Source organism: Aulonocara stuartgranti (genome assembly GCF_965226115.1).
Source record: "Aulonocara stuartgranti genome assembly, chromosome: 23".
NCBI classification, from domain to species: Eukaryota; Metazoa; Chordata; class Actinopteri; order Cichliformes; family Cichlidae; genus Aulonocara; species Aulonocara stuartgranti.
In genome coordinates this window covers 36,648,222-36,720,310 of record NC_138958.1, presented here as the reverse complement: position 1 = coordinate 36,720,310, position 72,089 = coordinate 36,648,222, and the positions used below count along the sequence as shown (strand labels likewise).

The 72,089-nt window shown below is 39.2% G+C and overlaps 1 protein-coding gene and 3 long non-coding RNA genes across 4 annotated transcripts; all 4 read left to right on the top strand.

Moving 5' to 3' along the window:
- Positions 1-1,583: 1,583 nt before the first annotated feature.
- On the top strand, positions 1,584-5,200 carry LOC309699745 (uncharacterized protein). Its single transcript, XM_082522901.1, has 5 exons — positions 1,584-1,627; positions 2,367-2,442; positions 2,544-2,699; positions 3,147-3,236; positions 3,677-5,200. The coding sequence occupies exons 3-5, from the start codon at positions 2,595-2,597 to the stop codon at positions 3,890-3,892; spliced, it is 411 nt and encodes a 136-aa protein (XP_082379027.1). The 5' UTR covers positions 1,584-1,627; positions 2,367-2,442; positions 2,544-2,594; the 3' UTR covers positions 3,893-5,200.
- A 14,388-nt stretch (positions 5,201-19,588) lies between these two features.
- On the top strand, positions 19,589-23,229 carry LOC309701107. Its single transcript, XR_014274867.1, has 3 exons — positions 19,589-19,796; positions 20,000-20,091; positions 22,363-23,229. It is a non-coding gene; the product is annotated as an uncharacterized lncRNA (long non-coding RNA).
- Positions 23,230-43,589: 20,360 nt separating this feature from the next.
- On the top strand, positions 43,590-46,274 carry LOC309701116. The gene is made up of 3 exons (XR_014274877.1): positions 43,590-44,175; positions 44,633-44,715; positions 46,224-46,274. It is a non-coding gene; the product is annotated as an uncharacterized lncRNA (long non-coding RNA).
- Positions 46,275-50,425: 4,151 nt separating this feature from the next.
- LOC309701636 lies at positions 50,426-51,817 on the top strand. The gene is made up of 3 exons (XR_014275191.1): positions 50,426-50,495; positions 51,554-51,643; positions 51,728-51,817. It is a non-coding gene; the product is annotated as an uncharacterized lncRNA (long non-coding RNA).
- The last annotated feature ends 20,272 nt before the right edge of the window (positions 51,818-72,089 follow it).

Genomic DNA, 72,089 nt, shown 5'->3' with positions numbered 1-72,089 from the left:
TACTTATTTGTTTAGGCCTTAGCCCATAGCGCTCCTGTATTGCTAACAGAAATGGTAAAAGTCAGGTTGCCCATTTAATTGCCTTATATTGCTGTTTTCCCCTCTATTCTCCGTTTTTATTATTACTCTCTTGACCTCTTGTCAGTAAGTCATGTAGTGGGAAAACTGTTATTTTATTGTATTTCCTTTTTCTCCTTTTTTTAGATACAGGGTTGGGTTGGCTTATTTTGTCCTGTGATTCTGTATTGTTTGATTTGTTGTGTTTGTTACAGCCTTACCTGATTTTTTTCTTAATCCTTTAGAACTACTGATAAATACAATTGAACTGCTGAACAACTGAGTTCTGATATCCTTCCATTGGTTTCCTTTCTCCTCTAGACTCTCTCAAGATTGTAAAGTGTCAGAAGAGCGATTAGTTTTTACCATTTCTTTAAATACTCAGATGTCACATTGGAAATCAGTGCTCCAGGGTAACCAAATGTTCTGGGGGTTTTTAAGATAGTAATACATATTCATAAACAACCGCCTACAATCAGACTTTGCATGTGTTATGCAAACGATTTTAAAATCACTGGCCTCTACTTAGTAGATTTCTCTTTTATTGTCTTTCCCCATGTCTTTCTGTTTCCTATGCTTAACCACTGTTCGGTCAGCACCAAAGAAGAGTAATATTCCCATCTGACTCTGTTCTGGGACCTCCTCATGCTTCTATGATCATATATTGAAAGCCCGAGAGCAGCTGAAAGACTATATGATATTACGTTGGAGACATTACAAAATAACAAGCTAGGATGGAGATGGGTTGCAAAGCAGGTTGCAGATGTACAGCGGCAGCTGTGGCTCTGGAAGTAGAGGACACCTGTGGTTAAATCCTTATGTCCTCTGGTCTACATGTCCACATGCCCTACATGACCCCAAAATGGCCCTGAAGCATCTATGAGTTACATACTGATAGAAAGTATTTAAAATGCATAGACGTGCATTGTGAATGGGTGATGTGGCTTGAACTAAGAAGCACTTTGAGTCCTCAGTTGGATTAGAAAAGTGGTATATAAGTACCAGTTCATTTACCATTTAGTAACTGTGGGCAGGCTAAAGCAGCCTTAGATAGCATGCCCTATATGAGATAGGTTATCCAATCAGATGTGTGGAAGGGTATCAAGTGAGCCATGAGCTTATGGGGCCATGCACTGAGAGCTTGAATTCATGTCAAAATGTGTATAAACAATATGTGTAGCTACACTCTAAAAAATGATTCATGGGGTTAGTAAGTAAAGCTTAAAATTAATAGCTTTTTCTGCATAAAAAATTAAGTTTGTTGCATGTACACATTGTAATCAGTTGATAACTTAATTTAATGAGTTGGTCGAAATGAAAATAAAGAAAACAGTCTTAGCTCAGTAATATATCGATTTTGAACAGACATTTCTGTGTTAACTTAACATGAAAGTGTATTCAGTTAATACAACTTAAAAATCTCGTAAGCGTCCTTTAAAAGCTGAGTACAAGGCTGACTTGCCCGGACATGTTGTGCTCTCAGACCACTGATCGAAAGAAACGGAGGCAAAGAGAGAAAACAGAGAAGCGGCATTTTGTACGGAACATTGTCAAACGTTAAAGCTTTGTGGTGAGTACAATTTTTTGCCTTGTTTTATTCACAGCAGCTAATAACTCTAACTTTAACTCTATCAACACGCACTGCAAGAAATCCTTTTTACACAACACTAAACTCTTCCTCGGCGAGTGGTGGTGATAAGCTAGTAACGTTACACTTCTGGCTAACTTGTGAAGTAATTCAACCGTAACATTAGTCTTTGTTAAGTTTTGTTTTACGGTGGCAGCCAAATGGTGTTAATTGACACTGAGCTTCTGTAGCAGTAGTTTTAACTCTGCAAAGACAGGGTAATACATGTTTTTCTTCTTTCTACTTTGAAATCGTTGCAGCGTTGATGAAGGTTTGACCAGCAAAAGGCTGGGCCATTTTACATTCATGACTAAACAAATGTAGGTTACATTACAATGCATCGGTTTAACATCGATGCATTTTGATGTTTAAGTCCTAGAGTTATTTTTATGTGAGATTGAAGTTTGTTAATTGAGCCCTAGCTGAAGAACAGCCTGTGTCAAAGTTCAGTCAAAAAACGCGGGCGAGGAAGCGAACGCCATGTTGTAGAAACGCCACAGGAAAGATCTTAAGTAACATTCATAAACTAGTTGTTTTAATGACATTACATTGAGTGTGCATTAGCACATAAAATATAATTTTGCTCTTTTGGGTGTTAACTGCAGATACATAAGCGCAGTTGTATCACTTAAGAAAAAATATCTTTGATTTGGAAACATAACATAACATTCTCCATTCGCAGGCAGGAAGTTGTCAATCAAGCACCAAAAATCAATGACCTGAAAGAAAGATGGCCTGCTCTTTTTGATGCAGTTCAGGTAAATATTTTTCCATAAGATAATTTGCAGTATGTATTCTTTTAAAGTAAATTGTATACATTAACATGTTGTGCCTATTTGTGCCTTTTTTTTTTATACAGATAAACCAAGAATTCAGAAGGATCACCACTGTTAACCTGGAGACAACATTCATGGCAAAGCTGGACCAGTACTCTCAGAAAATAATGTCCTTGCTGTCCTCAAGAGGAGGGGCTGCAAAAATGCGCATTCGGCACATCCAGAACATGCTGCTAGAGGTATGAATGAATGAAATGTAGTTTATTTCAAATAGGATAATCCACTTTTTTTTTTCCAATAGGTGATATTGAGTCTTAAAAGGTAGCTGTTTACAACTCAACTATGTCAAATTATTGTTTAGAGCTTGAGGCACAAATATCAATTAAAACTATAAATACTTAATAATAAAACAAATTATAGGTGATGTGGATCATGATTGGCAGAGTAATTTGCAAGATTTTGCAGTTTTTCTATTTGTTACCTGGATTTTTCAAGTTCATGAATTGATCATTTCAGAGAAATGGCTCTTTGAAATGATCAATTCATTATTTTGATTATCACTGGAAATCTATAATTGGTACAGTTCAGGCCATATAAAGTCAATCCTTTTTTTTTTTTTTTGGATGTAATTATCAAAAACCCATCCTCCTCGAAGAGCAGTTCGACATTCTTTTTCTTATTCACAGGACGATTCTGTGGAGAGAAGGCGAGAGGTCGCTATCCGTGGCTTAGTGGTGTATCTCAGGGAAAAGGAGGAGGATCTCTTCAAAGAGCAGGTAAATCAGACATGACTATACTTTGTATTAGAGCTACGATCTAATCTATTATTAATTGATTTCTAAATTAATCGGCAACTATTTTGATAATTGATTGATCGGTTTAAGTAATTATTTTAGAAAAAGAAGTCCAAATTCTCTGGTTTCAGCTTCATAAATGTGAATGGTTTGGGGTTTCTTTACTCCTCTATGACAGCAAACTGAATATGTTTGACATTTGAGGTCATCATATTGGGCTCTGAGAAACATTGACATTTTTCACCATTTTCTGACATTTTCTGGACCAAACAACTAATCAGATAATCGTCAAAGGAGCTTGCAAAGAGAACCTTCACAGACATAATCAGATAACTAAAATTGTTAGTTGCAGCCCTATTTTGTGTTACTCTCATGTATAAATATGATTACTTAAAACATTTATATTGATTCTGATCTACCAGGATGGTGGCGGCGATATTACCAATGAAGTGATGAAGATTGTAACCAGAGGTGCCACAACGTCTGATCCAGCCAGCGCAAGGATCATACTTGAAGGAACAGAAGTCCTAGCAGACCTGGATGTACCCAGAGCCTGTGCCTTGCTAATGGGGCTGATATATGCACTCAACCTCAGCTACCCAAAAGAACTGAAAAACACTTTTGAAAAACACTTTTGAAGTGTTTCAAAAGATATTCCTCGAGCTGGATGATCTGAAAGCCAGTCCTAAGGTAATGTCACTAAAAAGTAAACTGTTGTACTAAAAAATGTGAAGAGTGAGGCTATCCTCAAATTAAACGGGAAATGTTCCACTGTTGTTTGCAATGTGTTGTGTTACATACTGTACAGTAGGCAGTAGGTGTAAAGTTGAGCGTTGAGCATTAAGTACACCTAGTTAAAAATAATGCACTTTAAAAGGATAGCTCGGGTCTTTTGAAGTGAGGCTGTATGAGGTACATATGTATTGTGAGTGTATTACACACAGTAGATGGCAGTCAGTAAGCTCCACCTACGGAGAAGCAGACGGGGCCACCGGCACGCAAGATGAGCCTCCATCCTAATAAAACTGATGTCAGTTTAAATGTACATTATATCAAGAATATGTTTACTGCTTTATTTTGCTATCAGACAGCCTTTTCTGTGAGGAAAGAGAAGTTCTACTGCTTGTTGTTTCAATCGCTCTGGCCCACCAGCGTCCATGGACAAAAACAGCAATTTTACCTGACAGCACACAGGAGTTGCTGGTCTCCTGCTGCCTTGATCAGTAAGTGTAATTGTGTTATTTGGTGACTTTGGTGTTAGTTCGGGTTAGTTCAGATTTACCAAAGTCACACAAACAAACTGAGCCTATCGTGCGTGTTGGTGGCAGGAATGTGCTGACTGCTGTCTACTGTGTGTAATACACTCACAATGTACTTCATACTTAAAAAAACCTAAACTATCACTTTAACACAAACAAACTTGAATCAGAGCATGACTGTCAAAATGTTCAGTCTTTTTGAGACAGATTTACAGGGGTGTTTTATGTCATTTATTTTATGGAGGCAACAATTTTGTCTGCTATTGAAATGTCAATGAGTCTGGAATGGTGGACTGGTGTTCTAATAAACAGTTTGATCATAAAACTGGAATTTCAATGTGTAATTTATTGTATAATTGTAAGTTATAAGTTATTGTAAGTTATTAGTACTCAAAAAAATTAAGGTAACAATTTGCATGGATATTTCTGAGTAGAATAAAAGTAAAAAAATAAGTTTTAATAACTAAATGGAGTAATTTTTTAAACAATTAAAATTAAGTTGGTTCAACTTAATTAAGCTTGTAGAGGACAAAGCAAATCATGTTGTTTGTACGTAAGGAATAGAGTTTGCCTAACTAGAGAACTCTTGTGGCATTTACGCTATAGTGGCTAAGCTGAAGTAACTTAAAAAGATCCATGCAAATTGTTACCTTAATTTTTTTACGTTAAGCCAGCAGATCTTTTTTTAGAGTGTAGGCAACTGGGTATGCGGGAAAGCAGGATTTTACATAGATTCTATGGGAGTCAAAATGACACCGTTGAACTCTCTACACATAAGCAGTGTTGGGTAAGTTACTTTAAAATAGTAACTTAGTTACATTACTAGTTACTTCTCTCAAAAGTAACTCAGTTACTTCAAGTTACTCGTTACTTTCAAAGTAACTAGTTACTAGGGAAAGTAACTTTGGTTTTACTCAGAATTCTCTTGTTAATGTGTTGCTTCCATAACTTTGCCAGTCTTCTAGCTTGCTTACTTGCCACAAGTGCACTGTGCCACCTAACAATAGAAAGGAAAAGATAATGTGCATATTTCCACGAGAGAAATCCCACGCCTGGACCGTTGTTGACTGCTGCCATGATTCTAGCCTACGTCACAGCGTCATGTGCGCCTTTTACATCCAACACAAAAACTGCAGTCGTGGTGCTTTCGATTGTACTCAGAACTCAGAAATTCTGCCTTCTGAATAGGAAGATGTAGGTAACACCAGACTGCAGATGAGCTGCATACAGGGCTGGACTGGGACAGAAAATTGGCCCGGACATTTTGACTAGAGACCGGCCCGCCATTATAGGAAAAATCATAAAGCCTTTGAATGATAATAAACACTGTTGTGACAGTGATGTACACTGTTCTGATGGTATATATGCATCAATCTATCAATCGTTTGTTGTAAGATTCAGATAATTATTTAATAAAAGCTAGACATTTTAAATGAGAATAAGAAAGAAAAGTATTTCTTTGTGCCCCCCTTTCCCTGTTAATGCCCTACCTGGCCCCCTGGCAACACTTTGCTAGACCCGCCCCTGCACAGTTACCAGCTGTCAGCTACCTAAAAAAGGATCCTGGTGTTATTTGTCTCTCAGAAACAGTTCATAACTTCCCTTCAACTCATTCATGTCACCTAAAAGGTAAACCTGTTTCTCCATCACCTGTTCAGCTCTGATGATCCAGTAAGGACATCTCCTGGTTTCATCTTCATGTTTCCCTCTCACCACATATCCAAACCGACATCCTCACCAGCAGCTTTACAGCTGTGGCTCCAGCAAACATCAGCTGATACTAGAAATTAATATTAAATAAATTCTAACAACAGCTGATCAAGCTTAAACGTGCTGCTGTTGTTTAGCGCGACATCCGCTGGTTTCCTCTTTCTGGCGCAAAGTGAGCGATAAACAAACAAGAGAGCCGATCAGCTGATCATTGATCAGTTTCATGATTGAAGTAGAAACAGGAGAGAGAGAGGGTGAGAGGATGAGAGAAGAAGAGGCAGCTGTGCAGCAAAGACACAGAATAACTCCAGCTTTGTGCCTTTTCCATTGTAGCTGAATTACGGGACAAACTGTTCCTTTTCACTTCAATAAGAAACGCGTAATATTTTCTCTGAATACCAGACGGGACGGTTGGCAACTCTAATAACTTATGAACAAAATAAAGTTCAACATCATTAACATCATAGCACCCACCCAGCTGTATAGAAACTCCGTCATGCTAGCTAGCACGCAGTACGGAAAAAGTCAGAATAACGAAAATAAACTCCACCTAAACTTGGTTTATATCTGACCCAGAGAGACTGCAGGTCATAACTTCTTACCTGAAGTTCAGTTCACACTTGGACCGGCGGCCGCCTCGGGTCTCTTTTTCCTTCTGCGTCCCCTTTCCTTCATCCACCTGCTGGCCTCCACCACTTGCTAATGTTACTGAATCTGTGGAAGCTCCGCGATAGCCACCACACGAAGTAACGAGTAACGACCCTATCTAAATCCCAGTAACGACTAACGCGTTCCTGATTTTGGCATAATAACTAGTTACCGTGCTCGTTACCACAATAATAACGTAGTTACTGTAACGCGTTACTTAATAACGCGTTAGTCCCAACACTGCACATAAGTGATCATAATTTTTTCTTTTTATCCCACACACCCCAAAATTCACTATATGATGATTTAGCACCAGGCATTTTAAAACTGTTGAGAAATCAGTTTTACCCCGGTTCTTTTATTCCTCGAGCATCCAGAGATGGCACCGGACTCAGTAGTCATTTTCACAAAATCTTTATTCATCTTTACTCATCTTCATTTAAGCATGCACTTCTAGAAGGGAAGACGAAGCCGGTGTCCCTCTGCAAAAATCTTCTCCCCTTTGTCTGTGAAACACAGTTTTATAGACGTGACCCCATCATAAAACCCCCTACGGTGTGCTGCAAACTCTGTCTGTGTCTATGTGAGTGCTCGTGAGTGACTGTGTACGCATACCTGTGTGTATGTGTGAGTGCACATGAGTGAGTGTGCGTGTGGATGTGTGTGCGTGACAGTTAAAACACTGTGGGTGTAGGTAACTCCCTAGAGGTCATAAAACCCCTCTCCCTTCCAAACCACTGTTATCCAGTTAGAAATGTTGAGACCCCCACCCTAAGACATCCTCTGGGGAATTTCCACTCAGTGGGGGAGAGGTCTCCTACAATCTACTCCTAAGTTCACGACACAGTGAGGCCTTTATTACTTTAAAGGCAGTATCAATGTCTCTACAATAGTTCTACATTCTATGATAACACATTTCTAAACTCTAAAATAAGCTAAACATTCTACAAAACTCATATAACCAATGTGTTAAAGTTTTATTAAAGGTTAAAAGAAAGGTTTGTGTAAAACCCGAACATTTGCTTTTAAAGAAACTCTGTTAGGGTCCCTGGGTCGTTGACCCAGTGTTTTTGTGTTTTTGGTTCTTTGATTTTGTTATTTCATTATATTCTAGCTTTGCTTTATGGGTTTTAGGATTATTCTTAGTTTAGGTTCTCTGGGTGGGGTTTGGTTAGAGTTTTAGTGTTCTGGTTTTCTGTCTGGGTTCCATGTTGCTGTCTCCCCTTTCTGCTGTATCCCCACATCCAGTCAGTGTCTCTGTTCCCTTTGTTATAGTGCCTGCCCGTGAGTCTGTTATGTTTCCTGTTTTACTTTGAAAGTCCATGTGTGATGTTAATATGTCTGGTTTTGCTTCCTCTTGTCTCGTTAGGCCTGATTTGCCCCAGCTGTGTTTCCCTCCTGTTACCCATTCCCTGATTGCTCCCTCTGTGTATTTACGCCCTGTGTTTCTTAGTGTCTGTGTCGCGATCTACCGTTTATTTTGCTGTGTGTTTTGTCTGTCCACCGGTGTAAGTTTATTTTGAGTTTTTCAAGTTATGTCATGTTGCGTTCAGAATTAAAGCCTTTTTTGAGTTCACGTCTGTCTCCGGAGTCTGCACCTTGGGTCCTATTCCTGCCTGCACACAGCCCCGCCTAACAAACTCTCCCTTAAGCCTCTTTCAAATTTGAGCAATTATTTGATGTGTTATTTTGTACTGTCTTTCTAACTAACAGCAAAATAGGAAAATGTCTAGGATTGATATTCCTCTCACCTGTGGAAACAAATAACCACAAAAATCTATTTTTTATTCTTTAGGGGCAGAGTATAGGGGCATTCTGTTATCACTGTTTTCTTCTTTCTACCTTGTTTTTATTTCTTCTTCTTTTATCTACTGTCAGAAGCTGGAGAGTCATTACTCCAATATATCCCCATTGCCAAAGATCCAACCACAGGTCCCAGTACCTAATTCAGTCCACTCTATGCTCCTTCCTCTAGACAGTATAACAGCAGCTCAGAGCCTGTGCTTTACCTCCACATCCACACATACCTCTAATTGCCAGTGCCTGTCCTTTTCACTGAGTCATTAGTACCATAATGCACTGTGACATCTATCTTTGGGGCAAGAATGCTGTGCTCAGCTCACTGTGGTCAGTCGTGCCAACAGGAGCATAAGCACGACTTTCTTATATTAAGGAGAAAATGTACAATATATCCACACATTGCTTCTCTTCTCAAGTGATATTTTTAGAAATGTTAACATAACATTTCAGCATAATGTGGAGATGGAATGAGTTTCTAGTCGGCCAAGTTACTCAGCTGAACTCTTGTCTCCATTAAAAATGTGACTTGTGTTTCAAAGAAATGAAACAAAGTAGTTAGGTTTGACAGAAGGTTGTCATTACCAGGTTGTCAAACATGAAGATGAAGTTTTTTTTTAGTAGATGTCAAAGTGAAACACTTAATGATGTCTTTACAGCGTGAGCAGCATGTAGAGTGACCACATCAGCTTTGATTCTCGGTCTCTTTTTGGTGCGTTTAAGCCGAGTATTGAGTGTAGGTCACCCAGAATGTCTTTTTGCATCACACAGATGCAAAAAGACATTCCACGTTGTATCGCTTAAATGAAAGGACATCGTGAATCAGATGAGAAGATATCAATAATCGATATCATACATCAGTACACTGTACATACTGGTAGCTCTGAATATAAAGCTAGTTTTATTTATTGAAACACTTGAAACAGAATGAAAATAGCCTCTGTCAAAACATTTTAAATCCACTATTCAACAATCTACTTTAAAAGTTTACTTTATTAAATATCATACTTACCATGATTTCCCTATTCTTTAAGGTAAGTTATGACAAGCTAAATTAAGCTAATCTAAGCTAACACAAATTTTTGGCTTTCTTTTTGGTGTACATACAAGACTGTACACCTTTATTCATTATAATTTAAAAAAAATTATTTTACAGTTTCTTTTCTTGTTGCATAATGCTTTAATAACCACATCAATTTAATCGGCATATATGCTAAAATAAACACAACTAACGGAATTCTAGATTTTTAGGGAGAACGTTTACAATGTCCCAAACCAAGTTTTATAATACTGAAAAATAAACATACAGATAAACATATCTTTGCCCATAAAAAGAAAAATGTATAGCATATAGGTGAGCCATATGGTTGTCGAAAAAGTATTTTAAAAAATTATGTTTAAGCAGAATTTGAGTTATTATTCAACTTGGTCAATGTTTTTCTAAATTTATCATCTGCAAAAAAAATCTTTAGAGGGAGCCAACTTGTCACACTTATGGCTCGACTCGTCATTATTTACTTTGTTATGTTTTAAATGTCACCTTTAGACTGTAGCAATAAAAGGAGCTAATTGTGATAGGAGGCTAATTCATTCAGCATCTGCATAACAAGTCTGCCAGCTTGAGCATAGATTGGCTGCACACTTACTGCCTTAGTTGGGTTGCAGTTACAACCTATTAATGCTTGTGTTTTAAAAGAGGAAGTTACTGGAAGATATTCTTGAAGTACCTGGGAATAGTTATCAGAGACATTAGAAGAAGCAGACATGTTCACCAGTTTGCTACAAACAGTCAAATCAGGGAATACACTGAAAAACAAGCTCCAAGACCTCTAAATGCGAAAGAGCTCTAACTGATGAGATACTTACTTTACATAGGAAATAAAAACATGACCATTCTTAAATCTAAAACCCCTCTGGTGAATATAAAAACCTATCTACCACATCTTACTACGTGGTAGGGGTGAAACACGGTCACAACAGATGGCAGAGAGAGGGGAATCTATCTCTGACATCCAAAGAACCACGATGGACATAAAAGGCCTCAAGTAGGCCCTGTGAACAGCAGGTACCTGCTGATCATTTCTTTGAGGTATAATATTGCCTTGCTTCTTCAGTATTTTCTTAATTTCTACATTAACGATTATAAGCTCTTATTGTTGACATCAATGCGATGGTTAAAGTGTCTGACCTGTAGCAAACTGTTGAAAGTCATGCCCTTTCCTCTTTTATTGACTGTGTAAATAACACTGCTGAAAATCATATTTGGTAGAATCTAATTCTGCTTATGATTTATGGTTAAATCAACTTTTACAAATAACAGAAAAAATATGTAAAGGAATCAACGTAAATAGCTGACAATGATATGAGCTGGACCAAATACAGGATGAGGCCAGTGCCATTCCATCTAATCTTGTAAGTTAAATGGTCCTATTGCATGTCTAATGGTTCCATTAAAATATGTTTTCTTTTAAATTCTCATCTGTAACTACACTAAGTTGGATGCATATATATAATCTATAATTATTTATTGAGCATAGTTTGAGTTGAAATGTTACTTTCTCTGTATTTCTTTATTCTTATTTTTTTATTTTGTTGTTCTCGTATAAATTGTATGTTGATTCTTTGACATTATTATTTCAGATAAAATCACCTTTTAATTTAATTTTGACACTTATATTCTACTAACTGAAATCTATGGAAGAATAGCAAAAATAGCAAAGATACGTGTAGAAGTCAAGGAGAAAAAAATGCAAACTTTCTTTTGGGGTTCAAGTCATAGCAACAGTCACCGTTGGCAATAAAGTTAAAACAGATAAAGCTTCAAAAGAACAACCCAAAGATAAGACTTTTGAGGACATCTACAGTCTATAATGTTAGCCCTGAAATATTGTTTCCCAGAGGCTAAGTCACCAGTAAGGGGTTCCAGATTAGATTGGAACATGATTTAATTACCAATAAAACCATCATGAAACCAGTCTGTGCAGGCCATACAGTTGGGCATGCTATATACTGCATGCTTTATGATACATGTGGACATTGTTTTGGTGCATAAAACAGGAAGCAGATTTATTTTTGAGGAGATATAATATACCATAATTTAATGTGTTAAAGATATAAAAAAAGGAAACAATGCATCAACAAAGCCAACATATGTTGTTGTCTTACACAGTTGCTTTAATTGCACCAACAAACCGCACATCATAAGTAATCATTTAACTTAATGATCCAGTTCTTTTTTTTTATCTGAAGGCTACCACAGACCAAACAGAAATACTGTGTAAAAGACTGTAGCTTTTTACGGCCATAAAACGTATTCACAACCAGGGTCAGGTACAGTAAGGTAGCATAGCAGATGGGCTATGAAATGAGTTTTCACAAAGCCCATTGTTTGCTCTTTTATAGGTATGTACACATCCTAGGACACAAATCCCAGGGTAATAATTTCAGGCATCAGGTCACAGAGTTTCTGCAGACCTGGCACAAACAGCCAGAGTCTTGTGACACTTTCTCTCAGTAGCCCTTGACATCACCCAAGGCCTCCAATTTTCAACATATTAGAGTCAGAGTTGGGCTCAAGTTAAATAACAGTGGAAAATGAAGAAAAAAAAAGCACAGGGCTGAAAAATATATAACGAGGTCTAAAGGTTGTCAGTGAAAATCTTGACTTTTATTTAGAGGTATGCGGGCTGCTTTGTACAGATTCACAAGAGGCTGAAACTATATAATCATCCACCTCCTGAGGAGAATGAAACACTGCTGGTTACATTGTGTAGCTTATGGACCAAAATAGAGCTCTTTGGATTTAAATGTCTACAAATATAGAAAAGTAAAGAACAAGAAGGACTTTTGAGACAGTAATGTGCAAGTTCTTGTCACTTTGTTGCACTTGAAGGTGACACTTGTTTGTTCCTGTAGGATTAGGTGCCTCTATAGCTGGGTCAGTGTTTTCTATTCTTTCCCAGAGCTGCAAAAGTCCTCAACTCTTTCTACCCTTCAAAGTGTGATATCTCCTAAGGCCTTTATCTGCTGTTACATGTTCTAGTTTGAGTTGATACTATGCCATATAACCCCGGGCAATGTAAGACTAAGCTGAGGTCTTGATGGGAAAACAGCACATTGCGTCATCTAGTTTGGACTTCAACATGTTTGTATAGCAACCTAAAATAGATTACATTAAATAAAAATTGAACAAAGCAACTGTCTTGTCAAAAGAAATATGCATAAATAATGTTTTTTTCCTTTCATTTTTCCTCAAATATAATCAAATCAGAAGGAATGAAGGATAGGATAAAATTTGGCATCTAGAGCCAGTTTGCTCAAACTTACATTCTCTTTTATTGTTAGGAGTTATGCTTTACAGGGCAGTGGAAAGTAAGTGTTGTTTTAATGAGTGTAAGGTAATGTTTTTTTGCTGTTAGCACATCAAGAAAGTGTTAGACTTCATATGAAATGATGAATAAAATGCAGGCGAAAAAGTGCAGCAGCTTCCTTTATTGTGGGCCTAATTAGGCTCCGTTTTAAAATCTGTTATAACAAGGACTGAAACAAAAAATATCAGCATCCTAATACTAGTGAAAGGATAATGTCCAGGGATTTATGGAGTAGTGCATTCTAATGAAACAGAAGATGTTCATTTCCAGTGGAAATATCACATCCATTATCATAATTACAGCTACTATATCAGCAGGGATGTCCTTTACTGTTATGTTTTTATGACAAAGATGCATACACTAACTAAGCAGTGTTTACCAAGCCCTCATATTTAGCACTATGTGATCCTGGGTGAGAAAGCTTTCATAAAGCGGCTTCTTTTTTAAATCATGACAGATCATTCTTCCCCTTTAGAGCTTGCAAGCACATTTCAAGGATCCAGGGTGCCAATACTTATTTAAGTTCAGACTAAAAAGTCAGTCCAGACTAAAATCCTTTACAGCTACTGGATAATGTGAACCCTGAAGGATCTACTGTATTTTCTGCACTATAAGGCGCGCTTAAAATCCTTTAATTTGCTCAAAAATTGACAGGACGCCTTATAATCGTCTTATAATCAAAACTTACATTTTAACTACTGATTTTATCTACTGTTCTGATTTTATCTGTTTTGATTTTATATACTGTTGTTTGTTTGTTTGTTTGTTAATTAGTTAGTTAGTTTATTTGCTTGTTTTAATCAATTGTAAATCATGCTTTTTATTTGTTCTTGTTTCTAATGTCTCTGTAAAGCACTTTGAATCACCTTGTTGTTGAATTGTGCTATACAAATAAACTTGCCTTGCCTTGCCTTGCCTTATAATCGTAAGCACAACCTGAATTCTGGTTGTGCTTACTGACACCGAACTGATTTTATGTGGTACATGGCGCTCAAAAATATGTAAAAAAATGTTTTAGTACATTTCAAATTCAAATTTTATTTGTCACGTACACAGTCATACACAGTACGATATGTAGTGAAATGCTTGGACAACTGCTCGTGACCTAAAGAAAACAAAAAAGGAAAAGGCTATGAATAAGATAGGAAATAAATATGAAAAATTAAAAAGGGTAAATTTAACTAGGAAGGAATAGAATATAAATTAAGGTTAAAAATGAAATAACTGTACAACACAAATTAGAATGAAGGGTAAATTTAACTAGGAAGGAATAGAATATAAATTAAAGTTGAAAATAAAATAACTGTACAACAAAATACACAATACACAATATAGAACTATATAAGAATGTATGAAGAAATCTAAATATAAATAAATATATACACAATAACAGCAGCTGTACAAGTATTAACCGGAAATGAAGAATATAGTGACCAGTGTTGTGCAAAACCAAAGTCCAGAAAGTCCAGTGTGTGTGTAAGAACTGTATGTGTGGGTCAGTACTGTGTGGTGGTGTGATTGAGAGACCGTATCGCCTGCGGGAAGAAGCTCCTCCTCAGTCTCTCTGTGTTGGTCTTCAGGGAGCGGAATCGCTTTCCTGACCTCAACAGAGAGAACAGTCTGTTGTTGGGATGGCTGAGGTCTTTCACGATCTTCCTGGCCTTGGTCCAGCACCGCCTGCTGTAGATTGAGTGCAGGTCAGGGAGCTCGGAGTGGATGGTGCGCTCAGCTGACCGCACAACCCTCTGTAGAGCTCGTCTGTCCTGCATGGTGCTGTTCCCGAACCAGGTTAAGATGTTTCCCGCCAGGATGCTCTCTATGGTGCACGAGTAAAAGTTCCTGAGCACCTTGGAGGGCAGTTGGAAGACTCTCAAGCGTCTGAGGTGGTAGAGACGCTGTCGGGCCTTTTTCACCACGGTGTTGATGTGACAGGACCATGACAGGTCCTGCGTGATGTGAACTCCGAGGTATTTGAAGCTGTCCACTCTCTCCACTGGGCACTCGTTGATGACGGGGGTCTGGTAGTTCCTCTCCTGCTTAGTGCTGAAGTCCACTATCAGCTCCTTTGTCTTACTGACGTTTAGAAGGAGGTTGTTCCTCTGGCACCAGTTCTCCAGATTCCTAATCTCCTTCAGGTAGGCCGTCTCGTTGTTATCAGAGATCAGGCCCACCACGACGGTGTCGTCAGCAAACTTGATGATGGTGGTGGAGCTGGTAGTGGCCACACAGTCATATATGTACAAAGAGTACAGCAGGGGGCTCAGAACACACCCCTGGGGGGCTCCAGTGCTGAGAGTGGTGGAGGCTGAGACATGTCCGCCCATCCTTACTGCCTGTGGTCTGCCAGTTAGGAAGTTGGAGATCCACTGACACGTACATGAGCTGAGTCCCAGATGCTCCAGCTTGGTGGTGAGTGTGGAGGGAATTATGGTGTTAAATGCAGAGCTGTAGTCTATGAAGAGCATTTTAACATAATTCCCCCTTCTAGTGTCCAAGTGAGTGAGTGATGTGTGGAGGAGATGAGAGATGGCATCGTCTGTGGAACGATTTGGACGGTAAGCGAACTGTAGTGGGTCCAGTGTGTCTGGTAGTGAAGAAATGATGAAGTCTCTGACCAGGCGTTCAAAGCACTTCATCACTACTGAGGTGAGGGCTACAGGGCGATAGTCATTGAGAGAAGCAGGGTGGGGTTTCTTCGGGACAGGAACAATGATGGACTCTTTGAAGCATGTGGGGATCACCGACTGAGATAAAGAGATGTTGAATATCTCAGTGAACACAGGAGCTAGCTGGTATGCGCAGTCTCTTAGGATACGACCTGGGATGCCGTCTGGTCCTGCTGCTTTCCTGGTGTTCACTCTTTTGAAGGCTCTCCTTACTTCATGCTCGGAGATGACGAGCACGTTTCCGGTGCTGGCAGTATCTTCCTGTCTGCAGCCGTTAGCGCCGCTAACACTAGCATTGTTGGAGACCTTAGCTGCAGCCTCGAAGCGAGCATAGAAAGTGTTCAGCTCGTCTGCCAGAGTCACGGCCGCGTTCGTCATACCGGTTGTTGGTGCTTTATAGTCCGTTATTGTCCTTAGTCCCCGCCACAGGCTCCTAGAGTCACTCTGTTGGAGATGTGACTCTAGTTTCCTCCCGTAGCGCTGCTTCGCCTCTTTCACCGCCCTCCGCACGTTATATGACGCGGCTTTGTACGGGTCCATGTCCCCCGTCATGAGTCCCGTGTTGTAGGCAGCGGTGCGGGATCTCAGAGCGTCGCGGATGGTTTTATCCACCCACGGCTTCTGGTTGGGAAACGTTGTGATAGTCTTTGTCTCCACAGTATCATCCGCTAGTTTCCCGATGAATCCCACAACCGCTTCCGTAAACACGTTGACGTCATCGTCGGAGCTGTTTCTGAACATGCCCCAGTCTGCGTCATCGAGTGCGTCCTGTAACGCGGCCACCGATTGATCCGTCCAGCGCGCGACCTTCCTCTGAACCGGAACTTCCTGTTTCAGCCTTTGTTTGTATTTTGGCATGAGGAAGATGGCGGCGTGATCAGATTTGCCAAACGGGGGGCGGGATTGTGCCTTGTAGCCATCCTTGACCGTAGTGTAGCAGTGGTCCAGTGTCCTTTCACCCCTGGTGGGGCAGGTGATGTGTTGATAAAAGTTCGGCGCTGCGCGTTTGAGGTTGGCGCTATTAAAGTCCCCCGTCACAATAAGCGCAGCGTCCCGGTGTTGTGTCTGGTGCTGTGTGAGTGCCTCATGCAGCTCGCATAAGGCGGTGACCGTGTCCGCTTGTGGTGGAATATAAACGGCACTTACAATGACCGATGTAAATTCCCGAGGTAGATAAAAAGGACGACACATGATGGACAGTAGTTCCAGATTTGGTGTGCAGGAGCGTGTGAGAGGAACAACGTTCGCACTGTTGCACCAGTTGTTGTTCACCATTAAACACACGCCGCCTCCCCTTGACTTTCCCGAGTCCCGTGTCCTGTCCATGCGGTGAACCGAGAAGAACTCGGCCGGCTGGATGGCGTGGTCCGGCACCGCTGGGTTCAGCCATGTCTCGGTGAAGCAGAGGAGATTGCAGTCCCGAATGTCTCTCTGGAACTTTATCCTGGCCCTGAGGTTTGTCAAGCTTGTTCTCCAGTGACTGGACGTTGGCGAGCAGGATGCTAGGCAGAGGTGTGCGGTGTGCACGAGCTCTCAGCCTGTTCCTGACGCCGGCTCGCTTCCCTCTAGGCCGCCGCCGCTTCCCTTTGTTCTCCCTCGAGATCTCACTCGGCCAGCTCGGATCCGGAGTTAAAAACTTCGAATTGTGAGTACATTGTATACCAATAGAAACAAGAGTGTCACTGTCATACCTAATGTACCCAATGGTGATGATTTTGCCGATTTAGAAACGCTGAAAACTAACTTAAAAAACAAAGACAAAGAAAAAGTGGTCGGAGCAGTCGTGACGGCAGCTGACCTCACCGGCGCCATTTAGCTCTGCTATCACTTCCAACATAAATGAAGACAGAAAACTAAACAGCAGTGACTTTTGTAGGGTTACTGAAGTTGGACTAGCTAGTATATAATGATGTGCTATGTGATTGCCAGTGACATAGTTATGTTAGCATAACATAAACACAGTGAAGCTGGAGGATGAACGCTAACTTGTTTCCACTCGATAAAAGTTAACGTGGGACAAATGCAATCGCATGGCAGGATGCTGTAAACAGACCATTCAGAATGTTTCTTTTTCATTTATATCGCTTGAGAATTATTGGATAGATAGTTATTTGGTTTGGTAAAAATATTAATTCAAGGTAAGACTGTTTAATGATTGTTTAATGATCCTTTGGCTCATCCAGCAATTCCAACAGATTCTTATCCCAATCTATAACATCTGATATTTTGTCAGATGTTATAGATTGTTAGGTATCAGCCACCTTGACCCCCAGTTATGGCAATAATGGTCACCAAGAGGTAACAGTGCTACATAGAGCTCTATATAGTCCATGTTAGGAGGTTAAAGGTGTGGTACTTGACTATGCCACAGGTTTTTCAACCTGGAGACCATGGTTCGAGTCCCATTGTGAGTTTTAAAAGTACTCCACAAGCACTGGGAGTGCAAACCTCTCTCAGCAATGTGATAACCCTGTCATAACATCACCCTCAACAAATTAACATTAGCCAGGCTGGCAAATCAAAGGTAAAATGAAATGCTCAATTCTTCACAGATTCTATGATAAAATTTGTGGTTTTGTGATGTCAACGTCTTGGGACTCTGATGCACTGACTTTTCCTGTAGTGTCAGCAAAGGCTTTATATTTGTGGTCTAGCAGTTGCTGGCAGCCACAGTGCCAGTCAGTGTCAAAGAAAATGACATAAGAACCTGCTAATAACAAGCTAACGGTGTTGGGGAACACCCAGTCCCCACAGTGTATTTATAGACAGGCACAGTCCACTCTTTAACAGTTTCTCAGATTGTTTAGTCCAACTTTGTTCAAAAGTTCTAAGATAGACTGAGGCTTCGTGCTTTGCTAAAACAGAACCAGTCTGATCTGCCTGTTGTTAAAAAGCCTGCAGTATAAAGACAGAAATAATCTTATTTGTTTGTATCATAAAGACTTTGTTGTACTCTATTATCCCAATGGAGCCTACACTCAAAAAAGTCAACTAAGGCAGTTGTTTGATTAATTCAACAGACATTTGTCTATTTAACATGAGCATATTGAGTTTAGGTTTTTAAATCATTATCAGTTATTGGTTTAACATAAAATAATAAAAGGTTTAATGAACTAGATTTGCATTCTTCAGTTCAATTAAATGTAATTATTTTAAATCAACAACTCTAAAACCGATGCCTAGTGCACATGCTCAAACTTCCCAGAAGTGAAGAGGCGGGAATGTGGAGAAAGTTAAATGTGTTCAGTGAACTGCCGTTTCCCTCTGCGGAATCTTCCACAATACAGGTAAGAAATAAATAACTGAAAATATCTTAGTCAAACGAAGTTGTTCCGTCCGTTAATTGTTTAACAATGTTTTTAATTCCAAATGTGTAAGTTGTCATTAGACAGCGGGAGTGGAGCAAATACAGTGAAAATCGGGTATTAGACCGTGCCAATCCGTACCGTCTAATACCTGATTTATAATCCGCTCCGGCTATATTTATATTATTATTAGCATTTCCACTTCATTGTTTTTCATTTTTTTTGTTACCCGTTTTTGCAGTTAGTCTTATAGTGTTTTTAGCGGTTATTGATATGTTTAATTCAATATTTAACACGTTTGTAATTCACTTTCAAAGTAAATGAAGTTAGCTAAAGCTAGTATGGTTGTCTCATTGAACTTTTACCTAGCTATGTTAGCATTCACTTTGGTTTTAAATGATGGTTATTGCAAGACATGGTCTTTCTTCACTTTTTTTTATTATCATTTGCATTTCTTCTTTCTTTCTTTCTCTCTCCTTTTTTTAAGCATTCGGCCTCTCGCAGTAAGGCAAGTTAAACTAGCGTGCACGAGTTGCTAAATATTAGCTGTGTCCAAATTCAGGGGCTGCATCCTTCGAATTGACTTGAATGCTAGTGCATGGGGAAAAAGAGCATAAACACGAGGTCAGAGGAAAAGAAGGAGTTTTTGCGAATCACCACAAAGCCTCTGCTATCTACTTTCTTTGATGAGCTTGACCAGTACACGCCACGCTTAATGGAAATCTTTCTGAGCAAAGGAGGGACACCTGGAAAGAAAATAAGAGGTCTCATGCTTGCCATCTCCAAGGTTTGTATTAGGATTGAGTAGACGATGTCATAGGCAGCAAAAATAACTTTTATTTGGAGATGAAGTTGTCAATTTTGTTTCGGCTTAACAAATGGTACATGCCAGGTTCTAACCTAAAGAATAATTATGCAACTTAACTGATTACCCTAGCTTTAAGAAAAACAGCCTGGTTTTGGCTCATATTATCTCCTCCTCCTCTCCAGCATGACAACATCCATACCAGACGAGCATGCATCTTGAAGTCTTTGTGCATCTACCTAAACGAAGACTATGAGAAGTTAATAAAGGAGACTTGGTGAGTCACTGTGACAGCATGTTGACTGTAACATTCTCATACAAATTGTGACGTTGCCTCAAATGCAAATTGTTAAAATTAAAATTTTGAGATTAGCAACAAGACACCTGGTATTGGGGAAAGGATGTCTTGAATACCAAACAGCATTAAGCGTTGCAATAAAGAATTTCTGGAATTTGGTATTGGAAGGAAAGAAATTTATGCATCCCGTAGTTGAACTAGATACACAAACATACAATGCATTTAACATGCATCAAGACAATATTGCTTTTGAATCTGTACTTGGATTAAAACAAGTCCTGTTGTTTTTTCATTGCTATGGTCATCAGTATTTGTAAATAGAAATGTCTATGAACTTTGAGCTGTTTAGTACTAACACTTCTATACCTGTTTTATTTTAGCAGCTGAGTTAGCCTTTTCCCGAGTCCTGTTCCCCTAAGTTACTCTTGCTATGTCCAACAAACAAATGGTTTCCTCTGCGCACCAACGGGTACCCAAATGTGCGAGCAGACATGCTTCATAATGTTCGGTACATTTACCTGGGAGTGGGGCCATCCACACTGTTTAATCCATTCACGTTGTTTTTGACTTTGTGAATGGAAAGAACACAACTCCTCCAGACACAATCTCTCGCCGTATCGGTGGGCACACTGCTTCACCATCTTGCTTGAGGTTAATGTTTGTCAGACACAGTAACGGTTGCTATAATGTGTATTTGGACAATGGCCCTTTCGGGGGAGGGGCCGGTGAGAGGTCAATTATAAGATAAGATAAGATAAGATAGAACTTTATTAATCCCTCGGGTGGGTTCCTCTGGGAAATTCGACTTCCAAAAAAAGCACAGCAACGACCGAAGTTACAGTTACAGAACTGTTATATATATATATATATATATATACACACACACACACACACACACACACACACACACACACACACACACACACACACACATATAAATACAGAGACAAATATAAATAAAATATACAAAGGGGATAAATAGAATAAATAGGAATAAAAAATAAAAATACAAGTGAATTGCACATTTCAAGTATTGAGTCTATTGCACTGTTGACTATTTACAAAAAGTATTGCACAAGGTATTGTACAGTGAGGTGCAGAGGCACTACAGCTTAGTTGTTCCCCCCTCCTTTGTCCTCCTGTTTCCCCTCCCTCTCCCCTCCAGAGAGGAGTTAAACAGTCTGATGGCGTGTGGGACAAAGGAGTTTTTAAGTCTGTTAGTTCTTGTCTTGGGGAGAAGCAACCTGTCACTGAACAGACTCTTCTGATTGTTTATGGCCGTGTGCAGAGGATGCCCAGCATTGTCCATAATGTCCATCAGTTTCTTTAATGTCCTTTTCTCTGCCACTGTCACCAGAGTGTCCAGCTTCATGCCGACCACAGAGCTAGCCCTCCTGATCAGTTTCTCCAGCCTGGATGAGTCCCTCTTTGCTGTGCTGCTCCCCCAGCACACCACAGCATAGAAAAGTACTCCAGCAACCACTGACTGGTAAAACATCCTCAGGAGCTTCCTGCAGATGTTAAAAGACCTCAGCCTCCTGAGGAAGTACAGTCGGCTTTGGGCTTTTTTATACAGGTGCTCTGTGTTGCATGACCAGTCCAGTTTATTGTCCACCCACAGCCCGAGGTACTTGTACTTGTTGACCACCTCCACCTCCTCCCCCTCTATCTGAACTGGCAGTGGACCTTCTCTGGACCTCCCGAAGTCCACAACCAGTTCCTTAGTCTTTGAGGTGTTGAGTTGCAGGTGGTTTGTGTGACTCCATGCGACAAAGTTCCTCACCAGACTTCTGTACTCCTCTTCCTGATCATCCCAGATACACCCCATGATGGCCGTGTCATCTGCAAACTTCTGAATATGGCATAATTCAGAGTTGTAGCAGAAGTCAGAGGTGTACAGGGTGAAGAGAAGAGGGGACAGCACAGTTCCCTGTGGTGCTCCTGTGCTGCTGACCACTGTGTCAGACGTGATGTCCTTCAGCCTGACGTACTGTGGTCTGTCGGTGAGGTAGTCGGAGATCCAAGCCACCAGGCAGGGGTCCACCTCCATCCTGTTCAGTTTTATGCCACCTCTTTTGACATGAGAGGTGTATTTTATAATTTATGTATTGGAGTAATTACTAACAACTACTTTAGTGGTGTAATTTTCTGTTTATTACTTTGACTACTTGGATTTTATGAACAGCATAGAAACAGTTGTTTAAACACTCTCTTAAATTTTACTTTGTTGTCTTATATTTTTTCATGTAGGATACGGACAGTGAGGCAAAAAGCTGCATGGAGCAAACTGTGATGGGGGTGTACGTCATCCAGAAGGAGGGTGCTGAACCTGAAGAGGACGTTGGTGTCCTGATTGAGGGTGTGGACGCTAACACTGATTTGGGTAACATTGCACAAGCATGTGCTCTGTTGTTTGGACTCACATACTGTTTGAACCTGAGCTACCCACCAGAACTTAAATGCACCTTTGAAGTCCTCCAGAAGATACTTTTATATCTTGATGGACAAAAGCTCTCTTCAAAGGCACAGTTTCTGGAAAAACAAGCTTATGGGGTGAGAGCACTTGAAAATGACTGATAGGTCATGAATGGTTCATTGGTGCAATGGTGATTTCCAATATATAATGTTAATATTTGAGTTGTTTATATGTTTTTCTTTCATTTAAAAAATATATTTTTTAAGTTTTTGGATTCTCTCTGTTGGGCAATTCACCTTTTATACAGCACTGCAGATGATTTTTGTTTGTCCTTGGATCAAAATGGATCAGAAGTACTGACAGAAGTACTGTTCTGTTAATTATTTTTCATTTAATTTTGAGTTTGTAGTATAGGTACTAATTCACACATACCATAATGCTGTCATGTGTTGAATGGAGATATCACTGGAGTGCTTTAGTGCCCCCCCCTTTTCTCTTTTTTTTTTCTCCTTTGTAGAACAAAGTTAACATTTTACAGAAACTGCATTGAAACGGCAAAGAAATGTTCATTGTTGTTTTTAGCTGCACTGTTACTATGTTGTGTTCATGTGTCAAGGGCCTGTAAAGTTTAAGACCACTGCCACCTGTTAAGTTCAATGTATTATTGTGTCCATTTTGCTTGCTAGCATGTTTTAAGCAAGACTTGCAGTAATTGCCTTGATTAACAATATAGTTGTTCAAACAACAAGATTTAATTGTTTTCCTAAACTTTTTAACTTGTGTAGAATGAATTAAAACAAATTTCACTCTACATACTTAAATAAATCACTTCAAATCAATGTAAGTATACTATGTTGATCCAACGTAATCTGATTACATTAAACCACCAAATGCTAAATGCCCCTCAGTTAATTAAATTGTGTGCAAAAAGGGTGCCATGATTAAATTGTGTTCATCCAACAACAGATTTTTTTGAGTGTAGAACCAGCTCCTAGTGTAGGTTTAGGAGCCACTCTATGTATTTCTAAGAATGTACTTAAAACTTTCTTTTCATATCTTGACCTTTAACCATCCCCAGTCATGTTGCCAAGGGCACTGGGCACCTCGCCGCTACTCTCCTCTTTCACTCTCTGTGCACTTATATATCACCATTACGTGACATAAGCCTGTATCTCCTCTCTCCCTGTTCCTTTCTGCAGGTAACTCTGGTTGCGGAGCTGCTTTTTCCTGATATGTTATTACCAGTCGCCGGCTATCTGTCTACGTCTCTCCTATGTTGTTTGTAGTTTCTGCTTTTCTCTCTACGCTTTTCCCTCATGTCCCAACTGGTTGCCACAGACCAGTTGGTGCCCCTCCCTGAGCCTGATCCAGCTTTTCCCGTTAAAAGGATGTTATACTCCTCACCTTGCCAAGATCATGTTCACAGATAGAGAACCGCAAAGATGTAAATCAGAGCTAAATAAAAAAGCCTAGCAAATCCTTTTAATATCTCAACCTGAATCTCTACTTGCCGTCATGGCAATGGATGACAAGCCCTCTGCAGCTTCTTTTTTCCATCTGACTCAATAAAGAGAAGTTTGACTGTTTGTCCTTTTGAACTCTAATAACAACCACTCTGTCACTGCCAAGGCTGCCGGTGTTGCCACTGGTATTTTGAAAGTGTAAGTTCTCAGGAACTGATTTATTTTTTGGTAATCAAGTTGTTCTCAGCTTCAAATTGTATTATTAGCAATAAAAAAATACAGAGATAAAAACAAAATCCCCCTTACACAGGGGTTGATAGGCAGGCAGCGGACACTACATTGACTTTTGACAGTTTAACGTTTTCCTGTGTGTACTAATTGTCGTATGCATCATATACCTTTTTGAAACCACTTCCGCTATGAGAAAGCACTTGGTGACAGTGGGAAGGAAAAAACTCCCTTTTAACTCATTCACTGCCATTGACGTCTATAGCCGTCAATTGCAGTGAATGGGTCAATGGGTTTAACTCATTCACTGCCAATGGCTGGCAGTGAATGAGTTAAGAGAAAGAAACCTCCAGCAGAACCAAGCTTAGCTGCCACGACTGGTTGGGGAGAGAGGAGGGAGATAGGACAAAGGACACACTGTGGAAGAGAGCCAAATATTAATAATGTGCTGTTGTGGATACCAGTGTTAAATAAAGACATTAGAAAGCTTTCTTTTTTTTTTATTTCAGTGACCTTAATCGTCCTTTTAGCTGTGGTTGCAAATAGACTTCCAGTCCTATAGAAGTCTATGAGAAAATGTCTTTCTGTTTTGACCTCTGTAAACACTTTCCTGCTGAGTTCAGGGCTCAATCACTCACGTTTAAACATACTGAATAAAAGAAACAAGTTATTTTTGTAATTCTTGGTTATACCATGTTTCAAAATGATATTAAAAGTAGTGCTGTCAACATTAATCTCGTTAAAATGACTTAACGAGCGAATCTCTGTTAATGAGTTACCGCGGATTGCCTCGTGCGTCGGGCTGCACGTCGTCCACCTAGCTCATTAACGCGTTGACGCCGTCCAATTAAAGGCATACTCACTGGCTAAAACGTTGTAAGTCATAAGTTATTAGCCAGTGAGCATGCAGTTTCCCAATCAGACCTGCCCTTCCTCATCACATCTGAGTTTTTGGATCCAAGATCTAAAGTGCTCATCTCCAGGTTTCAAAATGGGACTTTACAAACTAGCTAGCAATGTCCATTTTTATATTGTCTATGAATTAAATGTGTTTTTGTGGCGCAGAATAGAGAGGGAAGGGAGCTAAAACAGCTTGTTTCAGACAGTTTCACACAGTTGATGAACTGAGGGGCTGGACCAAGGCCCAGTGCAGATAAAACAGGGATTATTTTGAACTGTGAATCATGCATATTTACTTTAGTAGAGTCCAAGAATTTAAAATATAACATTTTCCCTTTTGCAGAAGGGCTGAAGTGTATCCCTGTTGACATTAGGCTAGAGGCACTGTACACCCAACATCATCAGATCAACAGAGGCAACAAACACGTAATTACCCTCACATTTACACCGATGGCCAATTTATAATTATTATTTAACCTGTGAGAGCAAGCAGAGTGCCAAGAGACAACCTATACAGCCTTACCAAAGTTTCAAATTGCTTTTCCAGTATTTAATAATGTTCCTCCAGTAAAGCACTCAATTTCCACCATCCAGCTGCGAACTATTTATCAAAAAAGTGCAAAACTCAATTTCTAGTATAACATACATGTGTTTTGCTTTGTTTTTTTAATTTGTTTCTTTTGAACCTTTTTTGGGTACACAGATTTAAGAAGAAGAAAAAAATCCTTTGGGCTGCCATTACTACTTATACTATTCTTTCCTAAATGGTAATGGAAAACCTAATCATAAGCGTTGTCCTGATCTAAAACCCTTCCAGATTGAGATACTAGGTTGTAAAATTGAGAAAAAGAATCCCATTTTCTCTTCAGCTAATGCATCTTTTAGCAGTGCTTTGAAAATCCCCTGTGAGGGTTATTTGAATATCAATAAGCCAAGAGACTGTGTGTGTGTGTGTGTGTGTGTGTGTGTGTGTGTGTATGTGATCAAAAAAAGAAAAAAAGCCTCCTGAGTCAAAAGTTTGCAGGCGAGCGTGGATGACCCAGACAGATGGCAGCTCTCAATCCCTGGACAGTGAAAACGAGACTCAAGGCAAAACTTGAGAGGGATGAAATTTGAATGAGCTTAAGAGGGTTGAGTTTCTCCATGAGCGAGGGGGGAAAAAATGGTGGTGCTTTTTGTTTGCCATTGCAATGGGATTCAGACAGATTAAAGCCTGGTATTTATGGCAGAGGTTCTTACTTTTTTAGATGTTTATTTTACAGCTCCCATCTATGCTTCGCAAGACCCCACAAGGTCAAGCTATCACAGTAAAAAAAAAGGGGACACCGTTAGAATCCTAACTTACTTTTCCATGAGCCTGCGCAGTGCATAGAGTAATATTTAATTCTAAGAGCTCGAGGGCAGAGGACCAGAATTGGAGTATGTGATGGCACATTGATGTACAGCCTGAACTAAAACACTATTTGGCTCGCTGTCCTGTGATGTGTCCTGAAAGAGCAACACAAAAATGAACTCAGCTATCCACATCGGCCGCAAACCAGAATCCTTGGCCCCGGGAAGGTGAATGTTGATACAAACATTAAAAAAAAAAAGAAGAAGCTGCACAGAAAATAAAATGTTAAACTGCACAAGTGAAATCCATGAATAAATGAATTCCCTTTAAGCGGTTAAAAAAAATGAACAAGAAAACATTTTGTCTGAGTTTTTGCTATAAAGTTCCCCCCTGTGTTATCCCTCTTGTCTCAAAGAGAAGCATGGTGCATTATTTACCAGCACAATAGAAAGCTGATGTAATTAATCTCAAGGCTATGAAACTAGCATGAACACCCACACGCTTAAAAGTAAAAAAGAAAGTATGGCGCAAGAAAGTCTCTCAATCCAGTCTCCGCGAATCGTGACCACACAGATTCATTATGGGCGGATTCAGACAGTGAACATCAGAGACGCCCGCTTAACTAACTGATGGCACCATCACGAGCTGACAAGAGTGGCACCGGTAAAATGTTAGGAAGTTGACAGCATGTTTAAATTTGCATAATTAGCTTCAACAGCGGCAATTAGGCCGTCAGGAATCTTTCATTAAAGCCAACAATGTCTTTGTGGATAAAATAGAAGAAGGATAAGTAAGGGTATCAAACCAGCGCTGAATAAAAATGTTAGCACAACAGAGCGGGATAAAGAGCCTAATTAACCTTTAAGGTTGATAAGGCAAACCTGTTGGCAAGCATTTGCTTATTTATACTTCCCAAGGTCACTTCTAGTTTGCTGTTAATTAAAACTAAAGTGGTTGTAGAAAAACATTCTTGCATTTCTTTTTTTAAAGGGAAGATTTGACAAAACTAACTAACACGAAGGGGAAAAAAACTACAGGAAAGCCCTTTTGTGAAACCCATTTTAACACACTTTACATAATTTTGAGTTAAATTATTTTTATTCCCGTGGATTCATTTTTGTTATCGTCACAATGCTTTCTTTAAAGATATATCTTTGGGGTCGCCTTAAAAGGCAGATATGACATAAAATTTGAATATAAATTATAATGGTATAGTTACAATCCCCATGTACCAGCATCATTCGTAAATGTTGCCAATACAACAAAAGGTAGTAGGAGTTTAAGCGTACTGTCACAGATCACAAAAATGTGCCCTTATTTGACCTTGAAGGAGAGGTCAGAGGTCACATGTCACATGATATTTTAAATCGTTATATAGCACTTTCTTTGTGTTGACAAATACGCACCACACTTGAAAGAATCATAGTTTCCAAGTTATCAGGCTTTTCACTCAATTTTCGACCAATAAATCATTAAGTTGACCTTGAAGAACTTGATGAATGCAAGCCAAATTTTTTTTCTTTTTTTAATCAATCACCTGGATCACCTGTTGAGAAAGAAAAAAGAGAAAACAAGCAGAAGAAAGAAAAAAAAGGCAACATAATAAACAACATCTCGATGATCTATGGGAATGTAACAGTAAATACTAAATATTAAACATTATTGTGCAGCATGTAAGATCGACAGCGCACAGTGTGCTTTGAGGTAGGAGCCAAAAAGGGTGTAGTTTGTGTGTGTGAGCACCCGTGTGTACACCTGTGAGCGTGCTTGTTTTTAAAAGGTTCCTTCATGTAATGATCTTCTAGAGCAGTGGTTCCCAAAATGTTTTTGCTAGGCCCCCCTCCTGTTTTGCAAGAAAAATGTTCGCGTCCCCCCTTTCTCGCACGCACACGCGCGCACGCAAACATAAACACATCATCCAACCACACACAGTCATATTTTGCTCCATTGCAGTTTATTTCACACCTCAAACATTTAGTAAACAATTAAGCAAATACAAGTAATCTGCAATAAATGACAGGTAGTAATAAAATAAACTACTAACTCTTTTAGGCTACGTCCGCACCTACACAGGTATTTTTGAACACGCAGCTGTTTCGTCCACACGTAAATGACTTTTCGAATCACCGAAAACGGACATTTTTTGAAACTCCTTTTTTTGCTTTTACGTGTGGACGAGGAATACAGAGTTCATCACAACATCAAAGGTATGTGCCTTTTTTCACGTTATGCTGTGCGCCACGCTATTGTTTACATGGGATGAATTGCAGAATGGCAGATAGAGACAAAATACAGGGAGTGCAGAATTATTAGGCAAGTTGTATTTTTGAGGAATATTTTATTATTGAACAACAACCATGTTCTCAATGAACCCAAAAAACTCATTAATATCAAAGCTGAATGTTTTTGGAAGTAGTTTTTAGTTTGTTTTTAGTTTTAGCTATTTTAGGGGGATATCTGTGTGTGCAGGTGACTATTACTGTGCATAATTATTAGGCAATTTAACAAAAAACAAATATATACCCATTTCAATTATTTATTTTTACCAGTGAAACCAATATAACATCTCCACATTCACAAATATACATTTCTGACATTCAAAAACAAAACAAAAACAAATCAGTGACCAATATAGCCACCTTTCTTTGCAAGGACACTCAAAAGCCTGCCATCCATGGATTCTGTCAGTGTATTGATCTGTTCACCATCAACATTGTGTGCAGCAGCAACCACAGCCTCCCAGACACTGTTCAGAGAGGTGTACTGTTTTCCCTCCTTGTAAATCTCACATTTGATGATGGACCACAGGTTCTCAATGGGGTTCAGATCAGGTGAACAAGGTGGCCATGTCATTAGTTTTTCTTCTTTTATACCCTTTCTTGCCAGCCACGCTGTGGAGTACTTGGACGCGTGTGATGGAGCATTGTCCTGCATGAAAATCATGTTTTTCTTGAAGGATGCAGACTTCTTCCTGTACCACTGCTTGAAGAAGGTGTCTTCCAGAAACTGGCAGTAGGACTGGGAGTTGAGCTTGACTCCATCCTCAACCCGAAAAGGCCCCACAAGCTCATCTTTGATGATACCAGCCCAAACCAGTACTCCACCTCCACCTTGCTGCCGTCTGAGTCAGACTGGAGCTCTCTGCCCTTTACCAATCCAGCCACGGGCCCATCCATCTGGCCCATCAAGACTCACTCTCATTTCATCAGTCCATAAAACCAGTCTTGAGATATTTCTTGGCCCAGTCTTGACGTTTCAGCTTGTGTGTCTTGTTCAGTGGTGGTCGTCTTTCAGCCTTTCTTACCTTGGCCATGTCTCTGAGTATTGCACACCTTGTGCTTTTGGGCACTCCAGTGATGTTGCAGCTCTGAAATATGGCCAAACTGGTGGCAAGTGGCATCTTGGCAGCTGCACACTTGACTTTTCTCAGTTCATGGGCAGTTATTTTGCGCCTTGGTTTTTCCACACGCTTCTTGCGACCCTGTTGACTATTTTGAATGAAACGCTTGATTGTTCGATGATCACGCTTCAGAAGCTTTGCAATTTTGAGACTGCTGCATCCCTCTGCAAGATATCTCACTGTTTTTGACTTTTCTGAGCCTGTCAAGTCCTTCTTTTGACCCATTTTGCCAAAGGAAAGGACGTTGCCTAATAATTATGCACACCTGATATAGGGTGTTGATGTCATTAGACCACACCCCTTCTCATTACAGAGATGCACATCACCTAATATGCTTAATTGGTAGTAGGCTTTCGAGCCTATACAGCTTGGAGTAAGACAACATGCATGAAGAGGATGATGTGGACAAAATACTCATTTGCCTAATAATTCTGCACTCCCTTTACTGTTACTGTTAGTCTGACTATCTTCAGGTTTTATATGCTTACATATACACACGCAGTTACTGTCCCTCCATTTAGAAAGGCAGAGGTGTCACGGTGTGATTATTTTACTGTAGTTGTTTATTTTTTCATGTGTAATAATATTCAACATTGCTATCAATGCATTTTTCAAAAAATGCCTCTCTGTGCAAAATGGGTTTAAAAACATAAACAACTGTGGGATATTGTTTGTCTGTGATTTGAACAGCCCAGCGCTGCTCCCAACGCAGGGAAAACCAATTCTACAGGGGAGACCTACCTCGGCACTTGTGCAGGTGAAAGCAAAGGGAAGATATGCTTCACCATTTTTTTTAGTCTTTGGCTTAGAATGAAGTTGGTTTGGAAACATATTCAGCGATGCTTCATCTCCTGCTTTGCGTTTCTGTGGGCGCCCCGTGCTAGCAGTGTCCAAGCGTTGTTTTGTTTTTTTCCCTTTTCATCCCGCGCCCCCCCTGCAATGGCTCTACGCCCCCCCAGGGGGCGGGCCCCACACTTTGGGAAGGTCTGTGCTAGAGGGTGTGGGGAGCCACAGCGCAGTCCTCCAGGGCATGAAGCAGGTATGAAGGAGATCAAGACTCCAGACATCCAGAGGCCCCCAGAACACAAGAGACCAAGGAAGACCAACAGAGGGGCAGCCGCGCCACTGTCCCAGAAAGAGCTGAGGAGAGCCCCAGATGAGGGGTCACTCAGCAGCCGCGGAGCAGAAGCCAGGGGGGGTTGCAGTGACGTGCCCGTGAGCTCCGCCGACAGCCAGCTGTGCCTGAGTGACTGAGCCCCAGGCCGAGAGGCCGAGGGCACCCGACCCCCGAAGTGGCCCAAGCGAGCCCCAGGCTCCAGGCCCCGACAAGCAGCCACCAAGGAGTGAGCCGGTGGATACACGGACGCCCATCCCCAGACACAAAGAACCACCAACGCACCGATATCTGCAGGCGTCTGCCACTGGCAGGGGAAGTGGTGGGGGGAGATAGGCCTCCATACCATGGAGGGCCTGAGATGTCCCTAGAGAGGTGGCGTCTGATACCCGACCTGACATATAGACACAGACATACAGGCACACACAGATACATCCATTCCCACCCTCATGCTCTCATATGCAATTACTCAACACTCACCCAACGTGGAGACAGACATAAAGAGACACTGTACACACAATCACACTCCCCAAGCGTACTCTATACCCCAGGTATAGGTACCCTTGCATCTGGAGGGGGAAACTGCACCCAGACCCAGGTAGTGTTACCCTTTTCCCTGGGGTGGAGAGAAGCAGACTGTCCTGGCTCGGCAGCAGCAGGGAGGCCCCACATTCCAGACCCCAATCGGATGGCCAACTCCTCCTCCCAGCCCCCCGCTCCAGCAGGCCGCAGAGAACGGGGGTGTGTGAAGACTCCAAACCTCCCTCCACCCGCTCATTGTAGTGTTGATGCATGTGTGTTCTAAGGTGCATTTAAAACCCAGGAGGGCTTGGAGCTACCTGCCAGAGAGCAGCAGGTAAGCGCATGGTCCCTCCTGCTAGCCCTCAATGTCTACGTGTATTTAAAATTGAGAGGTGGGCAACGACGCCAGGGGTGAGGTGTACACCCTGATGGTCTTTTGGATTCCGTGTAGAGTGCCCACCCCCAAGATCCTATATGTATGTGTAATGAGAGTGTGAGTAATGTGAATGTCTAAGTTGTGGGATAAAATTGAGGCACAGGCAGCCAGAAGGGAACAGAGGGGGGGATGCCTCCCCTGCACCCTGGTGACACACCTTTACCCCAAGGCCCTGCATGTGTGGGTGATTGTGGTGGAGCGGGAAGAGGGAGGCAGCTGGAGATGGTGAGGGAAGGAAGGGAGGGGCAAGTGACCCCTCCCTGGGGCCAGCTCCCCCGCTGACCCCAGTAGGCACCCCCATACTCTGCAACCCGCCAGGGAAAGGGGGCCCAGGCCCGTCTGGACCAGGGCCTAGTGCAGCAGCGCCTCCCGGCCCCACAGAGCCCGGGACAGTCCACCCGACCCCACCACAGAGAAAACTGCACCCACCCCGTCATCCACTCATCTTCCAGACTACACAAGACAATAGATGCCCAGGCTGAGATCTTCCTCCACCTCTCCTATATCTCCCCCTCCTGCAGAGTGAGTTCCTGAAGAGAGGAGAGCTCCTGCAAGATGTAACAAGGCAAATTTTATTGGATCACTTACATAACTTCACTCTACATGTCCACAATGTTATCAGTTATCATCATTCATACAAAACCTTTCAAGCTACCGTGTTTACAGACAGAAAGAATGACACACATCCAAACGTTACCAAAACCACAACCTCCTTGGAAAGGTAATATACCAAACCAAAACACTTTCAAACAATAAAAGAGAAACTAAAACTAGGAATTACATTCTAGAAACTAAATGAAACTAAACTGAAGCCAAAAAAAACCTGTGAACTATGTTTGACCGTTTTCTTTTTAATCTATGATCTTCTTTTTTTTTCTTTTTGTGCACACATTGCATTGCATTCTACTTGCAAAAAGAAACTTGCTCATGACTTTCTAAATACTTTCCTGATGAGTTCATGGTCTAAATAACTAGTTTCAGATCTTTTTGAAGACAACATGAGGTTCACTTTGTAAATTATGGTTGCATAAGCAAGGTGCGCTTTTAGGGCAGACGTTCCCTGTAACTGATTAGTTGCAATCCAGTCAGCCTGTAGTCCTCCTCTGTTTCTCTGTCAGATCCACATTTTGAGCCCAAGTCATTTTGGTCTAAAGATCAATCAGTAAACATCTGGCAACCACCAGTTGCGAGGGAATTATTATTTTTCCTTGACCAGTTGGGAAGTCGTTGCTGGAGGTTGACGTCAGTGGTTGTGTATCAATTACTAAAGCCCCAGTCATGGTAAGTGACCCTCCTAGCAACCACAGAGCTTTGTTCCCTAGCATATTATTGTGTTTGCTTGTAGTTTTGCCACTTTTCTCTGAGCATTAGTGAAACTGTGAGAAGTGTGACAGGGACTGAAAATATCAAGTCATCAAGTAAAAATTGCACTTTCGAGGTCAACATTTTTTTTCTAGTTTACTGCCACTTGCCTACTAGTGAGTCAGTATTTGCAAACACATTGGCTTCTTCCATGCAAACTACATGCTACCTACTACTAAACAAAACAATCACAAGACGTTTTTCTGCATACATTTTTGCAACCATTTTCATGCTAGTTCCCAAACTGCTGGTGGGTGCCAAGGCGCCACTGACTGGTCTCTAGCCCCCCATTACTTGTGATATCTGGTTTCAAAGCTGCAAGATGAAGTTTAACATTTAAGCCTAACCAATCAATAGGTGACATCAAGGCAGCTTTGCCATCTTTTATATACAGTCGGTGCTCTGACAAGCTTTGTCTCTGAAAACAGCAGGCTGCTGCAGCTACAAATGAAATCATGATAGCAGTGAAGCTGACAATGAGCTGAAATTTGCTGTGAAGCCAAGGGCAGCTGCAGTCTTTGATGATAATTTTTAGTTTATAACTATGAGTAACAGTGTTCATGCTGCTTTAAAGAGCAGCACTTCACTCAGATCAAGCCTTTGAAGACACATTTTTAATCAATTCAAATTTTAAATCAGCCAAGGAAATCAGGTGCTTCAACTTCAAGTCTTGATGTTCTGTTTTGTGCATAGAGTATTTAAAGATATCACGGACACCATATCGTAGTCCAGTACCAGCACGATACTCAAATGATCAAGCTGATGTTTAAATAAAATACTGGAGTTTTCAAAAAGTTTATGCTTACAGCATTTGGTGGATTCTATGAGTATTTCTGTTAATTAAAGGGACTGAATAGTCTTGATTACATGAAGCTGACAAATGCACTGAAAACAAACCTTTGCTATAAATGATAACTACATTTTGCAGATTATAAAGTAGAAGGGCAGTGGTCTGTCATGTAGCTTTAATGCAGTTTGGGAAATCCTAAACCAATAATTTCAGCTGAGGATAGTAGGGTTTAATGTCAACAAGGAAATGACAGTGCTTAGATAGTAGATGACAACAGAACAGAATGTTTTGTGACTCATCGATGCAAAATCCATTGCTTACTAAACAATAACTGCTAACCATGATGATAGTAAACCAGAACTTCAAAAATTAAGATTTACGTATGTGCTATGATAATATTTGATTTAATGGCTACATCATTTATTTTGAAAATCTCTTTCACTTTCAGACCTTTTAAATGTGTGTACGGCACCCAGATCTTGGCTATGCGCACGGTTTAGAAATGAGTGCCCTTCTACACCTCTTGAAGAGACTAAGTCGTAGAGTTGCAATTCATTGTGAAAACTTAGACTTTTTTTTTTTGTACAGCTTCCCTTTTGCTGCTGGAGCAGCTTTGTATATAGAAATCTGGGAGATAAGGTTTGTGTCTACAACACAATGGAAATAAAACAAAATACAAAACTATTCCTTCACTTGAAATTTAAATAGCACAAGGGAAAAGTTACTTACTCAATGGCACTGGCCCTACTGTGCCTGTGATTCACTCCTGTTGCCTAAACTAACCAGCTATCATTCCTCACGAGTCATGGGTAAACCTAACCCTCTGAACACAACCCAGTCAGAGTCACTGTAGGGTAAGCCATAAACTAGTAGAATTTACATAGAATCGTTTCATAGTAGAATAGAATAGAATAGCCTTTATTGTCATTGTACAGAGTACAACGAAATTGGAGTGCCACTCCCTTGGTGCAAGTTTCAATAATAAATATAAATGTAAAATATAAAAAGTACAAAAAAACAATCGTAAGTACTCAAACAATAGTATGTACAATATATACAGGATAGCAGCATTAATATAATGACAGTATGAATAGCAGCATAATATAATGACAGTGATGGTATGGAATAGGTTCAATTGTTTTTGTGCTTATTTACTACGGTGGTAGCTCTGGGAAAGAAGCTATCTGAAGCATCACACTATAAAAGACTCATAGTCTTGATTTAGTCCAAACCTCAGTGACCTCATAGCTGGTTGTGGCCATGCAGCCAACTAGTTTTGTTTCTAAAAATAACCAGAGAGTAGATGAAAACTGAGTCTTAGTTTGACACTGATTGGATGAAAGTTGTTGCACTGTGGATCATCGTATTAGGAGACACATTTTGATACAAGGTCTGGCTCAGTTGGTGTGCAGGTGACCATATGGCCAGAGAGCAGTAGGCCAAAGTATGTAAAAGAGATCAAAAGTAGCAAAGAAGAAGATGGAAAAAAAATATTGATAGATGAGGAATGCTGGGAGGCTTGGGAAAACTGGAAAAATAAGGAAACTGAAGAATACTTTAAACAGTTGTGGTCAGAGGTTTACATGAACTCATGGTGGGCATGAATGTCGTGGTGATTTGGGGCTTTTAATGATTTCTTTGAACTGTTCTTTCTCCAGAGTGGAATGATTGTACAGCAAACATCTTTAATGACATTAACTTCAAGCTCATGCACTCAATTCTTGTTTTTTTATTTTGATTTTTTTCTATTCCATTCCCAAATGTATTGCAGAAAAGAAAAATAGATGCATATTAATCAGTCACATGACTACATATATTATTCTGAATAATAAATACTATTCAGGTCCAAAAATTAAATTTAGTTCAAAGTCAACCTCAAAAGAAATAAAACAAAATGTAAAAATAAATAAATAAAGGTGACATTTTTGTTTTTGGATACTGACAGTGCTTTCAGATTGGGGTTTTTTTTGGACAAATTATTCACAATAACTTACAACATGAATCATTCAAACATAAAAAAGGTACCTAACTCAAGGGATGAACCAGTGTTCTGTCTACAATAATAGGCAAATCAGCAATGAACCAATTTTAAATGTCTTTAAGCACTTTGTCTCAAAGGCATAATTTTAGGTGAATCTACAAAAAATGCCAAAGATAACACAGTCTGACAGGCATAAAAATGCATTTTTGCATGAAAAAGGTGGCTCTAAAAGTGCTATTAGACCAAAATTTGGCATGGTGTGCAGTGTAACCTTAAAGGATGACAAATGGAGGACAAAAGAAAAAGTGTCAGGCATAAAAAAAAACCTACATACAGCAAATGAACAGCATCTAAAAGTCATGTCCTTAAGAAACAGGAAAAATCCAACAAAGGACTGATATAGGTCCTGAGAGATGCATTTAGCCCTTCAGTCGATTCATCTACTGTTCACTAAAAACTCATCAAAAATGGTCTCAGTGGAAGGGTTGCTGTCAGGAAGCCAAGAAGACTGAGGTATGCCAAACTAAACAAGAACTGGACTGGAAATCACTGGCAACAAGTGTGATGGAGCGATGACTCCAAATTTGTGGTACAAATCACTGTAAATATGCGAAGAGGAGTTCAGATGAGAGGTGCTATGGAGGCTCTGCCATGGTTTGGGGCTGTGCTGGTGATCTTGATGGATATCCAACGCAACAGGCTAAAACCTGAATGGAGAAAAATACAGTGATTTGCTTCATTTTCACTTGTTTTCAAAGAGTAGTTGCTAGTGACTTTCAGCAACTTTCAGAATCTACTTGCTAACATTTTTCCCCACTGTGATGAGCGGTTGCCAGGGGGTCACCAACCAGTCTCTCGGTTGGTGACCCCTGTGTGACTGCATGATTTCACAGTGACTTCTTCCAACCTCCAGAAACCTGGAGGTTGGTCTAATCGGTGTGGGGTAAACCTCTTCCTGTTAAAAGGGAGTTTTTCCTTCCCACTGTTGCCAAAGGGGGTCATATGATTGTTGGGTTTTTCTATCTATCATTGTAGGATGTACTGTACCATATAAAGCACCTTGAGACAACTGTTGTTGTGATTTGGCACTTTATAAATAAAATTGAATTGAATTGAATAATTTTGTGGGCACTGTCTTGGTTTTTAAAAGTTGCCCTTATTGTAGAATATATGTTTTTCCACTTTAGACCAATGTAGCTTTGAGAACTTTAATTCTGATAAGTAGTATAAGTCTGTCCAAAATTTCTTATCTTGGCATTTCCATGTTTATTGTAGACCTAACGCAGCCATTGGTGACATATTTTTGTGAAGATCATATTAGTTTTGTTTCTCTGAAAATCTAATAGTATTTAGAGATATATACATTACAGCTTTTCCATTTACTGTTTCACATTTTCTGATCAAAAATCCTCTGATGGTGTTCTGTTTTGTTTGGAATAAACACAAAATCACAGTGGGTGATTATCTGAGCATTACTGAACAGAGACAGAAAAGTGTTCTTCAGAAGAATAACAAAAACCCAGAAAAGCCAATGAAAAACACATTAGTCTTTGAATCATAAGAAAGAACGAAGCCTTAACAATACATACCTATAAAAAAAGAACAAAAAGCATCTGCACTAATACATTTATCAAAGCTCTTTATGTTTTAATGAAACCTTCAAATGTTACAGTGAGATAACGGCACCCTAAAAGCCTATTCTGCAAATCAGAAAGATCAACATAAAGTGAGCGCTTTCACTTTATTCATGCTTGCAAGGACAATTTGATATTTAAGTGGAAGATATATTCTGTATCATTAACTGCAGAACCTAAGTATAGCGTACTGAAGGGGTGGTGCCGTCACCACTACTGTCTTTTAAGAAAGGTTAGACATTTTACACACACAAAAGCATGATTAAAATAACTATTTTAATCCCCTTATTGTTTTTCTGATGAGGTTGTGCTGCAAAGAAATGGCAAATGAATAACATTCTTAAATACTGTTCTGTTATAAATCTGTCTATCCCAGCTGTCATAGGTTTATTTCACACACTGTACCTCACCTTTCACCCTAACAATAACCTGGACTATTTTGCTTTTCCTTACCTATCTATCAATCTATGTATCTGCCTAGCTAGCTAGCTAGCAGTTAATACACTCACTAAACATGAACCACTACATTTTTAGCTCAGACCTTAAAAATGTCGTGTTCCTGTTTTGTTTTTTTTCTGCTCTCAGCTTTGTATGATGTCAGTGAGGGCGTGGTGGTCTCAGTCTGTGTTGCCCTTCCCTATGAAGCAGGATGTCATCTTATCCAAGTAACTTCAGGGTTTATTCTGGGTTTTCTACTACAATGGTGGCTCACTGCTGGAGTATATCTTAACTTGTGTTTTGAACCTAGTTTGTTCTGGAGCAGTTTACATTCCAGATTAGAGATCAGCAGGTATGAAATTACCAGTACTTTACTTACCAGTCAGTTCTCCAGGAAACAGCCTCACCATTCTTGGAAGAATGACCGAATCATCATTTTACCATCATCATATAATGTCTCTGATTAGAGTTAGTTAGAGAGTTAGAGATAATTTTGGACAGAAAAAGACTTATTTGAGTCCTAAAATGTCTCTTTTTCGTTAGTCAGATCCTGTGATCACAGAACCTTTCATGTGAATGTGCAGGTGAAACTCTGGATTAATTTAGTGAGTTGATAACCAGCTGTATGACTGCTTATCCCTGCCAGTGTTAGGGGTAAGTGAATCCAGATAACAGAACAATACCCTGGATATGTTGAACTCGCTTCATAGCATAAGCCTCTGGTTGGCTCCCTGTGAACTCACTGTCTGTTATGATTGAGTTTGTCTTCTCCTATCCACTTTTTGGATTTTGTACCTTGGCTGGAATATTCAATAAAAGGTTTCTTTTTAGTTAGCTCTGCCTATGAGTCTGTACTCGGGTTCACTTATCACATCGTCTGAGTAAATGCCAAAGCTTCAAGTTCAAGAATTAAAAATATGGATTGCTTTTCTTCTAAAGAGAAGCTGTGCTCTGATATGAGAGGTGTTGTACAACCTAGAGAAATCAACAGTCCAGCACAACAAACATCTACTCACTCACATTCACACCTACGTCCAATTTATAATCACTGTTTAGCCTGTTAGAGCAAGTTGAAGTACCCAGAGAAAACCCACACAGCAGCACTTTTTTGTTTTCAAATTCAAATTCAAATTCAAATTTTATTTGTCACGTACACAGTCATACACAGTACGATATGTAGTGAAATGCTTGGACAACTGCTCGTGACCTAAAGAGAACAAAAAAGGAAAAGGCTATGAATAAGATAGGAAATAAATATGAAAAATTAAAAAGGGTAAATTTAACTAGGAAGGAATAAAATATAAATTAAGGTTAAAAATGAAATAACTGTACAACACAAATTAGAATGAAGGGTAAATTTAACTGGGAAGAATAAGATAAAGATAAATATATCAATTAAAGTTGAAAATAAAATAACTGTACAACAAAATACACAATACACAATATAGAACTATATAAGAATGTATGAAGGAATCTAAATATAAATAAATATATACACAATAACAGCAGCTGTACAAGTATTAACCGGAAATGAAGAATATAGTGACCAGTGTTGTGCAAAACCAAAGTCCAGAAAGTCCAGTGTGTGTGTAAGAACCATATGTGTGGGTCAGTACTGTGTGGTGGTGTGATTGAGAGACCGTATCGCCTGCGGGAAGAAGCTCCTCCTCAGTCTCTCTGTGTTGGTCTTCAGGGAGCGGAATCGCTTTCCTGACCTCAACAGAGAGAACAGTCTGTTGTTGGGATGGCTGAGGTCCTTCACGATCTTCCTGGCCTTGGTCCAGCACCGCCTGCTGTAGATTGAGTGCAGGTCAGGGAGCTCGGAGCGGATGGTGCGCTCAGCTGACCGCACAACCCTCTGTAGAGCTCGTCTGTCCTGCATGGTGCTGTTCCCGAACCAGGTTAAGATGTTTCCCGCCAGGATGCTCTCTATGGTGCACGAGTAAAAGTTCCTAAGCACCTTTGAGGGCAGTTGGAAGTCTCTCAAGCGTCTGAGGTGGTAGAGACGCTGTCGGGCCTTTTTCACCACGGTGTTGATGTGACAGGACCATTGTTTTTAACTTCATTTTACCAAAGTTTTAAATTACTTTTCCAACATTTTACAATATCCCTCCAGTAATGCACTTGGTTACTGGTAGGCAGCTTGAATGACTTAGGGAAAGTCAAAAACAGTAATAAAAATGAGACGAGAACTGAAAAAATCCAAAGGTTTTACAGTTCTCAGGGGCCCTATTACTCTAGTATGCGGAAAAAACATGATCCATTCTGTCTTAACATGATCTCTGGGTAGGTCAATCCATAACTGACAATGTTCCATTGTATGCATTTCTATACAGGTATACTTTTACTGCACTAGCAGTGTGATTGGGATCACTGTCATACTAAGAAAGAAGCCATTGTCTGTCACTTGATTTTGAGATGGTAATCTAAATGGATTAATGAATGTGATGGTGCTTTCCAGCGTTTATACTTCCTTCAGTTTTGACAAGATCCCCAACACCACTGACTAAGATACAACCAAAGCCATGACAGCGCCTTCACCATGTCCATCCCAACCTCTTCCACACATGACAACAATGATTTGAAACAATAATTCAAATTTGGGTTTAGTATATTTTTCTGCATCAAGACTTCTTTGTTCTTCTTCGTTTTCCTATTTCTTAAGGACATGACTTTCAGATATAAGTCATGTGATGTAGATAGTTTTCTCCTAGGCCTGTCTCTTTTTTTGTCCTCTACTTGTCCAATTTTCTCATTTTTTTAAGGACAAACTGCAGACCACAAAGAGCTATACCATGTTTCAGCTAATAGCTCTTTGGGAATCACCTTGTTGATGCTAAAATACTATTTTATGGCTGTCAAATTGCTTTTTTGTTGACATGTTCTTTATAGATTTAACAATGGATATTGAGCTATAAGAGAAGACAGCTGGTGTTGGTGCTGAATAATTTAAAGTCTAGTGAGGATTGGGCGAGCCACATCGTCACAGGTGAACAAAAACTCTTCCTCGGGGTTGCTCCCAGTCACTGAGCTGACTCACACACTCGCCTGGGGAAAGTGGCCATGTACAGCATGTGAACCGGGATGGAATTTGGCTCCAATTTCCTCTCACATCCTTCCTGTTCTGTACTTTCTCTGTGAAAAAAAAGTAATAACTGACAAAATGCTAAAGCTAAACTGGATTGCTGGCTGTCTGCAACACTAAACCCATTTCCTCCTCAGTGCTGCTTTGACTGAGGGATGTTTGTTTGACATTGCCCCTCTGCAATGACTCTTATTCAAATAAATTTCCATACTGGAAGTTGTGGTGGAAGCTTTTTTTTTTTTTTTTTTGGCTGCTTTCCCGCTTGTACAAGACCAAGGTCACACTCTGATATGCTTCCATGGAGAATGATATTTTCTGTGATTGATTAAACTGCCTCCGTTTAATTCCCCCAGACAGACAGCACAGCTTCTTTCTGGCGATGGACACGACAGAGCTTAACAAATGCCTTAAAGAAACTTCTAAAGCTTTCAAATCCAGTTTTCCACGGCATTATACCAGCTGGTTATCTATCCCCTGGTAAATAGTTAAAGATTTTTTGAGGAACATATTTAAGGTTCAATTACATCCCTTTAACTCCCATTTAAAGCAGCTCCGTTTAGATCAAGGAAGCCATTTTGTGGCCTCGGTTCAAACACATTTCAGCAGTTGCGACGTCACGCTGACCTGAAATTAGCAACCATGCAGCTAGCAGCTGGTATTGCTTATTATTATTTTTTTATTATGGTCTGAATTTGGCATTTCACAAAACAAAATGTTAATATGAAGGGATGGTGTTTATTGCTATTGCCAAGCTCGGTTTGATGCAGTTTTATGTGTTTACTGGGATATTTTTAACCGTGGATCCACAGTGTAGAAAGCTTATAAATGTTCGTGTTGGGTGTGTGTGTGTGTGTGTGTGTGTGTGTGTACACACATGTCTGCGCATGGCATATTTGTCCTAATTATGACCAAAGGCACAGTGGTGAAAACACAAACAAGATGATTTCCTCACACATAGGAAATGAGAGGAGTGATATTTGATTACTGAGTGTATCCCCAGATTACTTTTTGACATTCGTCTCAGTGCACTCTAAGTAAATGGCATACTTTATCGTACCTTTAGAGGTACAATGGCTTGTCACTAGCATACCCTCCAAGATATTTCTGTTGTACACTTCACATATACATTATGGAAACCAATGTGGTACACATTTCGTCTGAGGAATATTACAGGTGTCAAGTGAACACTGAAAAAAAGGCCATGTTGGATTTACTTCATTCAATAGTGGACATTGGTTGCACACAACTTTTTTGCTTTGGCAGACACTTAAAACAACTGAGTTAAATCAACACAACTTATTCATATTCAATAAACCTGTGCATTTTGTGTTGATAAAAAGCGATTGAAACATGTTTAGATGAAGTAAGGTGAGCTTTTGGAATATTTTATTAATCCTTCACAATTTTGTCATTTTATTTCAACACTATTCAATAACTTTTACCCCAATACTACTAGGTCACTTAAATACTACATTTTGTCTTCATATTACATAATATTCAACAAAGTCTAGAGTCTGGTTAACCCTTTAAGACCTACCATAGAACCAAGTCCGCCAGAGCTTATATTATATTTTTACATGGTGTGGTGCCATTTTTGGGAGCATTTCAAGTTGCTATACATCAATACAACCATTACAGCCTAAATTTTAATAATATGTATGCATTAAGTGCATAGTAACTACATAAATTGCAAAAAAAGTGCAATAAACTACAAAAAAACTGAAAATTGTTTTCTTTTTTTAACATATTTGTAGTTAGAGAAATTTAAGAGGCTTATCCCTCAAAACTGTGAATACAAAAAAGTTGCACAAAATAGTTTCCCACCACAGGAAATTTATTTTGAGTGTCTTCATAGTTTTATTTTTGAAATACACCAATTTTTATATACTGCAGGAAAAACGAAAATAAATATTATACTGCAAATTTGCAAAAAAGCAGCATATGCATCAAAATAAACTATTTCCAGCAGTGCAATATGAGTCCTACGCATCTCAGAAATGACACAAAGTCATAAAGTCAAACATAACTTTTAAAAACACCAGTATAGGCTCATAAGGCCCTGATGGTAAAAAACTACATTTCTGCGAAAATGACGTCACTTCCGGTTTCGGGCAGGTCATGGCGGACATGCGATAGTTCGCGCTGACGTTTATTCCAACGTAGGAAGTGTTTTGAACAGCTGATCGGATCAGCAAAGCATGTTTCTGGAATATTGTGTTTTTGTTGCTGCAAGTGCTTTTTATGCAGTTTTTGCAAAGCTATATGTGGAAGGAAACCGTGACAAGCTGATGGCATAAGATGTAAGTACAACTTCTCCGGTTTCATATGCAAAAAAAATTATTGCGCTAGCTCACGTTGTTGCAGTGCTACCGGGATTTAAAAATAGTTACTCAAAACAGAGCGTGCCCGCTCGGACCGGTTTTAAGGGTTAACATAAGAACTGCATGGATCTACAACAACTACCATCCTCCCTGTCTCTATCCGAGATGCAGGGGGCTGGGGCAAAACCCAGAAGTGATAGGTACACCCTGGACAGCTCACCAGTCTATCATATTAGAGACAAACAACCATTTGCACTCACATTCACAGGTAATTTAGGATCACAAATTAACCTAACTCTAACAACTGCAGGACTTTCAACTGCACTGTAAACCCCAACAGTCTACCTGACTTATAAAGTTTGTGGATATAACAATTAAAATTCCTCACAAAGTTGAAACAACTTAAAACTTTTCTGTTCGGTTAACGATTCAAACAGTTATAATTGTACATGGCTTAGAAGTTAAGAGTAAATACTGCTTTCTTAATTATGATTTTTGAGTAAATGTTTTTTTCCGAGCTCCGCATGTGGACGTCATGACGTCATGACGTCTTCTCTCTAACCTGAACGACGTTGTCAGAAAATTATGTTCAATATGGCTGCCCTTCTCGAGCGACTGGAGAACACATTTGGAGAAACTTGTAAGTAAAACGGAACCTTCGTTATGTTTATTTTTTCTGTAAAAAAGCAAGTATATTAATATGTTGCAGCCAATAACTTGTTTTCGAATGCGCTGTTGTGTTAAAAAGCACAGACCCAGGTGGTGAATAGTTGTTCGCTGTTGTTCGCGCTCTTTTTCAAACATAGATTATGTCGTCAGTTTTAACCGATTAAAACACAGTTTTACTAAGAATCACACATAAAGAAAGGGTCTTAGTGATATTTTAACGACCCCTTGCCAACGCAAGAAAGTTGGCGTTTTTACAACAGCAGCCTCATTCTTCGGCAGGGTTTTTTTTTTTCTTCTTCTCATTAGCATCATTCAAAAGTGACTTAGCTAGCAGTGGCAACTTCTATCTAAAACAATTGAAATATAGCAAGGTGTTGTATATTTAGTGTGCTAATAAGGTTTTCAATATTTTTATTTTTTCTTCCAAGGCTGAAGACCAAAGACAAAAAGACAGAAGAAAAAAAAAAAAATTCAGACTGCAATTAATTTCAGGTGGAGACAGTAAACACAGGTGAGTTGAAAGATCTATTGAAGAGTCCTTTCTTCATGGCCATTAAAACATTTTTAGGTTAAAAGACCTGTGTCATGAATCGCTGTGCGGCAGGCAGGAGTTGGACCCAAAATGCAGGACTCAGACTCAGGGGATGAACTCAAAATCACAGCTTTAATTGCTGGTCACAGAAAACGAGCATACAAAACTAAACTGGGAAAATATAAACTCACAGCTTGCAGCGAGGCACACGAGGAAACACACAGCTTGAGGGACAACGCAGCACTGACTCAGAGAAACACAGGGTTTAAATACACTGGGAAGTAACGAGGGGAATGAGACACAGAAGGAGAGCACAGCTGGGAGAAATCAGAAGTGACGAGACAAGGGAGCAAAGTAGGATACACTCACATGAGACACAGACCTTCAAAGTAAAACAGGAATTAGCACAGATGCAAACTAGACTAGGGGAGACAGAGCCACTAAGACACAGAGGGCGGCTACTAAATACTCAGAGAACTAAACAGAATACAAGAAAACCAAACTAAGACACTACACTAAAGAATACGCTGGGACAACAAAGAGAACTAAGAACATAATACAAAAAACTCAGAGGCACAAGAAACTCAAAACACTGGGTCACTGACCCAGGACCGTGACAACCTGTCTTTTTTTAAATCATGCCCTGGCTTTGTCACACTGAATCATGTTGAAAAGATCTACTTTCATGGCTCCCCCCATTACCATTTCCTTGTACTTCTTTCTACCAGTCTATTTTATTTTGTGACATTAACATCTTAAATGTACCCCTAATTATTAATAGCTGTGTTAGTATTTATAATGCTTTTTTTTTTTATCATGTGCAGATCTACCAAGGGTCAGTGGCACAGTTCACCTTTTGTGGTAAGTTATAACACTTCATATGTGGTCACATAAGTAAGTTGTTTCATCAGTTGTTCAGTTCTTATAAAATGTTGTATAATTGTACCAAATCACTGAGGATACATCCAATGTGTAAATCACAATCAACAATTTTACTGTGATATTCGCTCGTGTTTAGAGAATCTCCATTATCTTTGTTACTGAGTTTCCATTTTTGTAGGGCCAAATTTGTATTAAAAATTAATATTTTCATATGATGTGAAATGACTCAATCATTTCTAATTTTTAGAAGAAACCATTCATTAAGTCCCTTAAGGTGAAGATTTCATATATTGATAATGATAAAATTAACACAAATTAAAAGTTTCACTGATAAACACACAATTTTTCCTTGCTTTGAACCCCATGTTCTATATAGATTACAGCTCTGATCTGGAGAACACTATTTTAAAATACTGTGTAGGGTTTTTGTCAAATGATTAAGAAACAGACTCTCTGTCACAAGAGACAGAAAGGTTGTATCTTAAAAGAAAAGTCTCCAAAATTTAGTAGAGTCTGATGTCATGCAGTTTCATAAACATGTAGTCTCCCCAAAGAATGACACCTGAAAACTTTGCGTTAAATGAACTTTTCTTTTCCCTTTTTAGGATGCGCCTGATATCAACGTGAAACGCACTGCAGTACTTCGTGCCCTTCCTGTATACCTGTGGGAGGAGGACCCAGAATTATTTTAGACATGTAATGTAAGTGTATTTTTGCATTACTTAAATTCTGCCAGTAAGATAAAATGCTATGGATTTTTTTAAATACAATTTAATACCCTAGCAGCTACCAAATTGTACAAACAAAATACCCTCTCTTTAGAAAACCCTCACACACAAACACACACAGGTCAGGAGCAGGGCACAGGCGTATCACAGCACTATGGCTATGCTGCAGGTGGCCCAAAAACCAGGCTGAAGTCAAGATTTAGTTTCTTTTTGAGATAAAGTCATGAAATAAAAAAATACTTTTTTTTTTAGAAAAATAACAAAAATACAAATTATGTAATGCAAGAAGCTAACACGTTAATGTACATTTTTCAAAAAAAAGTAGAGTACCCTAACTCGTTACAAAGTAACCCACTACACTGCTGAATGTTTTGCTAGATTACAGGTCATGCTTGTCACATTCTCTCAAACCAACCTTACTTATTTAATTGGAGCGATCGTGGCTCAAGAGTTGGGAGTTCGGAGCCCTGGCTCCGACAGTCTCGGTCGTTGTGTCCTTGGGCAAGACACTTCACCCGTTGCCTACTGGTGGTGGTCAGAGGGCCCGCTGGTGCCAGTGTCCGGCAGCCTCGCCTCTGTCAGTTTACCCCAGGGTGGCTGTGGCTACAATGTAGCTGCCATCACCAGTGTGTGAATGTGTGGATGACTGAATGTGTAAAGCGCTATACAAATACAGGCCATTTACCATTGATACTGTGTCTATTCCAGGCGGACGCATTGGATGAGTCGACCCTCAGTGACACTCCAGTTGCCCTTCTCACTGTGGTTACCGACAGCGCTTCCCAGTCCAGTCCATTTTACTTCCTCAAGCATGGCTGTTGTGGTGAAAGGCGATTAGGTGATGCGAGATATTCCCAGATTTGCAGATGCATTTGCTTTATTGTTTGGCTTGATCTATGCTCTGCATTTAGACTACCCCAGGAAGCTGGTTCACACATTTGCCTTTGTCCAAAATATCTTCATGGGGCTTGATGACGGCAAACCCCTGAAACCCCTGCCTACATGCTCTTAAGGAATATAAGGCAATGTTTGTTAGGACACGCACTCTGTTACTGAGCACTTTGTTTGAAGCACTTTAAGTTTACTACAGGCTTTGGGTGGATTTAACTCCATCAGTTTACCTAATTTTCCTATACTTGACTGCCTTATCTGGTTATTTGGAAGCTGATCATCTTTGTACCCATTTTAAAAAAATGTTTTTCATTTCTATTTTAAAAAAAAGTGATTAGTATTTGACTTTTTGTTTTGCATTTTTGTGTATTTTGAGAAAGATGCAATTAGGACTGATGTCGTCCTTTGTGATTTTATAAAAAGATAAATGTTCTACACAGAATTTATAATGCTCACTTTATGGTGCCGATGTCCATGTTAGTTGTTTTATAAAAACATTTGTGATGTTTTTAAATTTTCATGAAAAAATGTTAAATAAACAAAATGTAAAGTAACTGAATTTCCGTACTTTTTTTTTGTTAGTAGTCTACACTCAAACATTGAAACATAAATATCTTTTAATTAATAATCAGATAATTTGAGTTTAGGTTGTAATATAATTGCATTGTGTTGCATCAAAATAATAAACTACAAGAAACACAAAAATATTGAAATTAAAGTATACAGTCTTTGAGTAAAGCTCAATTAATAAAATATAAAATATAATTTTAAATTTTTAGGTTAACAATAAATACAAATTTTGAGTACCCCATACTTAGAAGATATGAGTTTTTGTACTTAAATCTTTTGAGGTAATCAGTTTCCATAAAAGTTTTAAGTTCAGTCAACTTGTTCGGGTTTACAGTGTGTGAGAGGAAACCAGAAGACCCAGAGAGAACCCACTGCAAACTAGCCAGATTGTAGATTTGAACCCAGGACCTTCTTGCTGTGAGGCAACAGCACTAACCATGCCACCAATTCAGCCCTGACACAAGTAGGAAAGCTGTGATTTCAACGCTTGATGCAGAATGTTCGGTACATCTCTGTCAAACCACAATAAATAGCGATAGCATACACTGAAAAAAAGGGATTGGCCAGCTCTTGGATTTACGTAAGCATCTTGCGTGTATTTAACACAAGTGCCTCATGCTTTAAAGTTAAGTGTAACTACATAGTGTAGAAACTACATGATATGCAGAGAGGCTAGATTAAATTGTTCATATCATGTTCAAGTGAAGTAAGTCAATAGTATAGCAATGTTAAATCCCGCGACACTGCACGGGTTTCAGACTCGCGCTCTTTAGATCGTGGTTTCAGGAAGGCATCCATCTCAGTCAAGTCGAGCAGCCACCTCTACTTTTTTTGGTATAACAAAAAAAAGTAAATTGGGTTGTTGTTACATTAAAATAGTCTAACTTGTAATTTGAACACAATAATTTCATGTTTCTATGATACAATCTAGTAAGAGTGGTTAGTTGCTGAACTCATGAAATTCACAAGATCGCACAAGATTTCAAACTGCAGGAAAATCACTGGAGTTATAAGAGGCAGACAACTACACACGCACCACGTGCATGCTATTGCTATTTATCGTGTATTATTACAAAAACAAAACAATTCTGCATCAAATACAGGAAATCATAGCTTTCCTACATTTCCTAGATTGTTGGCATGGTGGTTAGTGCTGTTGCTTCACAGTAAGAAGGTCCTGTGTTCAAATCCACATTCTGGCTAGTTTGCAGGTTTCTCTCTGGGTATTCTGGTTTCCTCCCGCAGTTAAAAGTCATGCAGTAGTTAGGGTTAACTGGTGATTCTAAATTACCTGTGAATGTAAATGGTTGTTTGTTTCTTTGTGATAGACTGGTCAGCTGTCCAGGGTGTACCCTGCCTTGTAACCTATCACTTCAGGGTTATTTCCCAGCCCTCCTGCAACCAGGATAAAGATAGGAGGATGGTAGTTGATGAAGACCCATTCAATCTTTATGGTAACCAGGATCTAGACTTTGTTGAACATTATGTAATATGAAGACAGCATGTAGTATTTAAGTGACCAAATAGTATTGGGGTAAAAGTTATTGAATAGTGTTAAAATAAAATGACAAAATTGTGAAGGATTAAAATATTCCAAGAGCTTAACTTACTTCATCTGAACATGTTTCAATCGCGTTTTATGAACACAAAATGCACAGGTTTACTGAATATGAAAAAGTTGTGTTGATTTAACTCAGTTGTTTAAGTTTCTGCCAAAGCAAAACATTTGTGTGCAACCAATGTCCACTATTGAATGAAGTAAATCCAACATGGCCTTTTTTTCAGTGTACATGTGGTGTGTGTATAGTTGTCTGCCTCTTATAATTCCAGTGATTTTCCTGCAGTTTGAAATCTCGTGCAATCTTATTAATTTCATGAGTCCAGCAACTAACCACCCTTACTAGGTTGTATCCTGTCATCTCAACAAGAACAAATTAAGTTGTTGAATTTCATACAGATCCTACATGATTTAATTACACTCTAAAAAATATTCATGGTGTTTGTAGGTAGAACTTAACAAAAAAGCATTTTTCTACTTAAAAAAGTAAGTTGTCTACATGTACACATTTCAGTGAGTTGACTAATCAATGTTAAAAGTCAGTGCAACACAGAAATTAATAAACACCTCCTTAACTTAAATGTTTGAGTATATTGAACAAAATACTTTTATCATCAATCAACAACAGAAAATATTAAGTTTGTGTAACATGTAAAAGTGAGTTTGAACATCTTTCGTGTTTGAACTGCCCATAACTGGACCATAACGAAAAAATAATTACAACTACCATAAAAAAAGAAGAAACGGAAAAAAACAGAGGTTGGCACCACTACCTGGTAAGTTCCTTGTTTTATAGTCTTTAATAAATATGTACTAGTTACAGGAATTTACTGCTTAAGTTTAGTCTGACAATGGCAGCTACATGATGTGAATTGACACTCTGTGTTATGCTAGTTGTTACTCTATAAAAGTATAAAAGAGCGTTTGTATTTTTTCCTGTTGTTAATGAAATCTGTCAATTAAATCTGTCACTCCGGTCGTTACTTTGGTTAGCCATAGGTGTGTATGAGACCATGCATACAGCAGAGGGTAACCCCGTAGCATATGTTCGTATCATCACACGCGTAGCAGTTGTCTGCATTCTTATCACTTTGTGGGAGTAGAGGTGTGTTTCCCCTAGACTGTGTTCGGTGAGTTAACTAAGTATTGAATTTCAAAATAGATTAATTACAAGTTATATTTGTACACTTTAAATTTGATGGTTTTAATCATAGTTTAGCATAGTAAAGTTGCTAAAGTTAAAGTTGTTAGCTAGCTTTCTTTTAGCTAGCAAACGTTCCTCGCAAATACAGAGTACATTGTCAATTTTTCCACTTATACTTAAAATTTGTCACTTGTCAGGGTGCATTTGGTTAGCTGACAGACCTTGCAGACAGCAGAGCATGTTCAATTTGAACCTGTATATGTTCAAATTAACCAGTCAGCAGCTGCCTGCATTTTTATCATGGTGTCAGAGTAAATTTGTTTCGACGGTCTTGGGTGAGGTAACTAATTACTGACAGAGTGAAATGTGGTGAATTTATGCCAGAGTATTTATGTGAGTAAAAGTATTTCTATCAAATGTATTGATATTTTAAGCGCAAATGTGAAATATGCCTGAGGTTAAAGTTAGTCGACCTAGCAAGAAAAAACTAAATTGTGTGTGTGCACATAAGACTTGCTTTCGTTACCTTCTGTAATTGTAAGCATAATGTGAAGTGTGGGATTGTGGCATGTCTACAGTGGTCTTCAAATAATTAAAAAGAAAATCCTCTCACACATTTGGATATGACACACTTTTTCCAATTTTAAACTACAGTCTGTAGATTTATTTATTTATTTTTTGAATTTTGGATTCATCTTTTCAGTGTTTCATTGTAGTATTTTAGAGAAGGTTTTATACTTAAAATAACTTGTTAACTCAAAAGCCTCGATAAGCCTTTGTAGTCTTTTATAGTCCTTAGAACTCAACAAAAACTGTTTGAAATAGTCTCCAAATCTAGGTTACATTTACTTTCACTCACCTTATCCTACTGCTAGCAAAGGGTGCATTGAAAGCAGGGCAGTATGTAACAGATTAAATTCAAGTTATAAAAATTAAATTGTTTATTTGTTAAAAACAAAAATTAAATCAATAATTAGCAAAACGCTAGTCCTATGAATGTAATATGTTTGACTTTTGGCCTAGTAAAGTTTTTTTATTCTCCAGAGTTCAGTGGAAACAAGAAGAGAGGTCGCAATCCGTTGCCTGATGGTGTATCTGAAAGAGAAAGAAGAGGATCTCTTCAGAGAACAGCTGGTAGGTAAATCTCACATTGTTTTGTGTTATATTTTTAAATAGCACATAAAATACCGACATGTTTCTTTTTAACCTACTTGCCAGGATGGTGAAGAACAGTTCTCAGAAGAAGTGGTAAAGATCGTAGTCACCAGACGTGCAGCAGTGCCACTTCCAGCCGTCGCTAAAATTGTGATTGAAGGAACAGCTGTCCTGGAAGACCTTGATGTGCCCAGAGCGTGTGCCTTAATGATGGGACTTATATACGCTCTCAATCTGAGCTACCCCAAACAAGTAAAGAACACTCTAGAGGTATTCCAGAAGGTGTTTCTGGAACTTGATGGGCTTAAAGCCAGCCCACAGGTAATGTCTCTTAAGTAAAAACTTCTGTTATAAAACAAATGTAATTTAGGCTGCAATATTCAGATGTGCTGATGCTTGTGTTTTTTATGCAGTCTTAGACAAGTGTAGTTTTGAGAGTTCATAATACCTTACCTTTGGATTGTTGCGTTGTTAAATATTAACATGTTTTGTAATTTTCTTGATTCTGTGATATTTACCAAGTTGCTAGGTTAAAGTTAATGTTTAATAATACCGGTAAGCAGATTTGCAAAAACAAATTGCCTCACTTTGCAATGTTTGTTTTCTGAGGTATTTTAGAAGGGTGTGATTTAAAATTATTGTTATTTGGAAGACTTGAGATATATATATATATATATATATATATATATATGCGCCGCTTTATTTTTAATATACCTTTACAAATCTTTATAGTGGTTCTCAAAGTCGGTCATCAGGCCCCACTGCTCTGCTTCTTTCTATTAATAACTAAACACTGTTGATTGGCTGGTGTGTTCAGTTAATCAGAAGTTGTAGACACCATTGTGGAGTAAGAAAAACGAAGTAAATTGGTATGTTTTAGCTTCTGATTCAACACCACCTTGTCCAGGTAATAAACATGCTACATTTTCTTTTGTTACTGAGGTTGTTTGTGGAGGAATTGTACTGAAATACATTATTGTTTTTGCCCACTCATTTATAATTAAAGGGCTGCTGTAATGTTTGATTTATGTTGTATGACACAGAAGTGTATTACTTCGAAAATGTTATGCAATAAACTGTTTCATCAGTTGGGATAATTTAAATGGCTATGTTTGCATGGATAATTGTGAGTAGGATATATGTAAAAAAGTAAGTTAGATTAACTCAACTAATGTAATTTGTCAACTCAATATTACCAGAAATTTTAAATTAATATTAGGTTGCTTAAACTTAATTATGCTTTTACAGGTCAAAGTAAATCATGTTGGTTTGTTGAACTAGTTGAGTTAGCCAAACCTAAAAATTACTTGCTGGATTTACTTAATAATATGCAAAATTTGTAACTTAAAAAGTTGAGTGGAAATTGTTACCTCAATTTTTTTTAAGTTGAGCCAACAAAACATTTTTTAGAGTGTACGTTCAAGATAGAAACATGAAATTTTTGTGTTCAAATTACAAGGTAGACTTTTGTAATGTAACAACCACCAAATTTACTTTTTTTGGTATACCGAAAAAAGTAGAGATGGCTGCTCGGCGTGCAAGACTGAAATCCCATGCGGTGTCGCGAGATTTAACATTGCTATATTATTGACTTACTTCCCTCAAACATGATATGGACAATTTAATCTACCCTCTCTGCATATCATGTAGTTTCTACACTATATAGTTACACTTAACTTTAAAGCATGAAGCAACTGTGTTAAATACATGCAAGATACTTACATAAATCCAAGAGATGGCCAATCCTTTTTTTTCAGTGAAGAGAGTGATGCTCTGTTGTAACACCATGAAGGGGCATTTTAACCTCGTCCTGCAACATCAGCAGAAATGGAATAGATGTCATATCAAGTACTTTATTCGTTTTGTAAACAATTGAGATAATTTCATTGTAGATCTTAACATTAAAACACATTAGACAAATTACACACATTAGAATCAATCCAAGAGCACAAACCTCCGCCAAGACAGCTCACTCTCTGGCCATTATTTACTTTTAAGGGAGTAGTTGTCAGGGGTTGCAGTGTGGATGAGGGAAAGAGGACCCAAACGCTGGACTCACAGGTAGGTGAAGGTTGGTGTTTATTGTAGACGGAGTGAACAAACAGAACAGAAGCAGGAAATGGCTGGCTGAATGATTGAAAGACTGAATGACTGACTAACTGACGGACCTGAACATAGGACAACCTAACAGCAACAATGACATGACAGAGAACTGGTAAAACTGAGGAACTTAAATACACAGAGTGGATGATGACGATAATTGGACACAGGCGAATACACAGCTGAACATAATGAAACAGGAAATGGTACAAGTGGAAAAAACAGAACATGAACTGAAAACGCTGGGTCAATGACCCAGGAATCCTAACAGTACCCCACCCTTTCAAAGGCCGGCACCCGACGGCTGAAAGAAAAGAAAACCAGACCAGGGCGGGTGGAGGGGGTCTAGGACGGAGGGACGGAGTCCAAGCAAAGCCAGCAGCTGAGTCGAGACAGTTCTGGTGGGCGGCCGCGTGGCCAGCGGCTGAGGCGACTGAGCAGGTCCGGAGGCCGACCACGCCGGCATGAGGTCCAGTCAGCGGCCTGGAAGGTGGCCGTCGACACCGAATCCGACGTGGACGAGGAGAAGGTGGCGGAGCAGCAGCTGCAGGTGACGGCGTGGGAGCAGCTGCAGGGCCAGCAGATGTGGGGGCGACTGGAGCGACTGGACAGGGTGCGGCTGGACTGACTGGACAGGAGGAGGCTGGACTGACTGGACAGGAGGAAACTGAGCTACAGGGGACGACTGGACTGTATTGAATTGGGGTGTCAGTATTGGGGTGATGACAGCAACTTTGAAGGGTGTAGGAACAGTTCCAGTTGTAAGTGAAGAGTAGATGATAGCAGATATGAGGGGAAGCAGAGAGGGTAGACAGGTGTTGACCAAAACTGTAGGAATGGAGTTATGTGGCTGTAGTAATAATGGTTTTACAGTTTTATATAAGGGTCAAAATGATGACTGGTTCCAGGTAAAACTGGTCATTTTTTTTTCATTTGATACCACATGCACCAAATTTCAGTATTTGATGAATGAGTGCATTTTAAGAAAGGTAAAAAAAAAAAGATGATGGGATTTTATCCGAACAGCGTTAAGCAATTTTTAAAATGGTTTGAACTTTACCAGGTTGCTTAACTGAATCTAAATTCCTTAATGCACTGAGGTGCTAATATGTAATTAACTAATTTGTCTTATCAAGCATTTAAACAGGTGTACCTCTTATTTGACCTTCATAATGGTACATATAATCAGATCCAGTGATTAGCTCTAGAGGGTACAGTCATACCTGGAGTATATCTATTGAATTTTGTTCTGCATCTCTGTTTCTGCAAAGCTCAGAATTCCACCTAGACTACATATCAAATCAAAGCAACACATTTCTATTTGCTGAGCTGACTTCTGACACACTTCCAACAGTGACCTGGGGAGCAGCTTCAGGCCCAGAATGTTAACACAGTCAACACGTTAAGTGTGTAAGTTCTTCAATTTTTTTAGGATTTAAATATGGCCTCCCAACTTTTAAGACTATTTACCCACACTTTAATCACACCTTAATCAAGCTTTAGTTACTGTGCTATGTTGCTATAGTAAAAACCATTCAATTACCAGCAGTCAGTATTTTGTGTGGGTGTTCAGCAGGAATGTACAGATGGCAGACAAACAAAACCAAACTAAGAACAGCTTTCTTGGCATTGAGTCTAAAAGAGCTGCTGCTGGAGAGATGAAAACCAACCTTCTAAAAGAGATTCCCTCATCTAGTACTTTGAAGTGTTGGTGAGCAGATAGTGGGAAAGGAAAGGATGTCTAAGGTGTTGGGCCAAAACTTACAGTAGGCATTTATTTTGGCTTAATTTGGGTTTATTTGTCTCACAGGTTTTGTATTCCAAAACAGAAAAAGCATGAAGAAGCATAGCTACATGTGGTAGCACTATTTAAATCACTTTTTAAGAGAATGACACATATTGTGTCCACTGCATCAAATCTTGGCCTCCCCCTGTTTAATAGCTTGTAGGTCCTTCTCAGGGACCTCTGGGGATGCTCTGTTGTGTTTATGTATCAGTGTTGTCAGTTGCAGAGTGGGAGATTTTTGGATGAGGCGTGCTCCAGTGTATTCCACAAATATTTAAATGAATTGGTATCTCAGGAGTTCGGAGGCTGGTTTAAAGCTGCTCATTATTACCATCCTCAAGTTATTCCTGAGCAAATTTTGGAACACACTAGGGATGGAGGCCTACAATAATGTCTTCCTGGCCAGTATATTTCATTAAGGATATAGCTGATTTCATTAACGTCATACATATTCAACTCATATGAATTGTATAGTTTCTTACCTTATTATTTGAAACTTGTTTAATATGAGCAACCACCATTGTGACAGGATGAGTGACAGAAAATAAGGAAAAGCATAGTAGTTCCCCATAAAGTTTTCTGAAAGTCCTTCAGATTTATGAAGTGAGTATGATTAAATATGCCTAACCTTTCATGAGGACACAGCTGATGATGTTTATCTCATAGGTTTGTGCATACAAAGACTTTTAGTCATGAGAATATCAATGTGTTCATAATTGACACCAATGAATATGGAAATCATTATCTGTTAATAATCAAACTACAAGAAGAGAGCTGAAGTCAGGGCAAGGTCACCCAGTAATACATGAATACTTTATAACTCCAGGGGCTAGATGTAAAATGAATGTGTACACACACAAATCATGCATACCCCTTTTCCCATGCATAAACTGGTATTTTCAAAGGGAGAAAATGCTGACTTAAACTAAGCCTCCATCTTAACCTATCCCTAGCATCTTTCTCTGACACGCCAACACTTTATCCACGAATCTCCTCCGCTCCTCTCCTAATATCGGTCAACTGTTCAGCATCCTTTGTCCATTATATCCACCATCTATTCTCTGGATGTGTCCAAACATCTCTAACTTTGCCAGTTCTCTCTCCTGACTTTTTGCCATTACCCAAACTATACAGCTTTGGTGATGTGCAACCTGTAAGAATTAGTTAAAAGCCTTTCTGTTGTGTCTTTTTATTCTAACTACAGACTCCTGCCCTGCCTTCTCTCTCACTGCCTTCAAACATGACTTCCCCCTTTTCTTTTCCTTTCTCTTCAGACAGCAGCAGCACAGTTTCCACCAGCATGCTGTTGGAAAAAAGGGGGGAAAAAGTTATATGATGTGTGTCAGTTAGAATAATTGCTTACTTAATTTTTCTATACATGCAGGTGTTCACAAACCAGTGAATAACATATTGTCTCAGTACTTTTATGCTGGATGGCTGATAGCACACTATCTATGTGTGTGACAGATTTGACAGGATTTGTATTTCTTCTAAATGTATATAACTGTGATTCTAAATAATTTGTTATTTGCTCAGTTTATTATTATAATTTTGTTTTACAGTGGTGTGTGATATAAATAGCTAAAGCTATTACTTTTAACCATGCAGGACTTTTTGCAGGTCAATTACCAAATTCTGCACGTTTTCCTTTAGTGTCTCAGTTTCACACTGAGTCAAACACTTCTTTGTGTGCAGAGATTTATAAATGAGATGAAAACAATGTAAATGCACATTTTTGTTTTGTGTTTTATGCAATTCATTGGACAGATTTCATTAAAAAGGTCCTTGTTCAGTCTTTATGTAAATTTTAGGTTAATAAAAACCCTCATGCAAAAAAATAAAAAATAAAAATAATAATAAAATATAGAAAATGTTTAGAAAAGGCCAAGGCTCCTTTGCCATCGAACTATGAAAATTGTAAACATAAAAACAAAATATTAAAATCACAAGCTTGTTATTTACAATATCACTGCAGTGGTAATGCTCATATTTAAACACTCTAGAACATGTCTGTGCATTCATTTGGATTATTATTGGCATGAGAGCGAGAAGTGGGCAGGTCAATACTGATGTTGTCAGTTCAATACAACAGCAGTGAAACATTAAAAAGCAATGATCCCATAATTTTTTAACACAGTTTCCCGTTGTTCATGATTGATTGCAAGGGTGCACATAAAATACAATAATTACACATCGATCTCCTTCCTCCCAAGTGTCCTTAGTCTTTTCTGCCTAGGCAAGTCAAATGCTGCAAAAACTACTTCAACCAAACCTCAATTTCCCTGGTCTCATTTCACCAGCTGCACATTTCTCTGTTTAAGCAAAATGTTGTCTTTGGTGTGATTTGGGACACAGATATCTGTCACATCTCTGGGATCATGAGGCAGTTTAAGTGGAAACGGGTGCGTACACATAACAGGAGCCAAGAGCTGAAATCAAATGCTTCATCTGCAGCCTCCCTTGTCTCCTATAAAGCATTCAGACTTGTCACAACCCTTGAATGCAATGTTACTTTTGTAGGGAAATGAAAAAAACAAAAGTTTCTCAGTGGGTTGAGAAAAGAGATCCATTTCAGAATTGACAATCACACAATGTAATAGCTGCTTAATGGCTTTTCTGAGCCTGAGGGTTGAGTAATCTACTCACAGTCAAGTCAAGCTTCTTTTCAAGAAAAATAAAGGATTTAAAAAGTTTCAAATGGGTTTAAAACTGTTGCGCTATAATGGGCCTGGCAAAAAGTATTTGCTGCTAGCTGCCCGATACTACATTACCTATCTGCTGTTGAACATCCCCAGGCAGTATGGTTTAAATTGACTTTTCTCTTTAAGAAAAATAAAGGCTAAAAAGAAGCCTCAGAGCTAGTTCACATCAACAATTTTTTATTTTATTTTATTTTTTTATTTTCACTTGCTATACATCAACAATTTTTAACATGTGTTTAAATTAAGCTGTGACTTATTTAGTGCTATGTTCTCCACGTTCTGGATAACTACACTCAAACGCACACACACACACACACGCACACACACACACACACACACACACACACACACACACACACACACACATAATATAGTGTTAGTTTCCATCCGACAGATATGGACATTTTTCGTTTAGGGAGCAGAGTATTTAAACGAATCATCCAAAAGTGATTTACTAAGCTTTGCAACAGGCAATGTACTGCTTTTTGCACTTTTTTAATGATGAAAAAAGCATATCTTATTTTGTGCCTGAAATAGGTATGATAGTTGGCAGCACAAGCATTAATTTATTTGAAATCCCGGGGGCTGATTTTCATAAGAACAAGCATGTAATTGGCATGGATAGATCACTTAAAGCTATGAGCATGGTTTTAAAAGTTTTGCTCTGTCTTGTAGTTCTTCACTGTGTCATCACCACGAATGTTCACTGCTTTTATATTGTAACAGAGCAGAACTGTTAACATGGAGAACCAGAGGGAGGTGGTGAATATTTGCACCATGTAAAATGCATAGAAGCCAGGGTAGGACAGGTGCTAAAAGTTACTATATACCAGTGGTTGTGGTGACTTTTACAAAAAGGCAAGCAGGGACAACACTTATGTAATCAATCAAATCATTGAGCACCGTGTAACATGGCAAAATTGTCAATATCTAAAATCAATTGATTATCATCATTGTCAATGAAAAATTCTTTATTAATCCATTGAAAGTAAGTTACATATGCACATGTGGATAAAATCATATTAGACTTACAGCAGCTTGTATAAAGGGCCTGCTGAGGCACTCAGACTTGCACTTAGGTGCACTCACTTTGACTAACGGTGCTACAGTTGGTAACCTCCATGGCATGAAGTGGGAGTATGGGGTTATTCATAACTGATTTCAGCTTCAAGAGCATCCTTCTCACCACCACCTGCTGGACTCTCTCAAGTTCCAACCTGACCACAGGGCTGCCCTTCTTGTCTGCTCTGTTAATGTCTGCTGTGTGAACACCTTCTCCCCAGCTGCTCACAGCAAAAAAGCATTGGCCACCAATACATTGCAGACACTTACTGTCAAAGGTATCTATGGTTGAAGACCACTGCCACCTCAGTAACCTAGATGGTCATTTATGTTGGTTGGGTCCTTCTCCTACCTCCTCATGAAATGCACAACCATATCCTCGGGTTTTGCAATGTTAAGATGGAGATGACTGCATTTACTCCAATACATAAAGGAAGCAGCAGTCAGTGTGCTGGAAGTCTGCCTGACAGAAGGTAAAAAGAAACATGGCCAAAATTGTTCCTTGCGGTGCCCCTGTGCCACTCAGGTTTGCTGCTCTGAGGACCCACATAGTCCAAACACAACTGCTCTCATAGGAATGCAAGCAGAGCTTAGTCTGCCTAGTCTAAATTGTCAATATGTCTAGTCTCTCCAGACTTCAATCACCCAATCCAGTAAAAGAAACCAAATGAACTGACCTCACAGCCCATTGTTCATTCATTGGGCTGGTTTCAGTTATTGTGTAATGTACTGTTTATAAGGTTGGGGAAACCTGCAGTCACTTGGATGAGTGATGAAACGTTTCTCCCATTGAAAATGTTAAGTCCAGATGAACAGAATCAACCTTTTGAGATTTGCTTACCTGGATGATTGAGCATGCATCAAGACACAAATTTTCTTAGTTTTGGTGCTAAGTTTACTTGTTCTACACATTTTACAGGTCAGATGTTATCTCAATGTAATATCACTGTGTTTCATGTTAATATCCTGAAAGCAGACTTTCTCTTGACGAACCCTCCACTTCATCTCAGCTGTGAGATTCAGCCATCTAGCATTGGAAGAGTGTATAGATAACCTTTAGCTTCAGCATTGATCTTAATTGCCGTGTTGTTTGCAGAGAAACACATTTGTGAAACCTACACAAACATTATGTTTTTCAGCACTTTAATAGCTTTCTCCCATTTGTTCTTTTAGTTTAGGAACTTCAAATTTACACCACTCTTAGCAGTTTACATTAGTCATTGTTAAAAATGAATTGTCTGTGTTTAGAAATTATATTACAGTTAGTAGATCACTCATGGAGCTTCTCACTCCCATTGGCACATTTCTTACAAACCTTATTAAATCTGGCCTGAAAATAATTGCTGAAAACTAATATGTGGTACTGCTTCCTTCAGAATGTAAAATAACTGATGGATAAAGTGGCACTGGGGAATTTGTACAGCTTAGAGTCATGGAAATTTCTATTTAATAGGAATGCATGGTTAAAACAAGTTTAAAGGAGTTTAAAACTGTTGGTGTAGGTCTAAGAGAATGGCTGCAAGTGTTTGCTGCTAACTATAGTGTCCCAACTCATCTGTCTGCTTTTCCAGGCAGAGCCATCTTCTGTTTACCAGGTGTGTACTGTACTAATACAAAGAAGAGGTTCCTATGACAATTTCCCTTAAAGTTTCAAAACAGAGGGGCGCCTGCCAGGCACCTTTTGGCACTCAACGAATCGTGTTTACATGGACCAATGCGATTTATAGCTCCTGCCAATGACTGTTTGACAGGTTTCCTGCACACAGTGATATATTCTGCCTCACTGGAGTGGTGCACAGTACGGTCGCTCACCTCTATCATCATGATCTACACGTTTCTCCAGATTTGCAAACTTTTTAAGGATCTGCAACGAGCACTGTCGTCCTGTAGGCTTCTTCTGTTCGAGTAAAGCTTGAGAAGTAGCTGGCGGAACATTTGAAAGGGAATGCTGACCCACTTAGCTCTCCAGTTAAGCATGAGAGGTCTGTGGGAACACAAACACATTCAGGCAAAAGCATGCAGACACACTGATGTGAACACATACACCTCAGAAAAGATAACACATTCCCCCCGCTGGTAAACAAGAGCCTGGGAAACAATAAAAATAACTTTAATGTATTCACGGACGAGGCTTTGTGAGGCTTTTGCACAGCGAGAGCTCTGACTGCTTCCCTCCATAACAATGCTGCCTCTAAGTCACTGATACCTGAGGTTGAGTTTTTCTGTCTGTATGTTGTGTGTGTTCACATGCCTTGAGGTGGCTATGCTACGTGCATTGGTATCACGCGAAGCTGAATTCCATTGGTCCTGCCTCTGAGCCAATGACACCTTCTTGTTTTGCTTTTGCTTTGATGTGCTGTCTTATTCTTACAAGTTCTTCTTTCTTCTTTCGGTTGCTTCCGCTGCACAGGACGGCGACTGGATACTGTGTGGTCAGTGGCTTACATAAATCCCCAACCACATTCACTCAACCCCTGCCTGGTCTTTAAATAGACTTTTCATGAACTTCTTTTAAATACAGAGCAACAAATTCTTATTTACTCAAAAATGTATTTCTAACTGTGAAGCAAATTCTTGACTTTTATTGGTTATTTCTTGAGGGGGAAAAAGCAATAAAATTAGCTTTTCAACAGACTCCTTCAGTTTGGGCTCATCCCTTGTGATAACTATTGAAAGTATTGTTGATTTTATGCCCTTCTAATCTCCAGAAACTTCTTCTCTGCATATACTCATCTGAGTCTGTTTAGAATTTCCAGTGCATATATTCAACTGTGGGAAAAGCACTGTAAAGCCTCAGGCTGAAATAAATAGTTTTAAACTACATGTGCATACATAAATTGAACTGTGCTGTGTACCTGTTAATAAATATCAGCACTTGACAAAAGTTCGAGTTATATAAAGAACAAGTTGGAGAATTACAAATACAGACAGTTGCCTTCCTTTTCTTTAACACGCAAGAAGCCAAATTCACACAACTAAAATCTGTGTTTAGATTTTCTTTTCAACTTCCTCAACATTATACTCAGAGGAAATTTGTTTATATGAATTGTATGGCAACTTTATAACAAGTCTGAATAAAATTTGTTTAAAAGCATTTGGGTTCATATGGAAAAACTGCATAATATGCAATTATATAACGTAACACTGATTAAATATGCAGTGTACCCAACTCCAAGGTTCTAATTCAGTTCTTCATTAGCTGCTCTTCAAGAGAAGCTTCAACAGTGAGAAATCCAATAAGTAAAAAACATCTATGCACTTTTGAAAAGCTACAGCAAAATACCCCAGCGATCTGTGCTCCATAGATATGGGATGTTTTTGGATTTTAACTGTTTCAAATAACACTGTTACATATACACTGCAAGCCATACTGCTTTCACACCAGTTATAGTTTAAAAAAATTAATAGAATCTACTCAGTTTCTTTGGCACATAGCTCAGTTAGTAATTCAGTTGTATTCCTTTTTATGCTGGGATACAGTGGGGCAAAAAAGTATTTAGTCAGCCACCGATTGTGCAAGTTCCCCCACCTAAAATGATGACAGAGGTCAGTAATTTGCACCAGAGGTACACTTCAACTGTGAGAGACAGAATGTGAAAAAAAAAAAATCCATGAATCCACATGGTAGGATTTGTAAAGAATTTATTCGTAAATCAGGGTGGAAAATAAGTATTTGGTCAATAACAAAAATACAACTCAATACTTTGTAACATAACCTTTGTTGGCAATAACAGAGGTCAAACGTTTACTATAGGTCTTTACCAGGTTTGCACACACAGTAGCTGGTATTTTGGCCCATTCCTCCATGCAGATCTTCTCGAGAGCAGTGATGCTTTGGGGCTGTCGCCGAGCAACACGGACTTTCAACTCCCGCCACAGATTTTCTATGGGGTTGAGGTCTGGGGACTGGCTAAGCCACTCCAGGACTTTCAAATGCTTCTTACGGAGCCACTCCTTTGTTGCCCGGGCGGTGTGTTTTGGATCATTGTCATGTTGGAAGACCCAGCCTCGTTTCATCTTCAAAGTTCTCACTGATGGAAGGAGGTTTTGGCTCAAAATCTCACGATACATGGCCCCATTCATTCTGTCCTTAACATGCATCAGTCGTCCTGTCCCCTTGGCAGAAAAACAGCCCCGTAGCATGATGTTTCCACCCCCATGCTTCATAGTAGGTATGGTGTTCTTGGGATGCAACTCAGTATTCTTCTTCCTCCAAACACGACGAGTTGAGTTTATACCAAAAAGTTCTACTTTGGTTTCATCTGACCACATGACATTCTCCCAATCCTCTGCTGTATCATCCATGTGCTCTCTGGCAAACTTCAGACGGGCCTGGACATGCACTGGCTTCAGCAGCGGAACACGTCTGGCACTGCGGGATTTGATTCCCTGCCGTTGTAGTGTGTTACTGATGGTGACCTTTGTTACTTTGGTCCCAGCTCTCTGCAGGTCATTCACCAGGTCCCCCCGTGTGGTTCTGGGATCTTTGCTCACCGTTCTCATGATCATTTTGACCCCATGGGATGAGATCTTGCGTGGAGCCCCAGATCGAGGGAGATTATCAGTGGTCTTGTATGTCTTCCATTTTCTGATGATTGCTCCCACAGTTGATTTTTTCACACCAAGCTGCTTGTCTATTGTAGATTCACTCTTCCCAGTATGGTGCAGGTCTACAATACTTTTCCTGGTGTCCTTCGAAAGCTCTTTGGTCTTGGCCATGGCGGAGTTTGGAGTTTGACTGTTTGAGGCTGTGGACAGGTGTCTTTTATACAGATGATGAGTTCAAACAGGTGCCATTCATACAGGTAACGAGTGGGGGACAGAAAAGCTTCTTACAGAAGATGTTACAGGTCTGTGAGAGCCAGAGATTTTCCTTGTTTCAGGTGACCAAATACTTATTTTCTACCCTAATTTACGTATAAATTCTTTACAAATCCTACCATGTGAATTCATGGATTTTTTTTTTCACATTCTGTCTCTCACAGTTGACGTGTACCTCTGGTGCAAATTACTGACCTCTGTCATCATTTTAAGTGGGGGAACTTGCACAATCGGTGGCTGACTAAATACTTTTTTGCCCCACTGTATATAAATGGTAAATGGACTGATTCTTAAATAGAGCTTTTCTTTTCTACTGGAGCACTCAAAGCACTTTATACAATGGAATTCACCCATTCACACACATTAGTTCAGGCAGTTTTTTCCCCCTATGCTTAAACGCTTTGTATCAAACACCGGAGAACAACATGGGTCTGGTATCTTGCCCAAGAATATTTGGCATGTAGCCTGAAGCAGAAGATACCTTAATGTTATACAGTTTCAGAAGGGTTGTGATTATAATGTTACGATGTACCTACAGCATAGATTTACTGGGCGATCGTGGCTCAAGAGTTGGGAGTTCGCCTTGTAATTGGAAGGTTGCTGGTTCGAGCCCCGGCTTGGTCAGTCTTGGTCATTGTGTCCTTGGACAAGACACTTCACCCGTTGCCTACTGGTGGTGGTCAGAGGGCCCGGTGGCGCCCTCTGACTGTGACCAGTGTTTGTATGACTTTCTATTTATTGAATTTGTCTTTTTCCAAAGGGGCTATGTTCGTATAGCATTGATTATAGATTGATTTATAGAATATTCTAGTTCTATAAATTTGGTAAAAAAGTACTTTTAAATAGAGTCAAATTGTGTCCCTGTTTCCCAATAGTGTATTCCCTTCTATTCCCTACTACTCTCTCCTTAAAATATACTAAATGTACTAAATTTATAACACACCTGATGTGATTTTGGACTTAGAAACAACGCTACCTTCGCTTCATTTTAATACATTTATTTCAATGGACTTTTGGGAAGAATTGTGAATTAAAGCCCCTGAACATTGACTTTTCTCCGTGGGGTGTAGTCTTTGATGATTGAGCATTTCATTAATTAGCCAGCCAGAATGCCGAAGATGGCAACTTGCCGACAGAGATGAGGCATAAGCAGGTAAGCATATTGGCCATGTATGCAAATTAGAGCATGTTTAATTAGATAATACCCCATTTGCATTTTTAAACATAATATTTCAGAAAAACTTGCAGCACACAGAAAAATAAATAAATAACTCCTAATATAAGAAATCAAATTGGGAAGTTTAGTGTTGATGTCTGTTAATTAGAATGTATAACCTTAACTCGTGTTTTCGAGTAGTTAAGTAGTTAAAACAAGGGATAAAAACTTTCACTGCAGCAACATAGTGATTTCCCAACTTTTGGGATAAAAAAAGAAAAGGTGTTCCATCAGGGCAAGCAAGGCAGGAGTGCTTGTCCACTGAAATCTAAACACAGACATTAATTATACCTACCACAATTAAAGTAATCTCAGTCCTTACATAGCAGACTGTGTTTTTTCATAAAGCTTCTGGCTAGTTTGCAGCCATCCTTTAAATTAATGCCATCTTGTGGACCTAGTTGGCTACTTTCTCTAGAAGCAGGCTTAATTCTGCTTACTCCCTCTCACTCCACTGAAAAATGTAGCATCTCTCATTTTCACAGGCATGTCTGTTTTTTTTTTTTTATAAACAAAGGTCTGAGCTTGAGAAGCTGAGACTTGAGAAGCTAAATAAGCCTTTGACGGGAAACTGGTGCAAAACTAGCATGCAAGGCAAGCTGCCACTGGCTCTGCTTTTACTGCTCTGAGATCAGTTATGATCTGCACATGTGGAAACAGAGTTACCAAGTAAAGAAATATGCATTGCCTCTGCTTGCCTTATCATAAAAGCCAAATGTCACTGAAATATAGTACTGTAAATTTACATTTTGGCCAAACTCTCTTCTACAGAGATCACCAAAATACATCCTTTTATTATTGTTATTGAAATATTATAAATAAATGAGATACGACACGTGGGGTAAGATATCAGGGGAACATGTAGTAAAACTCCAGCTTGGCAGGAATTAAACCATAGACTCAGCACTGTCTGCATTTGTGGCCTTTCTACAGTATATGAACCGAAGATCCTTGGTTTTCGAGTTTAATAGATATTTTTACACAAACACACCAATATTTGAGGCACATGGTTATACAAATTAAATATTTCTAATTCAGGGAAGGTTAGATTTGCCTTAAAAAGAATGTCAGACCTGGGTCTGAAATAGATATAGTAACAATCATTATAGACTCTTCTTGGGTTGTGTTTTACACCATCCACAAGCTTTCCCATGGTGCTTCTTGAGTTCAGGAGTGGGCAATGGAGAATAGACATAAATGAGCAGACTTGAATGATGTCACACTGTTACACAGAAGCAGTGCTAAAATCATCAGGGCTTTCTGTACTTGGAACAGAAGAGAGGAAAAGCTTAAAAACATTGTTCTTTCTCATGCAACAGAGATTTTAACAGTCGTCGAGTCTCTCCACTTTTTACAAAATTGCAGGTTGAAATGGTCATTTCCTCAAGAGCTAGGAGGTAGATGTCTGTAGCAATTAGACAATATGTAGACCTACTATTGGATAGTTTTAAGCTTTCTGAAAGTCAGTCACAATATTTTCTCTAACTGATGCAGACTAATCATTTCTTACATAAAGTTACTCACTTACATACAATCCCTTCACGCAGTAACTTGTGTATGTGCAGCATGTCCCCTAAACTGTTAGCATTGTTATTTTTAGTCTCTCATAATGACTTAGCAACTTATTGAGGGAAAACTGCTGAACAAATGGAGCACTCTACTACATTTGTGAACTAAATTAACATCTCAGCATTAATCACATGAAGTATTTAGAGCTACAAAGTAGAGCAATCTTGAAATAAATGAATGAATGTGTGTATGTTTAAAATAAAAAAAACTTTTTTGCTTAGTTGTACACTTAAAAAAACAGTGTTATGCTGTAGTTATAAAAACTGTAATTTTCAAGATTATGAATCCATTCTCTGACATCACTCAGCATTCAGAGCTTATATAGTTACACAATCTCACTAAAGCAGAACCTTCAGGGTTTGTCAGATCACTTTAATATGTTTCCCAATGAACAATTACCTCTGTAGAAAGGTGATGGTTGATAAGATATGGAAAAATATTAACAGTGGAAATGGCTTGTACCAGTGTTCCCATATCAGAATACCTAAATTTATAGCATTGATGGATTGCTGATAGTTACATGTGATTATTCCTGTCATAATCCTATTTCCTCTTAGACCAAACTGAATATATGCTAGTGTTCTCCCACCTCTTCTGAAAGAAAACTTTGCTTGAAAAGCACTTCGATGGTAAGGTTTATTTCCCTTCATTTCACGGGTAAGTAACCACATACGGTAAATTATAGTCCTGATTCTGGCCACATTAGGGCAGACAGTAATTAAATCTTCATGCAGCTAATTTTGAAAAAAACTGTGACTAAAATTTTGAGAGTTTAAACTACAAATTAAAATCTTTCAACTCAATGCTGGCCGCATTAGCAGTAAACATTCTGCGACTTCTCACACAAGTGACTTGGAATTACTGGTTGATGGACGTGTCATCTCTCCTCTCATCTGGGTTCATATTATTCCTCTCCCTGCATGATACACCTACGCCTCTGCAAGTCGCCATCGTCTGCAGTCTGACTGGCTAATTAATGAAATGCTCAATCATCAAAGACTACACCCCGTGGAGAACAGCATTCCACTCTGAGCCTTTCATTGCAATTCCTCCTAAAGGTCTGTTGAAATAAGTAAAATAAAATTAAGGTAAAGTTTCAGCAGGAATTTCTAGGTCTGGATGAACAGTAATTACTTCTTCAGTATTTAGGAATAGTTATAATTTTGACCTTATGTGGATTAGAGATATTTCAAAATAAATTCAAATGCGTGCACCTAATTCTTGTTTTTTTCAAAAATCATCAGACTTGTGACATGTGGTCACCAGCTGGTGATTCATCATTATCAAGATGTATGTTGTACAATCATTCCAATCCACTCTGGAAAAAGAACTCAAAAACTCATTAAAATCCATTTTAGTGACGTATTAAATTGATACGATTAGAAACCTGATAGAACAGCTTTGGGATGAAGTAGAGCAGAGAGTGTGAGGCAGTACTTCTCATCCAACATCAGTGTCTGACCTCACAAATGTGATTCTGGAAGAAAATCAAAAATGTCCATAAACAGAATCCTAAGTTTGTGAAAAACTGGGTTGAAGCTCTTATAGCTGTAAAGGGTGGACTAACATCCTTTTAAACCCTGTGGACTAAAAATGTTGCTCAAGCTCATATGCATGTGAAGGCAGACAAGCAAATGCTTTTGGTATTAAAGTGTATAGATGCTATTTCTGTTGCAATGTTTTTGAAATGTTAGGTTTGAATATACAAATGAGTCATCATCATATACCACATTGCATTCATCTGGTCTTGCTCTTGACGAAGGCGGTCGCACTTTTCTCCTCCTCCTCCTCTCCCTTAGCGTCCCTGCTTAGCCTCTTATGTCCTTGTCTAGTCTCGTGTTTTCTTGTATTACTTTTCCCTGGAACACTCTTTCACAGTCTGTTCTCTAAAACCTAAAAGAGGAATTATGGATTTGATCAACTGGTCCCTAAATGCAATTGACACCCCTTTCTCAACGAGAAGTTTTGGCTTGGGTGAGCCTGAGTGCTGAAGATATCTACCTATTCGGAACCATGGTAATAGGGTTATTGCTGTTCGGAGCTGGCTTGGCCCTGACTTATCAGAGAATTAAGGAAGCGGAACCAGCTGTTCAAACCCCCACAAAGCTGCCCGCTGGGATTGAAACGATGGGAGAGGCGTGAGTTTCTCAAAATGGGCTCATTGAGTGCAGCACGGATAAGATCTTGGAAAGGCTACGGCTGCTGTGAATACTCAGAATAAGATCTCTGACTGCAGACTGGATACATCTCAGAAGGGCTAGCTTGGAATAATATCTGAGCGCAAATTGGATGACATCTCGGGGAGGCACACTGTCGTGAGTTCTCAGAATCGGCTCTTTGAGCACAAGAATGACAACATCACAGAACGCAAGTATGGTGAAGCTCGCGGCTCTCCAACGGGAGATTGAGAGACCAGTGTTGGACTGTAGAACTGCTTTGAAATTCATATGAGCTGTTCCACCATCACTTCATGCGGATACCCTTTTGGCGCCAGCTGCGGGGGCAAGGCTGGAGCCGAACAAAAACACCCTGATAACGACTGTGTTTACACTTTTCCTTCCCATTCCATGCAAGGCCACCTGGGTGGGCTGGAAGACTGTTTACTTAGCCTAGCAGGGCGAAGGACACTGTCTCAGCTGAACTCTGGACACGCACACACATACATATACACTGATATGCACACACTCATCCCCCCTCCCTTTCCAAACGCCTTCGATGCTTGTTCCCTCCTGGGAACACGGCGGGTCTGAGCCCGCGCTGGAATGGTAGCGCAGTGGCAGGATGGCTGCTGTGTTTGCTTCGGATTACTCCTCACCCCCCACCCGACCCTGTGGCTTGTCAAATGTTCCATAATGTTGTGCTGTGGACATTTATGTGCTTTTTTGTGCAGAGGAGTTTTTTTTGTTTCCTGTTCTCATGCTGTCCTCCCAGGAGCCCAGCATGAGTAGAGGTCTCTTTTTTCCTCTTGTACTTTCCCATTGTAGTGTATATTTCAGTGTTTGTTTTCTGTAACGCTACCGATCTCCGACCTGTATGCCCATGTGATGTCTGTGTTGTGTGTGTAAGGTCGGGGGGCCCTATTTCACTGCAGGGCAACCTGCACGTGGCGAATAAAGCCTTAATTGATTGATTGATTGATTGATTGATTGATTGATTGATTGATTGATTGATTGATTGATTGCATTAGGTATACCACTGCATAATGAATATTGGATAAAGACAGGATGATATCTGTGTGCTAAAAAATTCAATTCACTTCAGTTTTATATATTGTCAAAGCACAACAACAGTCACCTGAGGCGCATTATATTGTAAGGTAAATACCCTACAAAACAGATAAAAGGCCAACAATCGACCGCCTGTGAGCAACCACATGGCGAAAGTGGGAAGAAAAATATTTTAACAGGAAGAAACCACCAGCAGAATCAAATTCAGGGCAGCCATCTCACATGACAAGTTGTGGGTAAGGAGAAGGAGACAGACTTGTTTGAAATGAAGCAAGAGTTTAAGGTTTTCACAGCCAGAGGATTATAGATAACTCTTTAAATTATGAAAATCTTGTCAACAGCCTTGGGAAAACTGATTTTTCCATCTTTTTAGTGGCAAAGTGTTCAGGAAATCAGGCTCTCAATTTTATATGAAAAAACCTTTCTGTAGAAAACTTCAGAATGTAGACAAATATAAAAGTGGAAATCTATAATAGTCCTGCTGAAGTTAGGATTTCCTCCTCAGAATAAGAAAAACAGATTTGAGAAAGCAGCCTTTGAAAATATGTGTTGTAAACATTCATAACAGGAAAACAAATTTTCATCAAGCATTAACATCAACATGAAGTTTCCCCAGTTAATTACTTAAGACATTTGTTCTTTTTGTACTGCCCCCCTTTTTTAAATTTCATTTTCAAATATGCAAACCAGTCATTATGTATCTAAATATGTGCAAATTTGCATGTCTTTTCCAGATCTGAACACTGGATAACGCCAGCACGGAAGTTTTTGTTTCAGTTCGTTGGTGAATTATATTCAATGTTTTTTTATTTGTTTGTTTTTTTACAGACAGGATTTTAAATATCTGTTTTTTTGACTCGATAAATCAGAAAATCCTGTCAACATCCTGAAAAAGTCAACTTAGCCATCGTTTTGGTAATAAAATGTTCTATAAATGAGACTGATAGGCAGACGGATACATGAACAAGCCCCTTTGTGAAAAGCCTTCAAAATATAGTTAGGAAACAGAAAAGTTGGAAGTATGTTAATGCTATTGAATTTAAAAGTTTTGCAAAAGGAAAAAAAAGTTCAGTAAGAGAAAAATAAATTGCAAAACTGCTTTTGAAGATTTGTATTCCAAAATTACTCAAAAACACGAGTTAAGGTTATACATTCTAATTAACAGACATCAACACTAAACTTCCACATTTGATTTCTTATATTAGGAGTTATTTATTTATTTTTCTGTGTGCTGCAAGTTTTTCTGAAATATTATGTTTAAAAATGCAAATGGGGTATTATCTAATTAAACATGCTCTAATTTGCATACATGGCCAATATGCTTACCTGCTTATGCCTCATCTCTGTCGGCAAGTTGCCATCTTCGGCATTCTGGCTGGCTAATTAATGAAATGCTCAATCATCAAAGACTACACCCCACGGAGAAAAGTCAATGTTCAGGGACTTTAATTCACAATTCTTCCCAAAAGTCCATTGAAATAAATGTATTAAAATGAAGCGAAGGTAGCGTTGTTTCTAAGTCCAAAATCACATCAGGTGTGTTATAAATTTAGTACATTTAGTATATTTTAAGGAGAGAGTAGTAGGGAATAGAAGGGAATACACTATTGAGAAACAGGGACACAATTTGACTCTATTTAAAAGTACTTTTTTACCAAATTTATAGAAATAGAATATTCTATAAATCAATCTATAATCAATGCTATACGAACATAGCCCCTTTGGAAAAAGACAAATTCAATAAATAGAAAGTCATACAAACACTGGTCACAGGTTAAGGAAAAATGTATATTAAATCTAAATGGCCTGTATTTGTATAGCGCTTTACTAGTCCCTAAGGACCCCAAAGTGCTTTACACATCCAGTCATCCACCCATTCACACACTGGTGATGGCAAGCTACCTTGTAACCACAGCCACCCTGGGGTGCATTGACAGAGGCG

Coding starts and splice junctions, on each gene's coding strand:
- LOC309699745 (XM_082522901.1), top strand. CDS start 2,595: ATGGCAAAGCTGGACCAGTACTCTCAGAAAATAATGTCCTTGCTGTCC. Junction 2,700..3,146: donor TCCAGAACATGCTGCTAGAG/GTATGAATGAAT, acceptor TCTTATTCACAG/GACGATTCTGTGGAGAGAAG. Junction 3,237..3,676: donor AGGATCTCTTCAAAGAGCAG/GTAAATCAGACA, acceptor CTGATCTACCAG/GATGGTGGCGGCGATATTAC.